Source organism: Helianthus annuus, chromosome 13, assembly GCF_002127325.2.
Source record: "Helianthus annuus cultivar XRQ/B chromosome 13, HanXRQr2.0-SUNRISE, whole genome shotgun sequence".
Taxonomy (NCBI): Eukaryota; Viridiplantae; Streptophyta; class Magnoliopsida; order Asterales; family Asteraceae; genus Helianthus; species Helianthus annuus.
In genome coordinates, this window is record NC_035445.2 from 85,440,257 (window position 1) to 85,512,345 (window position 72,089).

The 72,089-nt window shown below is 39.3% G+C and overlaps 4 protein-coding genes across 5 annotated transcripts; all 4 read right to left on the minus strand.

Moving 5' to 3' along the window:
* Positions 1–4,276: 4,276 nt before the first annotated feature.
* On the minus strand, positions 4,277–8,993 carry LOC110898446 (ATP synthase subunit d, mitochondrial). Its single transcript, XM_022145231.2, has 5 exons — positions 8,734–8,993; positions 7,232–7,313; positions 6,215–6,279; positions 5,139–5,225; positions 4,277–4,620 (listed from the first exon to the last, which is right to left on the minus strand). The coding sequence occupies exons 1-5, from the start codon at positions 8,902–8,904 to the stop codon at positions 4,519–4,521; spliced, it is 507 nt and encodes a 168-aa protein (XP_022000923.1). The 5' UTR covers positions 8,905–8,993; the 3' UTR covers positions 4,277–4,518.
* Positions 8,994–16,263: 7,270 nt separating this feature from the next.
* On the minus strand, positions 16,264–20,304 carry LOC110902909 (E3 ubiquitin-protein ligase dbl4). The gene is made up of 3 exons (XM_022149226.2): positions 19,819–20,304; positions 17,470–18,218; positions 16,264–16,597 (listed from the first exon to the last, which is right to left on the minus strand). Exons 1-3 carry the CDS (start codon positions 20,221–20,223, stop codon positions 16,492–16,494), a joined length of 1,260 nt encoding a protein of 419 aa, XP_022004918.1. The 5' UTR covers positions 20,224–20,304; the 3' UTR covers positions 16,264–16,491.
* A 2,085-nt stretch (positions 20,305–22,389) lies between these two features.
* LOC110898447 (E3 ubiquitin-protein ligase ARIH2) lies at positions 22,390–25,131 on the minus strand. The gene is made up of 3 exons (XM_022145232.2): positions 24,681–25,131; positions 23,083–23,858; positions 22,390–22,649 (listed from the first exon to the last, which is right to left on the minus strand). The coding sequence occupies exons 1-3, from the start codon at positions 25,077–25,079 to the stop codon at positions 22,526–22,528; spliced, it is 1,299 nt and encodes a 432-aa protein (XP_022000924.1). The 5' UTR covers positions 25,080–25,131; the 3' UTR covers positions 22,390–22,525.
* A 4,283-nt stretch (positions 25,132–29,414) lies between these two features.
* On the minus strand, positions 29,415–33,521 carry LOC110898448 (E3 ubiquitin-protein ligase RNF216). Of its 2 annotated transcripts, none has more exons than XM_022145233.2 (3): positions 32,924–33,517; positions 29,790–30,574; positions 29,415–29,670 (listed from the first exon to the last, which is right to left on the minus strand). In XM_022145233.2, exons 1-3 carry the CDS (start codon positions 33,329–33,331, stop codon positions 29,568–29,570), a joined length of 1,296 nt encoding a protein of 431 aa, XP_022000925.1. In that variant the 5' UTR covers positions 33,332–33,517; the 3' UTR covers positions 29,415–29,567. The 2 variants fall into 2 exon arrangements, with proteins under 2 accessions (XP_022000925.1, XP_022000927.1); XM_022145235.2 differs by having other exon boundaries at positions 29,607–29,699; positions 32,924–33,521.
* Positions 33,522–72,089: the final 38,568 nt, after the last annotated feature.

Here is a 72,089-nt window from a genome sequence, read left to right on the forward strand (position 1 = left end):
AACTAAAAGTTTTAAAGGGCACGTTTCAAAATTCAGTGCAAACATAAAGGACAAGAAGTGAAAGTTTCTCTTAGAAAAATCTAAAAATATATGAAAATTGATTAGTATTATAATATTAAAATAATAAAAAAATAAAAAAAGCTATATATATATATATAATTATAATATAAAAAGCACTATTCATAAGTTTATGTTATTAATACATCTGGATTTGGATTTGGATTGGATTGGATAATGGATAAGGGATAAAGGATAAGAAAATTAAAATACATGGTTCATTTGTGTAAATTTCTTAAAGAGTTAAATGCCTGGTTGGTCTCTGTAATTTGCAAATATTGCAGACTTGATTCCAATACTTTAATACTACAGAGTTGGTCTCAGTTGTATTTTTTTTGCACTTAGTTGATCCTTATTACTAACAAATGTTAAGTTTTCCAGTTAACTGAAAAAAATAGTCTCTCAAATAGCATTCTGGTTATTTTACCAATTTTAAAAAAATAACAATAGTCAGTCAGCCTTTATACCCAAAAGTATTACAAAATGAAAATCATAGAAACTTAACATGTTTCTCAAAAACCTTAATAAACAAATCAAATCAAATGTCCTTTTAATTCAACAGATTAAAGAGGCTAGGGATGGGAGCTTTCAGCCAAGATCGAACAACTCAAGGCACTCGAGCTCTTAGCCGAGTCTCGTAACCTGTCGGATCAAGAGCTTGAAGCTAGGGCGGGATGTAACGATTTTATTATTAAAGAAAACAAGCTAAAGAGTATGGGTGGGTGTTTGGGGTTCCTTATTTTGTACCAACTTTTAACTTATTGACTTCTTAGAAGTTAAAAGGAATTCCAAATGGCTAAAAGGAATCCCAAACACTATCTAAGGACTTTTTAGAAGTGATAAGTCATAAGTTAAAAGGAATCCCAAACACCTTCTGGAATTACAACAAAGGGCGAGGGTTAGATAGGCGACGGACGGGGATGAGAATACAAGATATTTTCATGGGATTATGAACGCAAATGTTAGCAATAACATTGATTAATGGGCTAAAAATAGATGGCCAGTGGATTACTAATCCTTCCTTAATAAAGGGTCATGTGGCCTCCTTCTTTGCAACTAGGTTTGCCGAACCGAGGCATCATAGACCCACGCTCATATGCTCGAATCTATGCACTTTATCGAGTGGGGAGGCTAAATTATTGGTTGCACCGTTCACATTGGAGGAGGTGAAATCAGCGGTTTGGATTGTGCGGGTGATCGGGCTCCATGGGGTAAATTTCTGGTTCCTTAAAAGGTGTTGGGAAGTTTTCAAGGTGGACTTCCTAAAACTTTTTGAGGACTTTTATGCGAGTGAGTCGTTCAACCATGGTTGTTCGTCGTCATTCTTGGCATTGATACCCAAATCTAATGATCCGGGTGGGTTGGAGGATTATAGACCGATAAGCTTGATCGGATGCATCAATAAGGTTATATCTAACGTCTTGGTGGGGCGGCTTAAATTGGTCATTCCTAAACTCGTGTCAGAAGAACAAACGGCCTTTTTGGCCGATAGGAGTATCTTGGATGGGCCTCTAAGACCGTCCGGTATGGGGGTCGTCCCCGGATCGGCGCCGTCCTGGTGGATCGTCCCACACCGCCGCCCCTGGGCACGTCGGCGGCACTTCCGTCGGATTTCAGACGGTGGAGACGGCGCAAACTGGTGGGCCCCCATCTGACTTCTCTCTCCTCCTTTATATATATTTATACTATATAATAAAAGAAACCAACTTTGGGACACATGTCATTCATTGGAGCCATCTATTTTTTAGTTTTCTCATCTTTATCTCCTACTTAATTATAGATAATTAATATTAATTAAAGGATAATTATAAAAATAAATTTAAACAATTCGTATAGAAGATAATATAATCTTTTAAAATATTTGTTAGATTTCAAAATTATTTATCTTGACATTAACAAAAGACGTACACCAAATATAAATTAATATAATGTAAAGAGTTAAATGTCATTTTAGTCCATGTGGTTTGGGCTATTTTGTCAGTTTAGTCCAAAAGTTTTATAATACACAGGGTTTATAAAGATATAATAAGATATAACTTTTTATTGATTGGTATATAAATTACATGTGATCAACCCATACAATACATGAGGTTCTTAAAAATCTAACTTTTTCATTATTAATATATAAAATAAAATTTACTCAACCCTCTTTATTAATATATAAAATAAAATTTACTCAGCCCATGGCATACAATACACAGAGTTCTTAAAGATATAACTTTTTATTATTTAATATATAAAATTACATTTATTCAACCCATGTAATAAATGAGATTTTTAAAGATATATTTTTTTTATTATTTGATATGTAAAATTATATTTATTCAACCTGTGTAATAAACGAGATTTCAAAAATATATTTTTTTAATTATTTGATATATAAAATTACATTTATTCAACCCATGTATTACACGGGGTTATAACCTAGTATATTAATATATTATTAATGGTTGGGTAGTCTTGGCTAGTCCCCACACCCTTGGGTAGTCCCCAAGAGGATGCTCCTCCTCCCGTGATGACGTGTCGCCTACGTGGTGGGTAGTCTCCAAGAGACTATCTAAACCATACCCACCGGTCTAATATTGAATGAGGTTTTGGCTTGGTTGAAGAGGAATAAAAAAGAAGGGTTGATTTTCCAATTCGATATCGAAAAGGCACACGACTTGCTAAATTAGGACTTCCTTGACTCCGTGTTGGGCCAAATGAATTTCCCCGTCAAGTGGAGAAGATGGGCCATGGCAATAGTGTCTTACACTAGAGCATAGGTGCTAGTTAACGGGTCGTCAACCTTAGAATTCTCTTGTCATAGGGGGTTAAGGCAAGGGGATCCGTTGTCCCTGTTCCTTTTTGTTATAGCAATGGAGGCTCTAACCGTAATTATGAAGGAAGCGTGTTCGGTGGGTCTCTTCAATGGGGTTCGGTGCAACCATGACGGACCGCTTCTTTCGCATTTTTTATACACCGACGATGTTGTGTTCATTGGGGAGTGGTCTAGAGATAATGCCCTTTGCCTCCGGAGAATAATGAGATGTTTCTTTCTCTCGTCGGGGCTTAGGGTAAATGCCGGTATGTTATCAAAGTGGTGGTAGAGGTTTAAGGTGGACCAAAACAGTCTCTGGAGGAAAGTTATCTGGAGCATCCATGCTAGTTCACGAGCTTGGAGCTTTATCCCGGTTAAAGTCTCCATTGTTGTGCCATGGAAACAAATAGTAAAAAGTGGCAAAGACATGAAGAAGGATGGCATCGACCCCCAGCGGATGTTCAAAGCAGTCCCGGGTTCGGGAGAACAGATTTGTTTTTGGACTGACTGGTGGATCCTGGACGAGCCGCTCTTTAAAAAATTTCCATCTTTGTTCGAGTTGGAGGGTAACAAGCAATCGGTAATAGCTGATCGTTGCGGTTTTGTGAATGGGATATTCTGGACCTTTTTCGAGTGGGCCAGACAACCTGATTCCCCGACTGAAAAAGCTGAATTACGTCTGCTGTCGGAGACTGTTTCCAGGCTTTATACACTTGTGGGCCACGAAGCTTGGGTTTGGAATCCGGGATCCTCGAGTTTATTCAGTGTAAGCGACATTAGAAAACAACTGCAGGGGGTTCATTTCGCTGAGACCGGGACTGGATTTAAGTGGAATAACTGGGCGCCACTAAAAGTGAGCTTTTTTGCATGGCGGGTAGCACTGAACCGGTTGCCAATGATGGATAATTTGGAAAGAGGTATTCACGTCCGGCCGGATCTGTGCAAACTCTGCAAAGAGTGTCCTGAAACTGCGGGAGCATTTGTTCGTATCATGCGGAGTGTCTCAAGAAGTATGGAACTTTGTCGGGTCGTGGTGCCGAATCAACGCCTTGTTTCTGTTTGGAGTGGAGGACATAATTAGCTTCCACAAGCATCTAAAGGGCTCTGCGAAATGGAGGAAACTAATACACTTGATCCTCCAAACTACTCTATGGTGTCTTTGGAGATACAGGAACATGGCAGCATTTAAAGGGGCTAAGCCTAGAGCTGGAAGCATCAAAGTGGAAATAAGAGTTTTGGGTTATCTTTGGTACAAAAATAGGTCCAAAGCCGGGGGGACAACGTGGGAAAGTTGGTATAATTTTGATGTAACGAGTATTGGTGTACTTTCGCCGTCGATTAACAAAATATTGGATTTGTTGGCCGCTCAAAAAAAATCAGCAGATTAAACAAGTCAACCCGAATGTTTATTAAACAGGCTAACGAAAAACTATTTCCTTACTGTGTCTCGGGTCATGCTGGGTCGAGAATTGGCACCATGTGCAGAAGCACATGTCATTATGATGGACCCATCCATCAGGCTAGAATTGGCACAAACTACTGCTTCTCCATGCAAAAAATGATTTTAACCAACAAGTCTTTGTTATTCATTGTTTTATTTCAAAAAAAAAAAAAAAAAAAAACTCAAATGGCTTCTCCAGAAGCAACCAAGAGAAATGAAATCAATAGCCCCAGTAGTCATTTCTGATTTCATCATCAAATTTCTGTTTTAATTCTGGGTGTTTCTCAAAGTATTCATCAGCTGTCATGGTGCTAAGTTTTTTCTGTAACAACAAACAGAGCTTAATTTCACCATAATAAATAAAAGAGTAAACTGTCAAAATGGTCCTAAAGGTATGGTCAATTTTGCCACTTTAGTCCAAAACTCAAACCTTTTAAACCTGGGTCCTTGTGGTTTCAATTTTGTTGCCATTTTCATCCAAAATCAAAATCAGGTCAGATTTTTCAGTTAACATCCAGCTTTTTGTCTTTTTCCTCCCTTTTAATGAAGGGCAAATTGGTCAGATTTTTTTTAATTGTTATAATAAAACGTTAAAAGACCATTTTGCCATTCATTAAATGGGAGGAAAAAGACAAAAAAAAAAGCTGGATGTTAACTGAAAAATCTGATCAGATTTTGATTTTGGATGAAAATGGCAACAAAAATGAAACCACAGAGACCCAGATTCAAAAGGTTTAAGTTTTGGACTAAAGTGGTAAAAGTGGCCAAACCTCAGGGACCGTTTTGGCAGTTTACTCTAAAAGATTTTTCAGTTATAAAACTGATTTAATCAATTGTCACCTTTAGCTCTTGGACATCAGCAATTTCTTTTTCCAATCTTTCAGATTCCTTGAGTGATTTTTGTTCAGCCTCTTTCAGCTCCACCAACTGTATTTGCATAAACACAATGGTTTCACTATCGAATGAACATGTGAATCCCCGTAATACAATAATTCACATTATATTATACTCGCAAACAATTAGACGATAAAAAGATCACTTTATTCAATTATATACTTGAATAAAAAAGCATTTCTCGGTTACAAAAACTCACACGTCTACAGTTATTTTAATCATGTGACTTTCTTAAATCAAACTAACCATTGTAAATCACTATCGACAACTGAACAAGTTGATATTATCATCCTGAATTGATCTATTATGATATCTAATTCGATTAAACAGGACAAGAGTGATGTAACTTGATCGATTGATAAACTGTTATATTATAAATACTATAAAAATGTTTAAAGATACAACGATTTTTCTGCCCAAATTTACCAAAAATAAAACTTCAATCTTGAAAAGCTTAGGTGTCGGTTTCTTATAAGCTGCAATCTTTTTTTTTTTGTTGGCCAACATAATATTTTCCCAACATTCATAGAAACATGGCATAGAAATTGATTTGATTGATCTAAGAGCCCCATAGATCCTATCATGGTTTTAAAAAACGGTTGAGACGAAACGCCCAAAAAACGATTTTGAGCCGCGCCTCAGGGGGTTTATATTGTATGTGCGCCTCAGGGGTTTTTGATATTTGTTTTTGATGTTTTTGACTTTTTGTGTCAAATTCAAGCAATTTATGTCTTTTTTATGTGTGTTTTTTATGATTTTGATGAATTTAGTTAGTATTATTATTTTTATAAGATATATAATTTTTTTATTTATTTTTTAAATCCGCCTCGGGCTTACGCCTCAGTTCGCCTCGAGGCTTACGCCTCTTGAGGCGAAGGGAAAACGCCTCAAAACTCGTTTCCGTTCTTTTAAACCTTGGATCCTATATCTATACGAAAAGAAAATCACATAACAAAGTGTAACTCATTTGGATCATAAACTAGAACAAAGAAAAGAGAACAATGCTGAGTAGGAGTTCTAACCAACTCGTCAAACTTGGGTTTATACTTAGGAGTGGTAGTGTCTACAAACTTGGGGATTTCGACACCTGTACAGAGAAATAGGAGCAATCAACTAAACTGTGATAACATATCGTAAAATATAAAAAAAAAAAAAAAACACTTGCCAAATCAAATTATACGCTACATATTATACATATCATAATCCAACTATTTTACCATAGCTGCCCTTTGACACCATAAACAAGGCTCTATTGCATACCGCTAGTGATAAGACTAAAATGTAGTGATATAGAAATACAAAAAAAGTAAAGATTTTATATATATCCAGTTTGATGTTCTTTAAGTGACAAAATTGCAGACTTGTTTAAACTTTAAACAGAAGTTTTCTGTTATTAAGCATAATAAATTCTGCAATTCTTATTATAAATATGCAGAGAATAACAAGATAAACACTTAAAAAAATTAGGCTTGAAAATCTATGTCGTTTGTTTCAAATGTATGTGATAACAGAACAGAGTCACAAGCACTTAGATGGAGACCATGCTAACTGCTTCTATAATATTTCTAAGAGTTAAATGCCATTTTAGTCCCTGTGGTTTGGGCCATTTTGCTAGTTTAGTCCAAAGGTTTCATTTTTCACCTGTGGGCCCAAAAAGGTTTCACCGTTGCCATTTTAGTCCACTGGGTGAACTTCATCAAATTTTTATGTTAACGAGAAGGTTAATTCGGTCATTTTATATGTAATTCTGTTAACTAGAAGGGCAATTCAACCATATAAAATGACCGAATTGGCCTTCTCGTTAACATAAAAAAATGGATGAAGTTAACCCAGTGGACTAAATGGCAACAGTGAAACCTTTTTGGACCCACAGGTGAAAAATGAAACATTTGGACTAAACTGGCAAAATGAACCAAACCACAGGGACAAAAATGACATTTAACTCTATTTCTAATGGACTGCAAGTGCAGCACAAGTTAGCATAGCATTCGTCTAAAAATACGCTACCAGAATATACATATTTGAAAAGCAGGACATACCATCATAATACTCTTTGTAAGAATCGACTATGCGAGATCCAAGTCCTTTTCTGTAGTACTCCCAGTCAATAGGTTCTGGTTCCTGAAATATATTAAAACAACGATCCCCCAACATTAATATCCAATTAAATTAAAACATAATAATGTTGACCACAGAAGCATACGAACTCACGCATGCCAACAATTCATTAGATGTTCCTGCATCGGATTTAAGTTCAATCATATAAGCATGCACATAAAGAGTCTTGGGGCATGACGGCATCCTCTAAAGTATATTTTATAGACTCCAAACTACAAGTTTATTTGTGGAAAAGAGTGATGAACATGAAAACTATTTTTTGGTATATCTATCCGATTCTATCATAACTATCTATAATAAACGAAGTTCTTCATCCTTAAACGATTATACGCACTACGCTAGGGTCCATAGAAGAGATCCACAACTCCTAAGACTAAAAACTCTGCAACCACACAATTTAGCAGTAGTAGTCTTGCTCAACTGATTGAAAAAAAAGTTCATTCATAACACTAAACATGCATACAGAATCCAAATTATAAAGAGATATCACCATATTAACAAAATTCACTGAAAAAAAGGGAACACTTCATTTCAACCGAGGTTTGTGTGACAATTCATAAAATCATCGCTTCCTGATAGCATAATACAACTAACTAAATCCACTAAGGGTGAAGGGGGTGGAAGTGGCAAACCAAGCGGGGAGGTGATTTGCCGCGCGATGAAGGTGCCGCCGTCCCAATATTGCCGCACGGCGAAGGAGGTGTGCGGGGAAGAGTTTCCGCATGCGGGGTTAATGAGGGAGAGGGGGGTAGTGGTGGGGCCCACTATCTTTCAACCAATCATGTTTTTGGTTTTTTTTTTTTAAATGGTTTGAGTGAAACCACCCCCTATGTTTTTTGGGCAAGAGTGATGTATGAGAGGGGAATTGACATGGCACATCATGATTGGGTGGGTGAAAATTTCCCCCCATCTCATGAGAGGTGCATCCCCTTCACCCTAAGGTCTTCGGGTATACTTTAACTCTCTCCACCTAAGTGTCACATCACCCATTTTCCCCCTATTTCACTATGCCTTGATCCAAGGAAATGGTTTAATCTCATTAACTTCACCTAACCCTATTTTTAGCGTTTTATTTGTTCAAAAAAGAATAGAATAATTAATTCGATATCTTAACATCCGGTTAACAGGTTAACACATATAACCACCCTTAACACAAGGAGAGAGCGGTTTGCAATGCCGGTTAGGTTAACATGACATGTCATCGCTAATGTTAGAGTACACCCCACCCCATGGCCTAACAAACATCTCATTTCTATAATACATGATGTATCACCAAATAACAAATAGAAATCAATATCAATAACATTTCACCTATGAACACAATTCAAATCTTCAACATTTCAAAAACCCTAACTATCCAACAAAATACAGATCTAAATGAATAAACACAATCGAAAAAATAAAAACAAATAGGCATGAATACCTGACTGAATTTGGTCTGAAGAGTGGAATTGACTTCCTCAAATGCACGACGGAGAGAGGAGAACTCCTTGCGAGCCTCCTCGGTGACGATCATCTTGGCCATACCCTCCCAATCGATCGTCCTTGATGCCTTGAAGGCTACATCGGCTACCTTCTTCCCTGCACCGCTCATCTTTACTCTCTCTCTCTCTCTCTCTCAGGAGCTTGTAGGAGATAGAAAGGCAAACCCTTTCGTTTTTAGTTTTCTTTATGAGCTTTTGTGTTTCGGTTTCGGTCAGTTGTACATACTACTTATAACACAATCTCAATAAAAATTACATCGAGTTAACCACTACTCATAACACAATCTCAACAAAAATTATATCGAGTTAACCAATTAAAACAAAACACTACCTGTTATAAATATATTATTGTATTATTATGGTATGCATTTGTAAATTGGTCTTTGCGAGATATCTATATGTCGTCTACATATACTATTATTTTGATTGCTTAATATTGAAGTTGATTTAATAGCTTTTTACGATCATATGTTATTAAAGATCAGATGGACTTGATAGTTCTATATGTTTTAAATAAACTTATATATATATATATATATATATATATATATATATATATATATATATATATATATATATATATATAGGGTAAGGTTCATGCGAGAACCACCTTTATTGCGAGAACCGCGAGAACCAATGTGAACACAAGCTAAAATAGCTAAAAAAACCTAAAAAAACCCTAAAAAAAACCTAACCCCCACCCCCCAAAAACCTAAACCCCCCACCCCCCCCCCAAAAAAACCTAACCCCCCCCCCCCCCCAAAAAAAACCTAACCCCCCCCCAAGCTAAATGCTAAAAACTAAAACCCTCAAAAAACCTAAAAAAACCTAACCCCACCCCCAAAAACCTAAACCCCCCACCCCCCCCCCAAAAAAAAAACCTAACCCCCCCCCCCCAAAAAAAACCTAACCCCCCCCCCCCCCCCCCAAAGCTAAATGCTAAAAACTAAAACCCTCAAAAAACCTAAAAAAAACCTAACCCCCCCCCCACCCCCCCCCCCCCAAAAACCTAAACCCCCTCCCCCACCACCCAAAAACCTAAACCCCCCCCCCCCAAACTAAAATGCTAAAAACTAAACCCCCAAAAAACCTAAAAAATCTAAAAAAATCAAAAAAAAATCAAAAAAAAATCTAAAATTTTTTTTTTTATTTTTTACTATTTTTTATGTTCAAATCGCTACTTTTTGTAGCCAAAAAAAAAAATTTTTTTTTTTAAAAAAAATTTAAAAAAAAAAAATTTTTTTTTTTGGATACTAAAAGTAGCGATTTTTATATAAAAAATAGTAAAAAATAAAAAAAAAATTTTTGGGTGTTTTTTAGATTTTTTTAGCTATTACTGTTTGTGTTCACACTGGTTCTCGCGGTTCTCGCAATAAAGGGTGGTTCCTAACGGATCTTTGTCCTATATATATATATATATATATAAAGTTCATTGTAAGTGATAATGACCTACCATGTGTTTTATTAGAGAGTAATGACCATTGTAATTATTTTTAAAAGCATTATAATATAATTTGTTTACTTGATGGTTTTTATAATATTTGAAATTGTATAACTTAATCTTGTTGTGTATCATCACTATTGCAATTGTATACGTCTTCAAGATGCTTTTGAATATTTGTATAGAGATTACAGTATAAAGCAATTAAAAGACCAAAGTTAGTTGTTTTGTTATCACTCTCATAATAGAGTCTACATGTGCTTAGATATGACACCCAAAGTGTCATATTCCATAAATCTCATTATCTATTCACGTAAGGTCATAAGAAACATTGTATGAATCAGATACACAATTCTTTCTCAATTGATATCATGTAAAGAGGAGATTATTTATGAGGAAAACTTGATAAATTCTTTTTAGTTGTCACACGTGAGATATGCTCATGAAGTAGCAATATCATAAAAGAGTATGAAAGGTTTGAAGCGATTTTATACTTGTGTGATTGAGCAAAGAATGAAAATCTAACGTTTTCAGATTCTATCACATTTCCTGAAATGAATGTGATTACATATTGAGAATTGTAAAGGTAGTTATCATGGACATAATTGAGAAAGTTGTAATAATGAGATCGACCATTTAGAATTGTAATGATGGTCACTTGAACTCAAAGGAAGTTCATACGAGCAAGATAAGATCGACCATTATCTTGTATCTTACGTTTTGTATTACATGCGAGCAAGTAATACATATACGATCATAAATCAGAAGTTTATATTAATTGGCATGACCGGTTCGACCACACCGAGTCGATGATGATGTGAAATTATTAAAGAACTAGAAGATTCTTCTTGATAATTATACGTTTGATGTTTGCTTTCAAAGGAAGTTATATATTTTGCAAATAACGTAGGGTGTGTTTCCCTAAATATTCTGGAAATGGTTAGAGGATATGAATATCCCAACATGATACCACTTAGTGTTTTAAATCGATGCATCGTCTAAATGGTTATCAAATTCACAACTTGAATTTTGCGTGACTTATAGCTAGCTAATGGGATAGCAAGCACAATATTCCAGATTACATATATTTATTTCCCGAGTCACTAATGATCATTGGAATAAGTATTGCACTTAATGTACATGTTTAGACACGAAGTGCTTTGTTGACACAATCACTAAACATTTGCAATTGGTTACAAAGCCAAATGATCGTAAGAGCAACATTCATATTTGTATTTAGCTACATGTGATTTTAAATGTACAACATTATTTCACATCAAGCCAACAAGTTATAATACTTCCTCCCTATGACAATTGGTTTTTGGTCAGGAACCAGATATTTCCCATCTAATGTTTTTGGTTGTGTGATATATATATTTTTAATGATCCACCACAACGCACATATGGGATCTTAAAGGAGATAGGGAAATACATGTTGGGTATGAACAACTATCTATGGTTAAATATAGTGAACCATTAAAGATGGGTTTATTTACAGCTCAAATTGATATCCATTTTAATGGATCAACATTCCCAACATGAGGGAGAGATTAAAGGCAGTTGGAGAAAGAATTGACACACATGAATTATCACTGATCCTCAAATTAAATGATGTGAACCAAAACTTTAAAGGATAATTCATGCACAAAGATTAACAATTAGTTACCAGACATACTCATTAACCTAAATACTGTGACAGGCTAAGTCACATATACCAACTGCTAATGCTCCAATCAAGATTAGTGTCCTAAAGTACAACCATGTATTGGTGATGAGTCTATAGCACGCTTGAAGCGTGGTAAACTAGTCGATTCCAAGAATAAAATTTCTCGAAAATTGGAGCAAGTAATGAAGATGGTCAAGTCGAGGTTATAGTAAGAGGGTCTCCTAAAGAGACATTAGACATGATGGTTCCAGAAGAATCACAGGTACCTGAAAATAAAGAGATCTCGATAAGTTGTATCATGTCTAAGAAATGTATGGAATCGAAATAAAAATCGACGTCGTTATACTTTGTATATAATATAGCGCTTGAAATGATTAAATGATGAGGATCAAGATTTGAGATCTGCCTATGAACGTAAACACAGAAATGTTTGGCCAAAATGGAAAGACACAAATAAGGCAGTTGAATTCTCTAATGATATGGAAAGTATTTGGATCAACAATCCATACAACTGAAGTTGTAAAATATGTTGGATATAAACGGGTCTTTTATGCGAATTATGTGAAAATCAAATTGAGTGATATAAAGGAAAATTGGTGACATAAGAATTTTCGCAAAGACCTATGTTTGATTATGAGGAGACGTATTCTCTAGTGGTGGATGTATTGACTTTCCAATATTTTATTAGTCTGGTTATATAAAGAGAGAATTGATATTCGTCTTATGAATGTTATGTATCACTTGATACTGAAAATTTACATGAAAGTCCTGAAGGATTAAATTATGTAAGTCATGTAAAGTAAGTTCTCGAGCACAATATGATCATTTATACATATTCGGATTTGAATAGGTTATGATTATTTTAAATGTTGAATATAATTGGAACTCCTGATGAGTTTCTAAAGCAATTGAGTGCTTAAAAGGTTAATTGAAACATCTTAAAGATGTAATACTTGTGCACCAAGAAACATACATAGAAAACTTGTACCCGGTGATTGTGATATCTCAATAAATAGTGTACATGGATGGTACAATATGGATTTTGGAGATAAAAGCAAGTGTTCATGACATTTTTGCACATGATATATATATATATATGTGTGTGTGTGTGTGTGTGTGTTAAATGGGCAAATTTATGTAGCAAAACTTTTAAAGAGTAAAAGCACTTACATATTTGGATAAGATGGAAAGAATTCCATCATGGATTGATAATGCTAGAAGCATTAATGATGTCAAAACCTCAAGAACGTATTATATGAAGTTGACAAAATACGTATGGACTAAATAGTCGAGACGAGTGTTGTACAACTCAAGATATTCAGATAAAGAGGGATATAAGTGTGATTAAATTAGCCATGTTCTATCAACATTCTATTTTTTCATTATAATCGCAGTTTACAATGATGATGTTTAGGCATCATCGAGAGAAACTGTCGAGCTTTTAGAGAGGGAATTTTTTAATGACATTGGCCCAATGTAATTATTACTTGAATTGTAGTTCGAGTATATATTATATTTTATCAATCCCTCAAGTACATCTAGAAGATGATGTTTGGAGATTTTAGTATGAACATAGTTGAACCTTAAGGTATGTTAAAGGTTGTTAAGTCATTTGTTATAAGAAATGCATATTATCATCTCCTACCAAAGTAGAGATTCTCATTCTAGAAGTAACATCGTTAAATGCATATGTGCATTAATATGTTTGCTAGCTATGTATGATTGGAACGAGTTCAAAGAAATATTTCAGGAATGTAACAAAACACAGTCATGGACATATGATATTTTGAAAGGAGAGACCTAAAGTCTCGTTAGAAGATTATACAAGATTGCTCAACATGAAGGATTGCACATTAAGAGATTAAGGGATCAAACGACAAATCATTCTACAAAAGTTTTGAGCAACTTTCGAGGATGATGAAGGATACATATATAATGAGGGGGAGATTTATTCAAGTTGCACTCTTTTTCCCTTGACTAAGTTTTATCCCAATGGGTTTTCTTAGTAAGGTTTTTAATAAGGCAACATACCTGATCCAGAAGTATCGGGGGGGATAATGCGCATTACACACTGCACTCTTTTTCCCTTAGCTGAGGTTTTGTCCCACTGGGTTTTCCTAGCAAGGTTTTTAACGAGGCAGCATCTCAAAGCGCATTAAGTTGATAACCAAGGGGGAGTGTTATAAATATATTATTGTATTATTATGGTTATCAACTCCTAAAATAGACTGACTTCTTCTCCAAGTTTTCTTCTCCTATATATACTACATTGTATCTCTTGTATTAGACATATCTCAATCAATGAAATATTAGATCTTTTCTCCCTGTTGTTTTCTTCTTCTTTCTTTGCTGTTAGGCTAGTTTCACAACACTACCATACTTTTGCTTAAAAAAACTAAAACGATGGAAAGACTATAATTTTAAACCGGAGGAAAAAGTGTAATTTTTAAGGACAAATGAGTGTGTGCTAGGTAGGAGACAGAATAAAAATTATACCGAGTCAACTAATTAAAACAAAATACTACCATAGTTTTGTAAAACATAAAAAAACTAAAACGATGGCATAACTATAATTCTACACTGGGGCAATATCGTAAATTGACAGAGAAAAAAAATACAAAAATGATGGCAAAGTTGTAAATTTGATTTGAGGGCAAAATCGTAATTTGACTGAGAGGAAGAAAAAAACCATACAACGGCAAAACTGTACATTTAAATAGAGTAAAATTGTAATTTGGCTGAAGCAATAGGGAAGTGTCAAACAGCTATCTGGCACTATTCCCCTGTATGAGATTTGTAGTGTATAGAAATATAGTTTTTTAATATAATGTCTTTTTAATTTTATATATGGTTTAACTAAAATTTTAAAGTTATTTATCGAGTTAGTTATATGTTTTTATTATTTTTTTTAGTTATGTGGTATTGAAAAATAGGGGTCGGTTAACATACAACATTCCTTAACGTACGATGTGTACGAGAGGAAATTACGCATGTTATAAAAATCAAAAACCCTAATCACATATGTTGATAAACCATAATCACACATGTATAAAATCAGAAATCACGCATAAGGTAAAATCTTAATCACACATGTTATAAAACTAATTACTTATGTTATAATTTCATCTCGTACGTATTATACGTTAAGGGATATTGTATTTTACACTTTCACTTGAAAAATATTTGCAAACAAATACACATAATATCTAAACAACTAAGCGAACCATTTGCATGTTAAAACCAAAATGAAACCAAACCTAGAGTGTTATGGTTGGAGATGGTGCGCGACAATGTAGGAGGAAGGGAAGATAATTGTTTTTTATAAGCTACTTTTCTAGCATTCTACCATTCAATTTCTAGTGCCAATGTTTTTATAACTTGACCGGTCATTAAATTGGTTGTCTTACTGTTACTGGTTTACTGGTCAGATCAATCGATCTGGTTTCAAAAACTAGAAGACATCATACAAAAAAAATATAAATAAATAATATAAATATATAATTAATTGTAAAAAATATGAAACTACTTTATGTTTTGTATGGGTTTGCACAAAAGCCTTCAATAACAAAAAAAGTAAATAATTAATAAGTGAGAATTTGGAAGAACAAAATAACAAAAAAGTAATAAAAAATTGAATTCCGACCACTTCAACCAACTAGTCTGCGGTTCAAATAGACTCAACCGGGCCGGTTATGCGTCAATTTCCAACTTGGATTAGTTCGGTTTTGAAAACATGATAGGATGTGTTTAATAATAGCTTCAAACTTTCTTAAATAATAATAGATTCATTTTTTTATAAAAAAAGTGTGTTTTACTAAATACATCTTTATAAATAAAAGATTATAAGTGGGGGGGGGGGGGTCATCACTCGTCACTCACAACACCCAATCAAATTCTGTTATGTCATCAACCATTTTTCCATCACTCACAACCTTTTTTAGTGGCAATGGTATCACTTACAACACCCAACAATAAACCCCTACACCCCCTCACATGTTCCATCACTCAAACCTTTATCACGCGTTATGTTTTTCACCGAACAAAATTATCCACGCGTTGAACTTTACGGTGGCGGTGGTCTTGTAGATTATCCACGCGTGGAATATGGTCTATCACGGAGAATTTTTTTCTCCACCCCCACTCCCCTAACTATGCTCAAAATGGTGTTTAATAAATTACCTTTTGACAACTTTAATCTGTTTGAAAATCTTTATAAAAAAAGCACTAGTATCCCAAGTGTTGAATCCCAACACCCCAATTGACTCATGCCAAACAACTTCAACCCCATGAGCAGCATGCTTACATGGGGGCCTAACCAAACTAAGTGACTCTCAACATTTTTCAAAAAAAAAAAAAAAAAAAAAAAAAAAAAAAAAAATCCTCATTGACAGTGATGAAGATTAAATGTGTGTTACTTCTCAAATCCTTCATTTTTAGAACCAACTCGATACAGGCCGACAAAACAGACTTTTCAAGTGAAGAGTTTAGTTTTTCGCAAAATCCAAAAGGTTATCGTATAAAGGCTGAAAATGCCACAACTACTTGCAACAGTTGATTCTTTCATCATCATCGTCAATTTTACTGCATTTTCTACTCGGCATATAAAATGTAGCCTAGATCCCAAAGCGGGCACGAGCACGTCGCTGTCTTGTTGATCCACGCACCTCCACATCTATAGCAAAACTCATATCCACACCTACAAGTTACATACATCATTCATTCTTTATCTCATCAAATCATCAATCTTATATATTCCATACCCATGTATATGATCCGACCCAAATTTTGAATATACAAAAAAAAAAAGAGTTAACTGTCATTTTCGTCCCTGTGGTTTGGTGGAAAATGCCAACTACAGTCCAAAAAAAAAAAAAAAAAATTGGCCAGTTCCGTCCTCAACATTTTTGAAACGTGCCACTTCAGTCCAAAAAGATAACGCTGTTGGTGCAGTTGTCTGTCGACTACATCTTAGTTCGAGTCTTAGGTTAGGGCTGATTGTACAGTGAACGGAAATCAAGAAACACATGAGTTAGATAGGTCCGCTTATATGTCATTGGTCATAGGTCCGCTTATGTGTCATCATGATAGGTCCGCTTATATGGACAAAGCATGTAGGTCCGCTTATACGGACATGTCCGTATAAGCGAACCCATCAGCCTATAAATAGGTGACTGATAAGCGAACCTAGGTAGAGCAGTTGTGTGGTGTAACGGCGAAGCCCTACCAGTTTGTCTCCAGAGCTTGTAAATTGTTAGCAGATTAATAAAAGAGACGTTAAATAGTGAAATCAAGCTGAACAAAGACAGAATCAATGAATTCCGCCTCTGATTCTGTCTGAGTACTCTTCTGATCGACTCGTCAGGTCGTCTAACGATCCTACAAACGCCTTGCGCCAGTTCCGTCCTCAACGTTTTTAACGGCGCGTTATCTTTTTGGACTGAAGTGGCACGTTTCAAAAATGTTGAGGACGGAACTGGCGCAATTTTTTTTTTTGACTGAAGTGGCATTTTCTACCAAACGACAGGGACGAAAATGGCAGTTAACTCAAAAAGAAAAACAAGACGATACCTGCAACTAATATGGTGGCACCCTGCAGCAAGCTCAATCATCTGCATGCACTTGATACACTGGCGCCAACGGTTCCTTGCAGCAAGAGACTTCAGTTCCACCTCATTAACAAATTGATTCGCGAAATTTTTAATGTAGTCAGAGCACTTAGTTTTATCGTGCCAAGGTACTTTGCAATTCATACAAAAACGGCCACGACATTTGGAACATTTTCTCTTCCAAGTTTCATGTGACGACGTAGAAGCAGCATTTTGGAGGTCGGTTTTCGACATTAAAAACGAGCACTTAGGAAACGGGCAGTAAACTCTCTCTGTCGGAGGAATAGAAGCTTCTTTTATCCGCGAGCTCATAATATCATGTAACCTTTTGTTTAAAAACTTCTTGCAGCTTTCGATTTCGAGTTTAAACTTGCATGACTTGTGTGGACATTCTGGCAGCTGCCCTTGAAGCAACTTTGATTCCACGTGTTTATTCATACACGAATAGCAATATTTATGAGAACGATTGTTATGAGAAAACATGCTGCCTTTGGATTTGTATTCTAAACAAATTGCACATTGCTCAAGAACTTTTTCGGCAAATTTGGTTGCCTGAGACGCCATTGCAGTTTTAGCTAGTTTATACGCAACCTTGACACTGCTTTGTTGCATAAGAAACGGGCCACGATAACCAACTTTCCTTTGAATAAAGATGAGTGCATCAACGAATGTCAGAGTCATGTTGTTTGTTGGTCTTTCTTTACCGGTGAGCTGCATTACCACAAATAGAAATCAACTAGATCAAGAAAAAGATATTATGCAATTGGTCGTCTTGTCTAAACCACAAGTAATCAACATGGTAATGATCAGTGGCGAAGCTTGAGATTTCCGACTGGTGGGCAGAAATCACCGAATCTAAAAAATTTTATAAAACCGGGGGGTCGAAAACGTATATACCCAAAAATTTCTATACGAAAACTACATACTCTCCACTACTGAGCGAAAAGTTCGGGGGGTCGGCCGCCCCTTAAAAGCTTCGCCGATGAACATGATAAATGATAATTTCTAATTAGGATGCCGATCAAGTTTTTATATTACTATAAATCCTTCACAATTCTCAAGTCTTTAAGCAATGCAACAGCCCACTGCACATAGGTTTGTGTTAGACAAAATTCAACAAAACAAACAAGAAAATGAACATACGAACATATTTGATGTCGTTCTTCCAACAGGTGAGATTCCAATGATTATTCCCTTCGGGTCACAATTGTCAAAACATCGGCCCGATTTTAGATTTCTACGTGGAAATATGATGACACACATGTTTTGTGTACAATTTGATTATCTGATTATTGTGATATCAAACAACATAATCAAATCCAGACACTATCTTTCTGCAGCACGTTTTGTTACAACTAATTATCTGATTCTGATTATTGAAAACGCATAATCTATTTTCAAAACTCAACCCCAAACACCCTCGTAATCAAGAAAATCAAAACCCCTTAAATGTTATTTTTTTTACCATAATAAACATTCATCAACAGTGAGCTGCATTAACAAAAATAAAATCAATTAAACGAAAATAAGCATATACCAGCAAAATAATGAAAGGTGACTGATGGGCCTATAAACATAAAAAAAACACCAAAATCCAGCCCAGGCCCATTGGGCCTATAACAAAATCATGGGTATGAGTGCATGTCATTGGTTATCTTGTTTAGAACATTAAACAAAGAGTTAACTTCAATTAAATTGCTCTATATAATTTTGTCATTTTAACGGTTTTGCCCTAATAGTTTAAAAATAACTATTTTCCTTCTTGATTTTTCTAACTTATCGTCATTTTGCTCCCCATCTCTAACTCCATCCAAAAATTCTATTAACTAGAAGGGTATTTTGGTAACTTTATATATAAAAGCAAGGGCATGTAAGTCTTTTCACCTAAATAAACCTATAACTTGTTTATTTACCGGTATATAAGTAATTCTTTTCTGATCCCCTATCTTTCCAACCACTCTTTCTACCGGCCACCACCATCCACTACCACCTGTACCGCGACTTTTAACTAAAAGTTTTAATTGAGTTAGAACCAGGGAGTAAACTACCGAAATACCTCTACTTTTAATTAGGGAGCAAACTGGCGATAAACTCGAAAGATCAGGGAGGAAAATGACTATTTTTAAACTATTGGAGCAAAACCGTTACAATGACCAAACCACAGGGAGTAAAACGAAAGTTAACTCTTAAACAAAATGTAGAACACAGATAATCAGCCAGCAACTTCATCAACACATGCATGCAGCAACCTAAACTAAACAGGGCTTTGTTGCATTGCAATCTATACAAAGACAAATGATCATTAACTTACATATCGATAAACCGATTCGCTATGACAGTAAATATAAACCCGTTGAAGCCCAAACATAACAGCAGCATAAACACTCTCAACCAAACCTCTAAGCTCTATAACATCATCATCATTTAAACCATTAACCGAAAACCCTTTTCGCAACTCGAACACACAACGATCACGTGCATCAAAAATGGCCACCCCAACACCAGCACACGACTTTTTAACACTAACCAAACCCTTACAATAGACCTTATAGTCACCCTTCTGCTCATCTGATGCTACTGGGTACAACCCGACCCGTTTCTTCAAGTTAACATCAGTTCTTTCCCATTCGTTTTCAAGAATGTGACGTCTGAAGAGCTGATCCTGCATCAGACGCTTGAGATTCTTCTGCATTCTTTTCCATTCGGATTCGAACATGTTTGGGAATTGGGATTGTGTGTTGATGATCAGGGTGGTGAAATACTGAAATGGGGGTTTGGAAGATGAATCGTTTCCTGAATTTGAATAAGTATGATAGATATGGGGGATAAAATTCAATATAGATAAAATTCGGTTTTTTAATCGAATTTGAATTTCTAATTTCGGATTAGTAGGAGTTAGGGGTGTAAAAAATGCGAGCTATTCGAGAAAAAGCTCGAAACGAGCCGAGTCTTGTTGAGGTTGAGCCGAGCTTGAGCCTAAAGGCTAAAATAAAGCTAGTTTATTTATAGAGTCCGAGCTTGAGCCTGACATGTGAAGCCTTATCGAGCCTTAGTGTAAACGAGCCGAGCTTGTTTAAACTTTTTTACGAGTAGACCCGAACCTAAAAAAAGTTTATTTAATAAACGAGTCCGAGTTTCACTTATTGAGCTCGCGAGCCAAGTCTATTATTTATATTATTTTTATTTAATATATTAACTAATAGATAATAAACGAACCGAGCTCGAGCTTTCACAAGTTAATGGAGCTCTGTTACGTGTAAAAATGGTGATCAAGCGTGTGAGCGAGAGATAAAAGAGAAAGAATCGAAAGAGGAAGAAAGTCTCAAAATCATTCGCTACTGATTCTCATTCCCACATCTGTTTATGTACTTACAATTAATACACATAAACCCCTTGCACTATCTAACAATTACCATATAGTCCCTACACTATTTATTACCGTAACAAGTTCAAGCTCGGATCGACTTGTTTGCACCCCCTGGTAGGAATATTCAAATTATATATGTTTATACAAAATATATATAAGTGGGCATCAAAACATGTGCGCATATTAACACACGCCAAACCAATCCAGATGGGTGTGAAGGAGAGGGTGAGCCCCTTCTCCGTTAAGATGTGGTGTGTGTGTGTGTGGGGGGGGGATCCGTTATAATTTTAAAATTTTTAGACCAAAAATCGGAAATTTTATACTTTATAATCGAAACATTAGGAGAGAGGCAGATGCACCCTCGGGTATCAACTAAGCTACGCCACTAACTACAATATCTTTTTGAGTCAATTACCTAAAGCCACATCACTCATGTTTTTTAATATTTTTTTGTCTAAATATAATTAGTTTTAGTTTTTATTTTTGTTGTAGCTAAAGAATTATGTACTTTTGGGGAAATTTAGTAAGTCTTGGGTGGTGTGGTATAAAGCCTCTTGGGGGCTTTATCACGCGACGTAGACGACATGTAATAGAGGGACGTTATTATTAACTTGCACGATGTGAAATAAAGTCGTTTAAAGCCCCCATTTACTATATATAAAAAAGAAAAAAAGTCAAAAATAAATCTGATTGGTTATTACTTCTCTCCTCTTTCACTCCCACTAACCCACTAGCGGAGACATGCCATAGCGCCCCCCTTTGACGATTGTGAAATGGGAGAGGGGTGCTATAGGGCGCCAAACATGCTAAGTTGGACAGGAGCGTTATATCAGACCTCTGGTGGTCTAAGAGTCTCCTTTTTAGCTAAATCATTATGATAGTGTAAGATTATAAGGAATGGAAGAAGGGAAAAAGTGAAGTCGTTAAATAAATTTCAAATAACGTTATATGAAATAAATATTTGAATTTAGTCAAATGGCGTCAAAGAAGTTGCAACAGATTCAATCTTTAATTATCCCTTAGTTTTTATTAATTATCTATTTGAGTATGTCATTCTCTAAAGAAATTACGTCACAATAAAATTTAAGATATATCCACATCTTTTATGAACGGGCAATTAAATCATCGGATAAGCATTTTGGGATACCATCAATTGAGCAAATGCAGAGTTGGATGAATAAACGAGCCACCAAGCCACCAATTCCAAGGAAAACCCGCCCGCCCAATAGCCTACTCCGGTAAAACCCGGTTCGGCTCAGTTTCAAACGGACAATTGGGCTTTTTACATATTTTTTTAAGTATGGATGAAAACTGAAAATTTGATTACGGTGAGACTTAGTTGGAAACAAAACATACAATAAAAAAAGTCACAAAAATAGTAATCTCAAAAACTATGAAATCACCAAAAGATTGAAAATTAGAGATTTTTTTGGTCCATTTTTTTATGAAAAAGTGGAAATCTCAACAACATATATTGTTGAGCAGTCAAGTATGTTGTAAAAAAACTTGGTCAAATGGCTAAAATGATCTTTACATAACCAAACTATTCATTAAACTTGAAAAGGTGTTCCAACGAGAATCATTCAGACACCTGCAAACGAACCACCAATATCAACATTCACAACTATTAATTCTAGTCCTTTCACAAATATCACCAACCATTTCTATGCGGTTGCGCATAGAGAATGTTGCGCTCATTCCAGAGCGGACACTTGCACGTCGGTTTCTTATTAACCCACTCCGCTCCACAAGTGTAACAAAACTCATATCCACATCTGCAATCACATTCAAACCATATCTTCAACTTTAAGCAAAGTACACCATTTCAAATGGGCACCGTCACTATTTCCAAAAAAAAGAGTAAAGTACACGGATGGTCCCTGTGGTTTATTAAAATTTTGGATTTCGTCCCTAGCTTTCCAAAGTACACGAATGGTCCCTGTGGTTTGCTTTTTGTAACACATTTAGTCCTTAGCCAACAAATCTAAAGGTTTCAGTATGTCCAAGTTAGGGACTAAATGTGTTACAAAAAGCAAACCACAGGGACCATTCGTGTGACTTTTAGCAAAGTTGGGGGACTAAATGCGTTACAAAGCGCAAACCATCGGGATCATCTGTGTACTTTTGGAAAGCTAGGGACCAAATCTAAAATTTTGATAAACCATAGGACCTGTACTTTACTAAAAAAAAAAAAAATCAAACAAATACCTGCAATAAATATGGTAGCACCCCATTGCAAGTTCAACCAAATTCTTGCACTTGATACACTCGCGCCAATGCTTTTTGGTTGCTAGAGACTTTAGTTTCGCCTCACCAGAAGACCGAAACTTGCTGGAATTCACGTAATCCGAGCACGTAACGTTGTCATGCCAAGGTACTTTGCAATTTATACAAAAACGGCGATTACATTCAACACACTTTCTCATTCCAGTATCTCCAGCAGCGGTAGATGATGACGTCGGTGTATGTTCTTTGACCTCGTCTTTTGACATCAAAGCAGAACAGTTTGAAAACGGGCAATAAACTTTGTCGGTTAGAGGAATAGAAGCTTCTTTTACCCGTGACCTCATAATATTATATAATTCCGGTTTTAGAAGCTTCTTGCACCTTTCAATTCCGAATTTGGATTCACATTTTTCATGTGGGCAATCGGGCAACATCCCTTGAAGTAACCTTGCTTCTGCGTGTTTTCTAATACAAGAAAAGCAATATCTATGCCGACATGTGTTGACTGTATATATGTTATCGTTGTCAGTGTATTCGAAACAAATTTTGCATTGCTCGGTTATTGTCACGCCAGAATCGCTGTTGTCCCATTTGGCGACCTCAAATGTGATTGCATCTCTTGCTAGTTTATAAACAAAGTTGATATCGTTTTGCTCCACATGAAACCGCTCATAAGAAGTAAACTTGCTTTGGATATGCTTCAATTGATCAATCAATGTCTCAATCTTGTTGTTTGTTCGTTTTCTTTTACCATTCAGCTGCATTGCCAAAGATAACATTAGGTTTTTTTTTTTTTTATAACTTTTATGAAAAATGTGATGATCTGTAAAGTTAATAAAAGGGTGCAAGTGTGCAACACAAAAACCGGACATGTCTATACTTTATATGAAGATATTTGAGGATTTGGGGATGATGATGATGGGAATGATAGAAGGTCAAATGTTAAGAGTCCGATTCGATCGGCTTTGACAAAAAAGTTCGGGCCAAACCATTAACTTTGGTTTAAGAAAACGACAAAACAGACCGTCTATGTTGGTGGGTCGTTAGTACTGGCTGGTTTGATGGTTAAATGGTTCGGTTTTGGAAGTTTAGCGTTTTGTACTGATTTTTTTTTTTCAACAACATTATATACATAAACTTAGTTGTATATCCAAAAACGAAAAGAATCCAAGTTTCAAACCGATGGTTGAACCTGTGAACCGTCAAAAACATTAAGGTTAAACCATGAACCATGAACCAAACCACATCAATTTTAAAACACATTGTTTGGTTTAGATGGTTCAATAAGTTTCTATCGGTTTATAAACACCCCAAGGCTACACGGTGTGGAAGCAGCCATTTTGGTACCAAAATTAGGTTGTTAAGAAATATGTGTGTTCATGAATTGTTCATTGAGAGAAGATCTCTCAATTCTCTTGTATATATGGATAGGATTTCGAATTTTTCGAATCCGAATCGAATTCTGAACACCCTAATTCAAGTGGGTCATCAAAAGTGGGTCGAATTCGAATGGCATGCAATAAAATCAACAGGTAACGAAAATATGATGATCACATAAGAAGATTCAGTTAGAAACTTACATACTGATAAACCGAATTGCAATCACTGAAAATCCGAACCCGTTTAAACCCATGATTAACAGCAACATTCAAGGCTTCGGTCAAAGCTTCAAGTTCCACACGATCACCTTCGGTCCCACGAACACCGGCGTCAAGTATAAACGATTTCCTCGACTTAAATAAACAACTACCGCTCGTATCACAAATCGCTACCCCAATTCCAGCAAATGACATTTTAACATTCGAAACAGTTTCATCACTCACCAAACCCTTGAAATAGACCTTAAAAACGTCGTCGTTTGATGAAGAAGGTTTAGAGGCTAAAGAGGCTTTTATTGCTTCTTGGATTTGAAGTTGAAAGGCGAAGTCGATATCGGAATCAGCGCCGACGGCGGCTTTGAGTTCATCGGAGATATCCATGTGGTACGGTTACTTTTAAATTTTTAACAGTGGTATATATTATTTCTATACTAATTTTAGGGCTGTATTTGACTCGTATATCTATCTTATTATCAAAGAAGTTGTATAAATAAATGAATTTTGTTAAAAAAAAATTCTTTGAATTTTTAAGATATATAAAGAAGCGCCTAGACCGGTGTTGGGTTGGTGGTCCAGTTCAGGTTGGGTTGGGTTTGACCAGCGGTGCGTGTCAGGACATTGGATTGGGTCGGAGTTGGCATTGGCTATGGTGGAGCAGCGGTTTGCGACGAGATCGTAATTGGGTCGGGTCAATGGTGGGTTAGGGGTGATATGTTCTGATTCATTTGCTAACCGAATAAATCAATAACGGAATTGAAATTCTAGTTCCTTCAAATTCCATCTGTTATTCTGTTTGGTTCACGAAATCTGTTGGAATGAGGATTTCAGTTCCATTTTTAATATTTTTGGTTGTGAAAGAAATTGAAATTGGAATGGAATTTAATAATCTCAAAAAATTCCTTAGTACGAAGGAATTAAAATCTGTTTATAAAGTTTAGTTACAGATTCAAAAACTTTAAAAAACCTCAAATGTTTGTTGATAAACTAATATTCATAAATAGTCCTACATCCCATAAAAAGTAATCATAACGTTAGAAACAAATAAAGATAATAAGAACATGTGTAGTGGTGAAGAAATATAATGCCCCATTATGGGGCATTATCTGACACGTGTCATCCCAGTCAGCATGGGGCATTATAGCATAAAGTGGTGTAGTAGGGCATTATTCCAATAAACCCCATATTATTTTTAATGAAAAAAAAAAGCACACGAAATACAAGGTTGTCAGAGCATGTGGGTAACTGATTGGTGGGTCACATTTCCACAAAAGCAATTCAGCGTTTTAATTATAAGGCCACAGGGGGCGGTGCGTTATAAACTTCCATAACGCGTTATTTTATCACGGAACACCGCCGCCTTCACTGTTATCACGCGTTATTTTTAAAACGCGTTACACATATAACACGTTGAAGTTTGAAATTGGAACGTTGGAAATGACCATTTGGGTTATTTTTTTGACCGTTTGGATGATATTTGAACCATTTTTTTTTATATAAATCCAACCTATTTCAATACAAAAAATCAACAAACTCTCCAACTATTCTCACACTCAATAAAAAAAATCAAAAAACTCTCCAACTCAATCTAAATAATTTTACAAGAAACATGGAAGGTTCAAGCAAGAGAGGTGGGGGTTCGAAAAAAAGAGGTTCGGGTACGAAGAAAAATCCCGTAAGACCCAAGGTTCGAGCGAATCTTGGCGAGCCGACGCGCTTTAGGTTGCAAGACGAGCTCGACCAAGTCCCACCCTTTCAAACCCAACAATTCCCACCCTTTCAAACCCAACAATATCCACCCTTTCAATCGCAAACGTACCAAAACCAACCGTTCGTTCCACCGTTTCAACCTCACCAATTTCAACCCCAAACGTATCAAACCCAACCCCACACACTCGACCCACTACTAGAAGACAACACCCTCATCCATCATTTTGCAAGCGCGTGGCGTGAACTACAACAAAGTCTTGACGAGGAAGAGGAAGAGGAAGAAGAAGAAGAGAAGAAGAAGAAGAGGAAGAGGAAGAAGAACAAAATGATGAGGTTCAAGAAATTGCTCCAATCGGCCAACAACATTGGACGGGCGAGGAGGAGGTGTCCTTGGTGAAGGCGTATTTGCACATCTCGGAGAATAAGAAACATGGCAACGAGCAAAGAAAGGATGCGTTTTGGAGACGGGTCATTAATCATTTTAGGCAACTTCCCGGTGCAAGGATACGAAACATGGACCAAATGACGTCGAAGTGGACGGATTTGAACGGGAAAATTAGCAAGTTCAACGCTTGTTTCATCCAAAAGGTATGTTTTTTATTAAAGTTTAATAAAAAAACAGTTTTTTTTTTTTAATACAGGATCAGTTTTATAAAAAAAAACAGTTTTTTTTTAAATACCGAAACAGTTTTATAAAAAAAACAGTTTTTTTTTTAAATACAGAAACAGTTTTATAAAAAAAACAGTTTTAAAAAAAACAGAAACAATTTTTAATTAACATAAAACAGAAACAGTTTTTTAAATTAAAAAAAAACAGAAACAGTTATAAAAAAAAAATAGTTTTTAAAAAAAAAACAGAAACAGTTTTTTTAATTAAATAATAATAAACAGTTTTAAAAAACAGTTTCTTAATATTATTTTATTAAAAACAGAAACAGAATTTTTTTTTTTAAAAAAACATAACATTTTATATTTTTTGTAGAACCGAAACCCACAAAGTGGAGCGAGCGAGGCGACAATCATGCGACAAGCCACCGAAGAGTATTGCCGACTGTACAAAAAGATGATTTTTCCACACGTGGGGGCATGAGAAGTTGCGAGACATCACCCGAAGTGGGTCCCCGTTGAGTTGGTTGACATGCGTGGTCCTACGGCTCCAAAAAAACAAGGCGGTTCGAAAAGATCAAAGACTTCCGATTCGGGGAACTACACGACTTCCGCGTCGGATAACTTGCCCGAAATGAACTTAAACGACGACCCCCTTGACGAACCCGATCAACCCGTTGACGACCTCGTTGAAGAAGATACACCCACAAGGCCACGACGCAGGAGAGGTGGTGAATCGTCAATCAAAGGTAAGGAAGTGGTGGCGGAGTCGATCTTCAGAATCGAAGAGGAGAAAATGACCCAATTCAAGAAGGCCGAACAAAGAAAAGAAACAATTATGTCCCTAAAAGTTGAACGCAAGCAGGCGTACAAGGAACACTTGAAAACGATTGAAAGACAAAATGATTTAAAAATCTTGTGTGAAAACCACGCCCATCTCGACGAACTGTTCAAGTCAATTGTCATTCAACAAAAGCGCGCGATTTGCGCAAAGTGGGGTTGGGAGATGCCACCCGTTTAGTTGTTTTTTTTATTTGGCTATGTAATTTATTTTTTAAGTTTAATGAAATTTATATTTTAGTGTTTTATTGTTAATTTCTAATTTTAAAATGAAAATTAAAAAATTTGGAAGTGATAGAATTCCATCACTAGTGATACCACCCCCCCTACATTTCTATCACTAGTGATAGAAATTTGGTTGATGACATGACATGATTTTATTGGACAATGGGAGTGATAGAATCCATCACTAGTGAACCACCCCTCCTCCCCTAACGCCAACAACAAACTTTTTAAAAAAAACGCCGGGTGTAGTGGGGGGAGGGGCGTTTTGGGGCGTTTTTTTTCAATTTTTTTTTAAAAATTCACGTCCCACTACGGATGGTCTACCAACCTAAACAAATGATAGAGAACAATAAAAGGAAAACAATCTTAATAAATTATTCAAACTAACGGTGGGAAAATTAAGATAATAACAACCTAAAAAATGATAGAGAACAACATAAAAGAAAATAATATTATTAAATTATTCAAACTAATAATTCAAATTTCAAATTCAAGAATCCACATAAACATTATCCCATGCAACAGTTTAATTTTGAGCCTTAGCTGAAATTGGCTCGCCTCAACTCGCTAGTTTAATTACCCCTATTTCTATTATGAATATTTCCCATACTTTTCATCATCACACACACGGAGTAGGCTCGCATATCGTATCAGACACGATCTGTTAAAACATGAACACGATAAGACATGAACACGGAATAGGTAAACACGATACAAAATTATCGTGTCAGTTTTTTTCCAAACATGAACATGATAATAAACATGTTACACGAACTCAACATGTTAAGACACAAAAAAACTTACAAGCGTATCATATAACCTGTTAAGACACGAACATGACTTGTTAACTGTTAAGACACCAACACGATCTGTTAAGACCTGAACATGGCCTGTTAATACACAAACACGACCTATTAAGACAGGACTCGCCCCGAAGAGGTGAAGCGTGGAGTCTAGGATTGGCATATCATGTCAAACACAACCTGTTAAGACACGAACACGATAAGACACGAGCACGGAATAGGTAAACATGGACACGACACGAAAATTAACAGGTCTTATTTTGTCGACCTGTTTAAGACATGCAAGTGTTTTTAAAAGAAGTCTCACTACCAACACCATTATAAACAACATGAAAGTCCTATCCAAACCCCAAAAAAAAAAAAAAAACCGATTCTCAACGGATGTTAATAAAATCACACCCCTGACAATGACTGGAGTGAGATTTCGCTACGGATAGAGATATTAACGGCCTGGCTTCTTACGTTCAGGTGAGAATTTTGATGGTAAATTCAACGTGTTGGTAGTGCGACCAAGTTAGAATAAAAAACACACGTGTAACGTATCAAACTGATGTTAGAAAACAATAAAAATAGCGAAAAGAGTAATCTCGTATTTTGTTAGAAGTCAAAAGGCTGTACTGTAAACACTTGGTCAAAACAGTCTTGCCATACAAACCAACCACCAATATCATGGGCCATTTCAACGCCGCTACGCATAGATAATGTTATGCTCATCCCAGAGCCGACACCCGCACGTCTGTTTCTTGTCAACCCACTCCGCTCCACACGTGTAGCAAAACTGATATCCGCATCTGCAGTCACATTCAAACCATATCTTCACCTTTAAGCAGAGTACACCATTTCAAATGTGCACAGTTACTATTTCCAAAAAAAAAAAAAAAAAAAAAAAAAAAAAAATTCTAACGCATACCTGCAATCAATATGGTAACACCCGCTCGCAAGTTCAACTAAATTCATGCAATTTTTACACTCGCGCCAACCTTCTTTTGTCGCCAGCGACTTTAGTTTCGCCTCATTAGAAGACTGAAACAGGAACGACTTCATGTAATCCGAGCAAGTAACGTTGTCATGCCAAGGCACTTTGCAGTTTATACAAAAACGACAGTTACATTCAACGCACTTTCTCATTCCACTTTCTCCGGCAGCAGTAGATGATGATGATGATGAAGCCGGTGTATGTTCTTTAACCTCGTCTTTCGACATTAAAGCAGAACAGTTCGAAAACGGGCAATAAACTTTGTCCGAAGGACGAATAGAAGCTTCTTTTACGCGTGACCTCAAAATTTTATACAATTCTGGTTCTAGAAGCTTCTTGCAGCTTTCAATTTCGATTTTGGATTCACATTTTTCATGTGGGCATTCGGGCAACTTTCCTTGTAGTAACTTTGCTTCTGCGTGTTTTCTCATACAAGAAAAGCAATATCGGTGCAGACATTTGTTGACTGAAAATATCTGATCACTGACGACGTATTCAAAACAAATTGTGCATTGCTCGGTTATTGTCATGCCAGAATCGCTGTTGTCCCAATTGGCGGCCTCAAATGTGATTGCGTCTCTTGCTAGTTCGTAAACAAACCTGATATCGTTTTTCTTCACATGAAACCGCTCATAGTATATGAACTTACTTTGAATATCGTTCAGTTGATCGATCAGTGTCGCAATCTTGCTGCTTGTTCGTTTCCTTTTACGAGTCAGCTGCATTGCCAAATATAACATAAATTAAGTGATAAACAGTAAACTTAATAGATGAGTGCAACACACAAGGTTGGGTCAGCAGGACTGGCGGGCTTGGTGATTTGATGGTTTGGTTTTTCGACTGTGTTGCTTGGGTCTGCATGACCGGCTGATTTGGTGGTTCGGTTTTGACAGTTTAGCGTTTTAAATATTTTTATAGTTTTTGTTTTGAATCTTTAGTTACTAGTTTGTATTAAAACATTCAAAAAAGATATGGTTATAACTTATAAATATAAACAGATATGATATATTCTAATAATGAAAAGAATACAAGTTTCAAACTGTAGGTAAAAGATCAAATACAAATAATCTTAACATACTAAACATACAAATTGAAGGAAAACCCAAAAAGACAAGGTGGCATTTTTGTAATTACCACCAACTATCAAAGTTACAACCAAAAATACCTAAAAGAACACAATTTTTTTTTTTAACATTTTTTATTAAAAAATCGCTACATTTCGTTAGCAAAAAAAAAAAAAAAAAAGTTTTTTGCTGCTACTAAAAGTAGCGAATTTTTAATAAAAAATGTTAAAAAAATAAAATAACATAATTTGTGTGTTTTTTTTATTTTTTTAGATTTTTTAGGTTTTTTGGGGGTTTAGTTTTTAGCATTTTAGCTTGGGTGGGTGGGGGGGGGGGGGGGGTTTGGGTTTTTTTAGGTTTTTGGGGGTGGGGGGTTAGGTTTTTTTTTAGGTTTTTTGGGGGGTTTAGTTTTTAGCATTTTAGCTTGGGTGGGGGGGGGGGGGGGGCGGGGTTAGGTTTTTTTAGGTTTTTTTTTTTTGGGGGGGGGGGGGGGGGTTAGGTTTTTTTTTTAGGTTTTTGGGGGGTGGGGGGTGGGGGGGGGGTAGGTTTTTTTTAGGTTTTGGGGGGTGGGGGTGGGGGGGGGGTGGGGGGAGTGGTTAGGTTTTTTTAGAGGTATTTGTAGAGTAACTTTGATAGTTATTGATAATTACAAAAATGCCACCTTGTCTTTTTGAGTTTTCCTTCAATTTGTATGTTTAGTATGTTAAGATTATTTGTACAAGAACTTTACCCCCAAACTGTAAACCGAACCGATAAACAGTGAAACAATCAAAATCATTAGTTAATAGTTTGCATGAAAAAATTGGGATATTGGATTTAAATAACCTCAACTTTCACCAAGTGTCCGATAGCACTCCCAACTTTTGATTTGTACTACACCACTCCCAACTTTCAACTTATTTTCCTCTGACACTCCCAAACTAACTGAACCCTAACCCACTTAGTTTTTTGTTGATGTGGCACTTTGTTTGGTGATGTGGCATATGATGTGGCCTTTTTGCTGACATGGCATCTGACATCTGGTGTGGCACTTATTTGGTGACGTGGCAGTTGACATGGTATCTGATGTGGCACTTGTTTAGTGACGTGGCATCTGACATCAGCTAACTGGGTTAAGGTTCAGTTAGTTTGAGAGTGTCAAAGGAAAATAAGTTGAAAGTTGGGACTGGTGTGGTACAAATCAAAAGTTTGTAGTGCTACCAGCCAATAGGTGAAAGTTGGCAGTGGCGGACCTACCCTCTGGTCAGGGTGGGCGGCCGCACCCCTTGAAAATAAAAATTTAGTGTATATTTTAGGCAAAAAACCCGACCGCACCCCTTGAAAATACGGTTGAACACCTCATCCGCACCCCCAGTAAATAATTTCTGGGTCCGCAACTGAAAGTTGGTGTCATTTAAATCCAATATCCCTAAAAACTTTAAAAGATATGGTTATAAATATAGGAAATATGGTAATAAATATAGGAAAAAGTTAAAATACATAGTATCCTACAAATAGACGTCATAGGAAAGGTATTAAACAGACTCCAATTGAACTCATTCTAGCGGCATTGAAACTGTCTCGTCGAACTTTACTATCTTAGATTTTAGGTTTACGCTTTTGGATTTTTAGCTTGTATATTTTAGAAATTTTGTTTGAATCATTGTGTCTTTTTTTGGCATTATTTTTTTTCGTCATTGTGTCTTTTTGCGATTTATTATCTCCTTTTTCCTTGGCATTGGCATTATATTAAATTTTGCAATCTATTGTGTTTTTATTACTTTTGTACTCTTTATAAATTTAGGAGACTGTGTAGTATTTTACCCTATAAATATAAATATAAATAGATATGATATATTCTGAAAATGATATATTATACAACTTTTATACCTTTAAACCGTAAAGTCGTAAACCGAACCGGTAACCAGTCAAAATCAAATAGTGAACCGTAAAAATTTAAACCGGCCGACTTTCATCAGTGATAACAAAATCACCATATGAACTGAGATTGAGATAGAAACTTACATAACGATAACCCGAATTGCAATCACTGAAAACCCGAACCCGTTTCAACCCATGATTAACAGCAACATTCAAGGCTTCGATTAAACCTTCAAGTTCCACTAGTTCATCTTCGGTTCCAGGACTATCAGCGTCAACCAAATATGATTTTCGCGCCTTAACTAAACAACAATCGCTTGCATCAAAAACCGCTACCCCAATTCCAGCAAACGACATTTTAACATTCGAAACAGTTTCATCACTCACCAAACCCTTGAAATAAACCTTAAAAACGTCGTCGTTTGATGACGATGATGAAGAAGGTTTTGGGGTTAAAGAGGCTGTTACCGCTTCTTGCATTTGAAGTTGAAAGGCGAAGTCTTCATCGGGATCAGCGCCGATGGCGGCTGCGAGTTCATCGGCGACCTCCATGGGACGGTTATTTGTTACGTTTTAACTGCGGTATATATTTCTATGCTATTTAGGGCTGAAAATGGTATCATGGATTGAAAACGGGTCGGGTATGATTATTTTTATACCGATACCTTGTTATAAAACTATGTTTTGTATCCGTATGTAACTGTAAAATCATGTCATACCCGATCCAAATTCCAATGGGTATTCATCAGAAAATTACATCAAGTATAACTATTAGTGTTATAAGGGTGAGCGGGGCACTCCCCTCTGAGGGGAGTCCCCTCTCTTACGCACACCCAATCAGGTTATGCCACGTCAACTTCCCTCTTAAACTCTACTCACACCCCAATTTGATGGCGGCACTCCCCTCTTAGATGACTTATTTTTTTATTAAAAAAAAAAATCACTGATTGGTTGAAAATGAGGCTGGCCCCACCAACAACCCTCTTCTTCTTCGGTGAACTCCCCCCGACCACCCTCCCCGAATTGGGTCACCGCAGGGATGGCGGCGGTGTTCCCGCTGGGGGAATTGGGTCACCGCGGCCACTCCCCGCTGGTGCCCCGCTCACCCTAAAAGATATGTGCTGGGATTTTCAAGTATATTTTTTCTTTCTTTTATAATTCCATGTTTTTAAATAAACTACAAACATATAGTTATTACCATATAATATTTGACACCGAAATACATAGCTATCTTGATAATATAAATTTCAGTTGATAATTTTGTATTTGTAGCATACAAATACGAAAAATAAAAATAAAAGTCTATTTTCCAAGTAATGAAGAATTCCCAAATAAGGGTTATCGGAAAATAATCGCCCAGGGCATAAGGGGCATGATGACTTGACGTCATCCTCACCTTCCTCCGGCTTATCACCGGCAGTCTGTTCAGGGTTCCAAACTCAATGATGGCAACTAAACACGAGGGTTGCGCTCGTTGCGGGACTTAACCCAACACCTTACGGCACGAGCTGACGACAGCCATGCACCACCTGTGTCCGCGTTCCCGAAGGCACCCCTCTCTTTCAAGAGGATTCGCGGCATGTCAAGCCCTGGTAAGGTTCTTCGCTTTGCATCGAATTAAACCACATGCTCCACCGCTTGTAAAACCGCTTTTTTTTTTTTGGAAATATGTCTCGGGTAAACATGTGTATATAGTTTCGGGTAATCTGGTTGGGTGTCACTTAATCTCATACTCGCGAAATATTTATTTTCAATCTCAGACCCGGTCTCATACCCGTCAGGCCCAGGTATTTTTGCCGTCCTTAGGTAGGAGTCAGGTTGGCTCTGGCTCGAGCTTGTCTACAAATCGAGTCAAGCCAGCTTGACTCGTCTATTATATCGAGTTGAAGTGTTGAGCTCGAGTAGACGAGTCAACCCAGCTTGACTCCTCTATTATGTCGAGTTGAAGTGTTGAGCTCAAGCTTAGCTTGTATACAACTAGATTCGTATCAGAGGTGAAGTTGAGAGTTAAAAAAAATATTGTTAGCGATAATATAACAATCAAAATTAATTGTTAGCGATAATATAGCAATCAAAATTAATATATTAATTAATACATCTATCATAATATATATAAATTTGGGTAAATTACACTTTTCATCCTTTATGTTTGTAGCGAGTTGCATTGGATACCCTTTAACTTCAATAATTACAGTCACAATCCTTTATTTGGAAAATCTATTACACATTTCGTCCTTTACCACTAACCAAGTTAAAAAATTAAGTTAAGTCTATTCACTTAAGGGTATTCAAGTCATTTCACGCTTTTATTTTAATGTCTCTAAATTAAAACAACCACCACCATCGCCGGTTACAACCACCACCAGCGCCCCGCCGGTTACAATAAGCACCCCTCCGCCAATCACCACCATCTGCCGCCAACCATCACCACCACTCCCTTCTCTTTTAGATCACTAGAACCACCCAAATCGAACCATCAAATCTAACCCATCAGACTTTGAAGGAATTAAAGGTGGAGAGCCCTAATTATTGTCATTGAACCCATCGGCTGAATGGTTTTTCATCCAAGTCTTCAACACATCTTATTTCTTTTTTTACTTCCCCACTTTATTCTTCATTAACCTTCAAACTTCAGTCATCTTCCACATTTGAAACCCTACACATTCTAGCCTTCAAGCAAACAAATCAATAAGACTAATAAACACACTTAACTGAAAATTTGGTGATGGCAGATTTGGTGACATACTTGTACTTCCTGCATCTCAGCTTATACATACCCTTCTCTCTATATCAGAGCTAAGAGAGAGAGCGCGCGCGCGCTAAAACCCCACTCTCTATACATCTGGAATCATTGCGAGAGATGATGACGGATGAAGCCTGAGTAGACGACAACCATGAAGAGCATCTCCTCCCAGCGACTCGCAACATTTCATCGATCTTAGAGCTCCGATTTGGGTTTCTACGAAAGAGGGAAATGGGTTTCATAAGGGGTAACCTAAGAACACTTGTCAACTTATACATACACCTCTCTCTCTATATCTCAGTTTGTACTTCCGATTTGGTTTCTTGCATCTCAAAGGATCTCACTCTATATCCGATTTGGTGGGGGTGGGGTTTGGTTGAAGAGAGATAGAGAGAGAGCTGAGATAAAGGTGGTGTTTGTATTTTAAGATCCAAAAGGTCTGCAGTCTGTGGACCACATCTGCAGACATCTGCAGGAGAAGAGGTGGACCAAAGGTCTGCAGTCTGCAAGAAGAAGAGGGTTTGTTTTTTTATTATACATAAACCACTTCTCACAAACACCCTCCTCTTCTCACACACACCCTCCACAGATCTCTCTCCTCTCGATCCCTCTCTATGCCTTCATCACCACCACCAACTCACCAAGCACCACCGCAAACCCACCACCACCGTCACCACTACACCACCGCCACCACCGTCTCTCTCTCCTCGGCCTCTCTCTCCTCGGCCTCATCTACTGCCAAGAACAACCACAACCACAACCACCGCCTCCACCGTCTCTCTCTCCTCTGCCTTCATCTACCACCACAACCACAACCACCCACCGCTCCCTCGATCTCTGATTTGGGGTTCGATTTAGGGTTTTTTATTAATCAAATCACGTTCTGAAACCCTAATTCTAACATCATCTTCATCTGACGTCATCAATTTCTGAACGGAAGCTTCAATTAGTTTATAATCCGGTGCGTGTGAAGGTGAATCAGTTCTGTTTGATGATATTTTTGGCTTTCCATTTCCATTTCCCACCATGTCTTTTTTTTTGTTTATGGATTCAACGAGGATTCATTGTAAAAAGGGAAAGGAGAGTTTGGGGGTGAGGGGGATTTGGGATTGGTTGATTTTGATGACGATGATGATATCTCAACTGCTGTTTATGAAACCTTATCGTCTTCACTTGATAGTTTTTTTTTTGGGTTTTTGGGCAGGGATGTGGTGGTGGAGGTGGTGGCAGGGATGTGGTGGTGGAGGTGGTGGTGATGTATCAGGTGGCGGTGGTGGCAGGGATGTGGTGGTGGAGGTGGTGGCAGGATGTGGGGGTGGAGGTGTGGAAGAAGAGCCAAGAAGAGGTTTGTGTCTGTGTGGTGAAGACATGGGAACATGTCTGTGTGGTGAAGAGGTCTCGCAGACCTTTTTTAATGAAAGGTCTGCGAGAAAACAAACAATCTGCAGCATCCAAACGTCTGCTTGCGTCTGCGCGGGGCAGACATAAGTGGCCAGAAGTACTTCTGGCCAAAAAACAAACAGAACCAAAAAGAGAGTTGTGAAAGAGGGTTTCATAAAGGGGAGAAAGAAGGTGTGAAAAATCGATAAATGCCCTCACATGGGATTCATGTGACTTTAGTTAATGTTTATTTTTAACCTGATTAGTGGTAAAAGACGAAATGTGTAATGAGTTTTCCAAATAAATGATTGTGACTGTAATTATTGAAGTTAAAGGGTATCCATTGCAACCCGCTACAAACATAAAGGACGAAAATTTACCCTATAAATTTTTATTTTAACTAGTATTTACGACAAGTGCGTTGGGACGTGGCATAAAACAATATTATAAGACCTACTAGTGGCTTGCAATTTATAACTAAGACGGTCCCTTCTATTAACGTCCATTTTTTTGAACGTTGACTTTCTTTTTGAGTGGCCTAATGTCACACCGCCTAATCGGCGGCCCAAGTCAAGTTTGTCCTGACTTACGTTTTCTTAACTGGGCCCGCGCTAGGTTAGCCAGACTTGGTTACGGCGTTCCCCCGGAAACCGTACTGCCTCCACATGAGAAGCCTCGCTGAAGTAACAGCCGGATGAAAACCGGGGTGCGGCTCAGGATCGAACCCCCCTCGGTGGGTTTGTCACCATCATTGCCCAATATCCACCCCGATATGACACAAGTGGGAATTGAACTTGAGTCTCCATTGGAAAACCCAAGTCTCCTACCACTAGGCCACAAATGGGGGGATTAACGTCCATTTACTATCTATGTTAAGTTGATATAAATTGACATAAATTAATAGTATAAAAATAAAAATACATAAAATATTAAAAAGGCAATTAAGATGGTTAAGACCCACATATCCCTCCTATAACAACCCTTGAAAACACCCCTAAAAGCTTCGTAAACGAGAAACCGTGCATGTATAACCCTAATTTTATTAAAAAACAAACAAAATCCTGATTTTCACTCGCTCGCGGGCCGCGACAGGATCCACTTGGATTTGTCGTGGGGCGCGAGAGGCCTTACTTGCCGGACACACCTTTTTGCCACGTGTCGTGGGGCAGAGGGCCGTAGGTTACGGCAGGCAGCTTTCCCTTACGGCGGGTGGCTTCTGTCTTACGGCGAAGGCTTTTTGCAAAGGTTGGGGCCGTAACCTACGGCCAAGTGCCGTAGGTTACGGCGCTGAGTGTTAGTTTTTCCTTGTTTCCTTCATTTAATTCACCATTTCTTCAATCCCAACACCGCCAACTTCTAGCATCCATCCAAGCTCCATAAAACCCGCATTTTAAGCTCTTTAACACCTGTAACATCAAACATCTTGTGATTACCAAATTCAAGCTATTAACCGGATAAAGTATGGTAGTTTAGTCTATTTAAAGGCCTTAAGGGTTGTCCTACGGACCACCCGTCACATCCCCACACTTACCCGTTGCTTGTCCCAAGCAACTCATTCAAAAACTATTTTCAACACATACGCGATCAACATAAACTAAACAAAAACATGTCATCCTTTTACTAACCCGTTCTTAACACCCAAAACAATACACCCCTCTCTAAATCTCTCATCTCGGCTACAAGTAAGTACTAGCAAAGATAAGCTAGACACACAATAGGCAAACGGGTGATTGCACAACTATAGGCTTGTACCTAAATCGGTCCTCCTCCTACAAGTGCCAAACATGAATGCAAATCAAAGGGGCTTTTAAGGTTGTAACGAGGCTAGGCAAATGGGTAGGAAATGGAATATATATGAAGTAGCGAAAACTAAACCCGGTCTTTTATTACCCAAAGAAACAAACGAACAACTATCAAACTTAACTACTATATACAAGACAACTAAACATCCTTTTTTTTAATTTTTTTTTCATTTTTTTTTCATTTTTCATTGCTTTTTCTCTTTTTTTTTTTCTTTTCTTCTTCTTCTTCTTCTTCTTCTTCTTCTTCTTCTTTTTTTTATAAAACAAACTAAATCACAAACTACTAAACAACCACTAATACTATAAAACCGGGTCAAATCGGGTAAATTTTTAGGTAACTAACTAGGGGTAACAAACGATAGGCTTGTAGGCACAAAATTGGGCAACTAAATGTCCAAACCCCCGCCCCTCTCACAACCATGCTCATATATATAATTTATGAGGTCCAACCCCCCAAATCCCACACTCACACACACTAAAGACGAGGCTACCTAAATGCCCTTAACCTTTTCACATTCACGTCCAACTAAGGACTCAAACCGCATTCAAGCACAAGTTCTAATGCACCCCCGCCCGTTGCCACTTGCATCAAAGATAAATTTTATTTATGTACAAATGTGGCTTCAACTCTCACCAAGAATAAAAGGGTATTAAGGGTTGCCGGTGCATCATATGTGTCACACCCCAACCGATGGCGGAATCATCGGGGCATGGCACTGAGCGAAACAGATTGTCCAGAGGTTTCCATAACAATTATCATCACTATTCAGTTTAAATAACACGTCCCATACCGTGTCCCAAATAACAAACAAATTATTACAGATAACAACTAGCCAAATATTCTGTTCCGACAACTCAGATTTAAATAAGACAAATAAATATTATTCAAATGCTCCTAAAGACCCAGCCTGACAAGATCTACAGACAACTATGCTCTAGTTGCTCTTTCCTGACAGACAACTATTTGTTGGGGGCCTCTAGAGCTTTATTCTAGCCTCGCTTTCCTAGCAAGCAAACATCTTAAACACCTGTCACATACGTTAAAATAAAGTCAATACATATAATGTAAAGGTGAGCATACAAGTTTGATAATAACATATAGAGTTCGAATAGTTTATGCATAACCAGCACGTACACAGAGGAAAACGAAGCATGTTAATTATCGACATGGATCTATCGATACTAATGACTGCGGGTTGACCGTCCAGGACGGTTCGCAATACATGATTACCACCGTAATCCATGCAAGTAATTGTCTTTAACAACCCCCGTGTGAACGGGTGCTGAGTCCAAACTATAGTACTACGTCGTCAAGGCAGGTAGACAGCATTCCACGTGTAAACACAATCAACAAGCATTCATTTAGTCACGTAATACATGCATATTGGTTAGCGTTCGAATAATTGAGTAGTGTGATCGATTTGTGATTTTGATAAGTAACGTATGTAACACCCAAAAGTGCTAAAGCAAAAAGGGATCGAGTATACTCACAGCGATTGATTGATGGATTGAAGGGAGCGCTTGAGAGTGGGGTTAGCCTGAGTAGTTCGATAGTATAACGATGAGTAACACGTAGAATGGAAATGAGTGTAAGTGAGTCGAACAGCCTGGTCGATCGAACAGTAGGTTCGATCAAACGGGTTGTTCGTTCGGCTAGACAATCCGTTCGAACAGTCCGTTCGATCGGCCGGTAGGCTCGATCGGCTGGACTGTTCGAGTGGATTGTTTCTTCCTTTGAGTGAGATGTGTTTGTGTGTGAGGATTTGAACTTTTGAAGTTTTCGTTGTAGTATTTGAGAACACCGAAGTGTTCTTACCTTTCGGGTCGACCGATCAGTTAGGAACTTCAGTAGTAGTCCTCAGCAGGATGTCACTCAATCGAACAGCATACTCGATCGAACAACATGCTCGATCAGGTGGCATTCCTATACGTCCAACGAATTGAAAATCGACTAAGTGTTGAAGCATAGTATCTCATGATCCGAGGAGTAATGTTGACAAACGGCTGTTCGATCGAACAGTACCTCGTTCAATACCATACTTCATGAAATTGTAGGGTGTGGGGCCATATGCTAGCCGATCGGCTGACCTGGTCGATCGGCTGGCATGTCCGATCGGTTGGGCTGTTCGTTCGAACAGCCTAGCCGTTCGGCCAGCATCCTGACTTGGTCGGCCTGTTCGTCTAACACTTGGCTGTTCTGATTATTTGACGTTATATCGAGGTAGTTTGACAACGAGCTTAACCAGGAAACCTTCGTCCTTACTTGTTCCTCCTGCTCGGACAAGAATCACCCAAGTCCGGCCGGTGAACGGTTCGGAACTGCGGTTTCACGTTTAACCCGAAGTCGGTGAACCTCGTAGATAGAACCCGGATCTTGAATCACACCACCATTGAAATGATTAGTGAGTTGACTCAAGCCCCGTTTCTACCGGTTTGAAGGCATTGAGTGTAAAAGAGTTGAAAGAAAGTTGGGATTCCTTCTTTCAATCCTTCACCTAATGTAAATGTTTAGATCCTTGATAGATCTTAGCTTGTTTATGTGGAAATCGGTTAGATCCGAGCTATTCATGGTGGATTAAAGCCAAAACATGATGTTCTTGAAGAACACCATGATGACATCATCCAAGAATGCTTAGATCTTGGTGATTTCACGGTTAGAAATCAAGATTTGGAAGATAGAAAGGTGTAGGAGCATGTTTTGATCAAGAAAGTACAAGATTTTAGGATGAAAACTTACCGGAATCGGAAGAAATCTGAGAAAAGAAGGGGGAGCACGAGTTGGTCGGTCAGAGCTTTCCAAAAGTAGAAAGAATGATAATGACAGCCCTATTTATAGGCTCCAAAAGAGGAAAGGGCTGGCCGATCGGCCAGGCATCCCGATCGGACAGCCTGCTCGATCGGACAGTCTGTCCGATCGGCTGGGCTGTTCGATCGGCTGACAGCCCGATCGATCAACAGCCTGATTCGAGTGTTCGGTGCGACGATTTTTGATATTTCGATTTCGATTGAAGGCGATGCGAGTACGATAGAGTTTCCTATTCAAATTACTTTCCGTCCCAACTACTATATCTAACATACAATCATCTATATATCACCCTGTCCTTACGTTACCATTCGTCGTAATTCGATTTCGATTGCATTTGATTTGAGATTCGAGTTTCGATTCGAGTTTCGATTGATTCGATTGAATACCACACAAAACATAAAGTAAGCACGCACAGGTAACACATAAGGCACACACACCAGTAATATATCCCCAAATTCGCATAGTTCGAGATTCGAGTCCGATTGATGATTTGATTAGCTTGATTATTGATTGATTAACTTTATCGCATTGTTACTTCCTACTAATCACAGTCGTAAGTCGGTTCGCGTCGATCAAACATTCGATTACCTCGATTCTTCCTTGATCACAACACTTACTCCACATAATACAAATAAAACATAAAATAGACCAATTATAGTCAAAGAAAGTCAAAGTTGACTTGGACTTTGACTTTGACATTCGAAAACACGGGGTGTTACAGCCTCCCCTTGTTTAGGGAATTTCATCCCGAAATTAGGCTCGAAGCTGCACAGCACCGTGAATTTACCAATTTGACACTCCAGATCTTTTATTTGAACAACTGCGGGTACTTGGCCTTCATGTCGCTTTCGAGTTCCCAAGTGAACTCCGCGCCTCGTTTGCCTTCCCATCGGACTTTCATGATGGGGATGCGCGAGCGCCTGAGTTGCTTGGTTTGGCGATCCATGATTTCGACAGGCTTTTCCACGAAGTGTAGCGTTTTGTTGACCTGAAGATCGTCGAGAGGTACAATCAGATCATGATCAGCTAGGCATTTTCGGAGGTTTGACACATGGAAAGTCGGGTGGACGTTACTGAGTTCCTCCGGTAGTTCGAGTTTGTAGGCGACTTTTCCGACCCTTTCCAGAATCTTAAAAGGTCCAACATATCGAGGCGCTAGTTTCCCTTTCTTGCCGAATCTGACTACACCCTTCCAAGGTGATACCTTTAGGAGTACGTAGTCGCCAACGTCAAATTCAAGGGGCTTGCGTCTTCTATCGGCGTAACTTTTCTGTCTATCCCTGGCCTTTGCCAAGTTGTCTCGAATCTGGAGGATTTTGTCAGTCGTTTCTTGTAGTAACTCGGGACCGGTTAATTGCGAATGACCGATCTCGTGCCATACAATAGGCGAACGACATCTTCTTCCATATAGAGCCTCGAATGGTGCCATTTGTATGCTGGTTTGATAACTGTTGTTGTACGAGAATTCGACTAACGGTAGGTATTTATTCCAACTACCACCGAAGTCTATGACACACGCACGGAGCATGTCTTCAAGAGTACGGATTGTTCTTTCAGTCTGTCCGTCAGTTTGAGGATGGAATGCAGTACTCAGGTTAAGCGACGTACCAAGAGCCACTTGAAACGTTCCCCATAATCGCGAAGTAAACCGAGCATCACGGTCTGAAATGATGTCACGAGGCGTACCATGATTACAAATGATCTCGTCGGTGTAGATTTGGGCTAGTCGTTCTACCTTGTAGTCTTCCCGTATTGGCAAAAAGTGGGCTGATTTAGTCAGTCGATCAACTATAACCCAAATGCTGTCGTGACCTGATGGCGTGGGCGGAAGTTTGGTTATGAAATCCATCGCTATACTCTCCCACTTCCATATGGGGATTGGAGGTTGTTCGAGTAGGCCAGAGGGTCGTTGATGTTCAGCCTTAACTCTCGCACAAGTCAGGCAACTTCCAACATAGAGGGCGATATCCCGTTTCATACCCGGCCACCAGTACTTGTAACGAAGATCCTGGTACATTTTATCGGCACCAGGGTGAATGGAGTATCGGGATTTGTGGGCTTCGTTCATTATAATCTTTTGCAAATCGGTCCGCTTAGGGATCCAAATTTGGTCCAGATAATAGAAAATCCCATCTGCCTTGCTTACAAGCTGAGCTCCGTCATGATAGATTCTCTCCTTCTTCAAGGTGCGTTCATTAAAACAAGCATGCTGGGCTTCGCGGATGAGAGCTTCGAGGTTGTGCTGGGCTTGGGTATTACGAATACTGAGCAAATAACTCCATCTGCTGAGCGCGTCGGCTACAACGTTCGCCTTTCCCGGGTGATAACGAATCTCACAGTCGTAATTGTTAAGAAGTTCTACCCATCGGCGTTGACGCATATTAAGTTCTTTCTGATTAAAAATGTGTTGTAAACTCCTGTGATCGGTGAAGATCGTACACTTGGTACCATACAGGTAGTGTCGCCAAATCTTCAATACAAAAATAACTGCGCCTAGCTCGAGATCATGGGTGGTATAGTTCTTCTCGTGGATTTTGAGCTGGCGAGATGCGTAAGCTTTAACCTTGTCTCGTTGCATGAGAACACAGCCAAGACCAAGGTTGGAAGCATCACAGTAGACAATGAAATCGTCGTTTCCGTCCGGCAATGTGAGAACGGGAGCATTGCAGAGCTTGCGCTTAAGGGTTCGAAAAGCAGACTCTTGATCAGTTCCCCAAACAAAAGACCTGTCTTTGTGGGTAAGAGCGGTATGCGGCACAGCGATCTTAGAGAATCCTTCGATAAATCGTCGATAATAACCCGCTAGTCCGAGAAAAGAACGAACTTCAGACGGGTTCTTTGGCGTAATCCAGCTTTTGACTGCTTCAATCTTCGCGGGATCGACATGAATGCCCTGACTGTTCACGATGTGACCCAGAAACTGAACCTCCTCCAACCAAAATTCGCACTTGGAGAACTTGGCGTAGAGTTGGTTCCCCTGGAGTAACTCGAGAACTAAACGTACATGTTGCGCGTGTTCGGCTTTCGACTTGGAATAAATCAAGACATCGTCGATGAACACGATGACGAAACGGTCAAGATAAGGCTTACACACGCGATTCATTAGATCCATAAACACCGCGGGCGCATTGGTTAGGCCAAAAGGCATAACAACGAACTCATAGTGGCCGTAACGAGTGCGAAAGGCTGTTTTGGGTATATCTTCCTCTTGTATGCGCAACAGATGATAGCCTGAACGTAGATCGATCTTCGAGAAACACTTGGCACCTTGCAGCTGATCAAATAAGTCATCGATTCGAGGCAAAGGGTAACGGTTCTTGATGGTCAGCTTATTCAACTCCCGATAGTCGATGCACATCCTGAACGACCCATCCTTCTTTTTAACGAAAAGGACTGGCGCGCCCCATGGAGAGGTGCTCGGGCGAATGAAGCCTTTTTCTAGTAACTCCTGGAGTTGGTTCGAGAGTTCCCTCATTTCGGATGGCGCGAGTCGATAAGGGGCTTTAGCAACAGGGTTGGCTCCAGGAATAAGGTCAATACGAAAGTCGATATCACGACTTGCTGGTATTCCGGGAAGATCATCAGGGAACACCTGAGGAAATTCACGAATCACTGGGACGTCTTTGACTTCAACCTTCTTTTTCTTTTCCTTCTCCGCTACTACGATGTTAGCCAAGAAGGCGCTGTATTCCTTGCGGAGATACTTGCTAGCTTGGACGCATGACATAAGCTTGAGGCCTTTCGAAGCTGTTTCACCGTACACACACAATAAATCACCATTCGTGAGCGAGAATCGAATCATCTTTTCAAAGCACACAACTTCAGCACGGTTTTCGCGAAGAAAGTCCATGCCTACTATGATGTCAAAACTTCCGAGTTGCATCGGAATAAGGTCGATTGGGAAGATGTGATTGTTGAGCTCTAGGGTACAATCACGAAGAACAGAGTTAACGGTGACGGTTCTTCCAGTAGCAACTTCGACTTCGAATGACGAGGGAAGATAAGAACGCTTACGAGTAAGGAGCTTCTCGAATTCAAACGACACAAAGCAGTTATCGGCTCCAGTATCAAACAAACATGATGCATAAATACCATTCACAAGGAACGTACCATTAACCACGTTGTTGTCAGCCTGGGCTTGACGGGCATTGATGTTAAAGGTTCTGGCAGGGGCTGCTTGCTGTTGCTGCTGAGGCTGCTGTTGTTGCTGCTGCTGCTGGGGTTCTTGTTTCACAACCCTGTTCGGGCACATGTTTGCGAAGTGGTTAGGATCACCACATGCAAAGCGGACTCGAGCATTGACCGCGGGTGCTTGAGCTGCAGGTTGACCTTGAGGGGCTGGAAGTAGAGCTTGATGAGAGGCGGCTTGAACTGGGGCTTGACGGGGTCCATAGCGACAATTCGCAGTGAAATGCCCGTAGAGGTTGCAGTGGGCACAGAAACGACAGGCGATTCCCACCGGGTGATGGTATGAGCATGTTGGGCAGAGCGGGTGGGGACCTGTGTAAGCGCGCTTAGCTGGCAGCGCATTGATCACTGGAGCTTGTCGGTGGTGAGACTGCTGGTAAGCCGGTACGGCTTGCAGAGGAGCAGCAGTCGTTGCCACAACACAGTTCTTGTTGCTGGAGTTGTTGTTGTGCTTCTTCTTTCTTCTTGATGACTTGGGGGGCTGAGCAGTGGTGGTGTCGACGGTTGATGTGGCGGTGGCTTGGTGCAGAGACTTGGTATGCTTATCCCAAAAACCAGACTTTACCCGCTTGTCATTGATCTCAGCGGCAAGCAGGTAGGTCTCTTCAATCGATGATAGCTCGACAGCATGAACGAAATCGGCAACGCAATCGGGTAGGGCTCGAATATACTTCTTGATGGCCATGTCTGACGTCTTGACCTGATCGGGGCAAATGATGCTGAGCTGCTTAAAGCGTTCAGTTAAAGCAGCGTTGTCTCCATCCTTCTGCTTTATGTTCCAAAACTCGTCATCCAACTTTTGGCGTTCATGGGGAGGGAAAAATTCGTCCATCATAATAGCCTTTAACTCCTCCCAAGTCAGCTCATAAGCTGCATCATTTTCGCACTTTTTTCGTTCGGCCGTCCACCAGTCTAGAGCTCGGGACTGGAAGACGCCTGTAGCATTGAGGGTGCGGAGATTTTCAGGACAACCGCTTTGGCGCAGAGTGACTTCAACCGAATCGAACCACTGAAACATGGCGGTAGGGCCATCTTCTCCGGTGAATTCCTTGGGTCCGCATGCTTTAAACTGTTTGAAGCTGAAACCAGTCTTGTTGGCATCCTTAGGAGCATCGATTCGCGACTCCTCAGATGACTTGCTGGCGTTCTCAAAGACATCGCTCACATCTTTTGCCACACTCTTGGCGATGATAGTAGCGAGACGCCTGTCTCTCTTCTCTTGGCGAGTAAGTAGGGTTCGGTGTCCAGATGACGACATGGTTTGCAACAGACATCGTCGTATGTCTCAGACACAACAAATCGAATCTCACCTCACACGTCTACTACTCACTAAAGCTTAGAAATACGTCGAATCATGCATCAGACAAACACGTAGGCACGTAACCACAAATTCACGTAATCACAGAAGCACATAGGCACGTAGAGCACAGAGACACATAAACACAGAAGCACATAAGCACATAGGCATTTAATCACAGATGCAGTCAGAATACAGAAACCTATTGTTCAAAGCTCGCGTGTCGTTCGTATATAGCATATCGAGTAGTATCGCATAATCGTTTATCGCAGCATAGGATAGCGTATATCGCTTTATGGTATCGTCTAGAATTTCAACGACTTGTTAGCGTTTTGAGATAGGATAGCAATACGAGTCGTGTGTGTTGATCGAAGTAATAGCAAAAATCGGGCGAACATCAAAATTAAACATATAGACAAGTAAATACACATAAAACACATAAAAATCGACGAATTATCAGAGTCGGCAGTTGCGGCTCAGAATCGAAACACATAAAATCGAGGAAATGGACTGTTTGCGGCTATTAGACATTGACTACCCAAAGCGATTCGACTATTCACAATAGACTTGTCGTCACTTTTCGACTTTCGGGATCGCGTTTCTGCCTCGATTCTTGGGCATTCAACACGTATTCCCTGGGTCATACTCGTGAGTTCAGGTCGTTGGAGTCCGTCGAGGCATTGGTGAGATGAGTAAAAGTTGGAATAGGTTGCCAAGGTTCTGGTTTCACCCCTGGCTTAGCAATTTCTTCCTTGTTTTAGTAAAGTTTGAGGAGATTGAGCAGGTAATTCTGTCGAGAGTTTGCGGTTTTCACACCTATTCTCGATGAATAATCTCCTCCCACTTGTGAATAAATTGCAGGCTGAACAAATAATTTAGTCGAGAGTTTGAGGCTTTCACACCTAATCTCGACCAAATTACTTGTTCGGTGTCAGATGATTAGGCGATAGTGGTGTAGTGCAAAGCAAGAATAATGAGGCATATAAGCTTGGTCTGTTGGTTCCTAACTATAGTCTAGGTCTCTAAGACAACGACCCGGACTAGGTCGTGTCTAGCCTAATTCCCTATAGTTATGGCTCTGATACCAATCTGTCACACCCCAACCGATGGCGGAATCATCGGGGCATGGCACTGAGCGAAACAGATTGTCCAGAGGTTTCCATAACAATTATCATCACTATTCAGTTTAAATAACACGTCCCATACCGTGTCCCAAATAACAAACAAATTATTACAGATAACAACTAGCCAAATATTCTGTTCCGACAACTCAGATTTAAATAAGACAAATAAATATTGTTCAAATGCTCCTAAAGACCCAGCCTGACAAGATCTACAGACAACTATGCTCTAGTTGCTCTTTCCTGACAGACAACTATTTGTTGGGGGCCTCTAGAGCTTTATTCTAGCCTCGCTTTCCTAGCAAGCAAACATCTTAAACACCTGTCACATACGTTAAAATAAAGTCAATACATATAATGTAAAGGTGAGCATACAAGTTTGATAATAACATATAGAGTTCGAATAGTTTACGCATAACCAGCACGTACACAGAGGAAAACGAAGCATGTTAATTATCGACATGGATCTATCGATACCAATGACTGCGGGTTGACCGTCCAGGACGGTTCGCAATACATGATTACCACCGTAATCCATGCAAGTAATTGTCCTTAACAACCCCCGTGTGAACGGATGCTAAGTCCAAACTATAGTACTACGTCGTCAAGGCAGGTAGACAGCATTCCACGTGTAAACACAATCAACAAGCATTCATTTAGTCACGTAATACATGCATATTGGTTAGCGTTCGAATAATTGAGTAGTGTGATCGATTTGTGATTTTGATAAGTAACGTATGTAACACCCAAAAGTGCTATAGCAAAAAGGGATCGAGTATACTCACAGCGATTGATTGATGGATTGAAGGGAGCGCTTGAGAGTGGGGTTAGCCTGAGTAGTTCGATAGTATAACGATGAGTAACACGTAGAATGGAAATGAGTGTAAGTGAGTCGAACAGTCTGGTCGATCGAACAGTAGGTTCGATCGAACGGGTTGTTCGTTCGGCAAGACAATCCGTTCGATCGGCCGGTAGGCTCGATCGGCTGGACCGTTCGAGTGGATTGTTTCTTCCTTTGAGTGAGATGTGTTTGTGTGTGAGGATTTGAACTTTTGAAGTTTTCGTTGTAGTATTTGAGAACACCGAAGTGTTCTTACCTTTCGGGTCGATCGATCGAACGGTCTGTTCGATCGGCCGGCTTAACCAATCGGTTAGGAACTTCAGTAGTAGTCCTCAGCAGGATGTCACTCAATCGAACAACATACTTGATCGAACAACATGCTCGATCAGGTGGCATTCCTATACGTCCAGCGAATTGAAAATCGACTAAGTGTTGAAGCATAGTATCTCATGATCCGAGGAGTAATGTTGACAAACGGCTGTTCGATCGAACAGTACCTCGCTCAATACCATACTTCATGAAATTGTAGGTTGTGGGGCCATATGCTAGCCGATCGGCTGACCTGGTCGATCGGCTGGCATGTCCGATCGGTTGGGCTGTTCGTTCGAACAGCCTAGCCGTTCGGCCAGCATCCTGACTTGGTCGGCCTGTTCGTCTAACACTTGGCTGTTCTGATTATTTGACGTTATATCGAGGTAGTTTGACAACGAGCTTAACCAGGAAACCTTCGTCCTTACTTGTTCCTCCTGCTCGGACAAGAATCACCCAAGTCCGGCCGGTGAACGGTTCGGAACTGCAGTTTCACGTTTAACCCGAAGTCGGTGAACCTCGTAGACAGAACCCGGATCTTGAATCACACCACCATTGAAATGATTAGTGAGTTGACTCAAGCCCCGTTTCTACCGGGTTGAAGGCATTGAGTGTAAAAGAGTTTAAAGAAAGTTGGGATTCCTTCTTTCAATCCTTCACCTCATGTATATGTTTAGATCCTTGATAGATCTTAGCTTGTTTATGTGGAAATCGGTTAGATCCGAGCTATTCATGGTGGATTAAAGCCAAAACATGATGTTCTTGAAGAACACCATGATGACATCATCCAAGAATGCTTAGATCTTGGTGATTTCACGGTTAGAAATCAAGATTTGGAAGATAGAAAGGTGTAGGAGCATGTTTTGATCAAGAAAGTACAAGATTTTAGGATGAAAACTTACCAGAATCGGAAGAAATCTGAGAAAAGAAGGGGGAGCACGAGCTGGTCGGTCAGAGCTTTCCAAAAGTAGAAAGAACGATAATGACAGCCCTATTTATAGGCTCCAAAAGAGGAAAGGGCTGGCCGATCGGCCAGGCATCCCGATCGGACAGCCTGCTCGATCGGACAGTCTGTCTGATCGGTTGGGCTGTTCGATCGGCTGACAGCCCGATCGATTAACAGCCTGATTCGAGTGTTCGTGTCACACCCCGATTTCCACGTGTCTCACCGGTGGGCCCGGTGGGGGATTACCGTGACGATGTTGGCAACAATATAGTCAAACCACACAATTATATAATGCACAGCGGAAGCATAAGATAAATATATAAACTCAACCTCTGGTTGTAATATCAAATGTATTACAGAAGTTGAATATATCCACAGTGGATCGTAAATAAACATAAAGTATTGTTCCATCAGATGCTGCAATCAAGCTTGCGAGACTTATCACGACGCTAGGGAGCTAATACCAGCCAAATTACGTTTAGGTACCTGCACTTAATCTTTTTGGGGAAAATACGTCAGTTTACACTGGTAAATACATTCAACTGACACATTTGAAAATGTTTATTAAAATTGATTTGAATGCACAAGGCACAAACTCTTTTATAACTTGGGAAAATTATAATAAAATCTTGTGAACGCTTTACATGTTCTTTTATGCGTTCAGTAGCCCGGGTCGTGCCGGGTTAAAGATTTATAGACACACCACGTTTGCGTAAAACCGTAGTATAGAAACCAACGGCTACGTCTTTTAATTTAATGTCGACACTTTATACCGGGTGTACGCCTACACCGGGATGCCGATGGTCGTGGCCATTTCGTAAAATGATGCCAAGGATATCCGGGACAACGGTCATTAAACCCCCCAAAGGCTTATAAGCAACAAAACTGTTTAAATGAGCCGATCATATTATTTAATTAACCACCTAAGCGATGGAAGAATATAATGCTCAATCAAGCGGTATTAATATACCGTAACCCAAGCCCATATAGGGGAAATAAGTTAAAGTATTTACCTTTGCAAGTATATTTCCTTAATTTGGATTAAATCACCGATAGCTTTTACTGGGGCTCCTAATCTGGAACGAAGGTTTTAATTAACCTCTTAGAATCCTAACGGGTCGTTATAATGGCCGTAGCCTAGACCGATTGGTTCCGATATATATATATGTATGGTTTAATCGCGTGAAAGGCGAAAACCGAGAATGGAGTGTGATTCTGTCCCAACAAGTTCAGAGACTTGTTTTATATGGGTTAATGGTTCACACTCTGGATTTTGGGGTTCAAATGATATTATTTGACCCGTATCGGCTAAATTATGAAAACTAGTTTCATAAGCCGAACTGTGCGCGCAATAGGAGAAACGGTTAACCATGAGAGTCGTACGCTTATTTCCTAAGTCAATATGCCTTAAATGGGTTGTGGTATCAGTAGGATACCTTCCGTGACGCCCGTAACGAGTTTAAGTTTATATTATGCCCCGTAGGGACTTTTCGGTCATTTTAAAGACTTTAAAAGGGCCTTTCGAGTTCTACAGGAAATCTGAGTTTCCCGAACAGCTTATAAAGCTTAAAATACTTTATTTATTATTTAAAACCAGTAGCAACTGGAATCGGGTCAAAAGACCTTGTAGGACTCATGTTTTGGCCGAAAAGGGCATATTCGGTATTTACCGAACCGTAGCCATAACCGCAGGTTATGAGCGAGGTAAAATTTATTAAAAATCTTTAAAATTCCCAAATATTATTTTAATACAGTGGGTAAAAGTTTTGGTGACGAAATCTTGGTTTAGATAGGTGTTATGCTAATCGCGCCGTTTATTACAAAAGTTTATTTAATTTGCGCTATTTAGCATAACTCTCATTATAGACCTCGGATTGACGTGAAACTTTACGGACATGCTTATAATTTAATAAGCAAGGTTCTGGTCCGTTCACGTGTCCGAATTACTCGTTTTAATTTCAAAAGGCCGTTACGGTCAACTTTTAGGCGAATGACGGAAATACGTAAAAGACTCGGATAACTCATGAACCGATCACAGAGGTTTATACCAACATGTGACCTGGTCCTAAGAGAGTCCTAAGGTATATCTATACCTCACTAAAACGGGTCAGAACTGAAGTCAAAGCAAAAGTCAAACTTTTGCGACATTCGGCTCCGAACCGGTTCAATATAGCAAATGATCGATTCAAACGAGCGCAAACAAGTTTATATACTTAATATCATGTTTTATAAGTGTCAAAACAGGTTTCATAACATATACATTACAGATTATGCATAAATCGCTAAAATAGCTTTCTGTTGACTTTTTAACCGCACGTTTGACTCGATATTTGACATAGTTAGAGTGGTGATCAGGGGGAACCTTTTTAGAGGTTTATTACCCACATAAATACCAACTCATAACCACTTTTGATTCGTCATAAGACTGAACCATTTGCAAGTTATTGTAATGACAACCGTTAGTTACGACGGTTGTGTTTATAGGCTATAACTATGGAAATGTGAAACCACAAAGGGTTAGATCACTTACAGAAGTTTAAGGCAAGACTTAAGAACACAGAGGAACACTTTAGAGCTCTTGGAATGATCAGATGAATGAGTTTTGAGGTGTGTTCTAAGTTGTGAACAAGTATGCCTATTTATAGTGCAAACCAAGCTCCAAGATCATCACACATTGGTCTACAAGTGACCATGGATGATGGGCAGGTGGCCTAGAGTGTTATGGGTCGAGCATAGAGTGCCCATGCCCCATTAATTGGTTGTTGGTCGTTCAAAGGGTCCAAAGGTCAAGTAGTTACAATGTTTCTGCATCTGGGCGTCTAATGCGGCCCGCATGGAAGTTCCATGCGTTTATAATGCGGGCCGCCTAAGATTCAAAGATCAGACGCGTAAAAGGGGAGGCTCGCGGCCCGCCTCAACTTAACCAATATGCAATGCGGGTCGCGTGAGGCCTGTTTTTCAGATTTTTAAAATCTTTTGAAATGATTACGAAATCCTGGTAATTAATAACGAAATCTTTCGTAATGATTTACCTGACCTTTCGGGTTTGAAGGGGTAACTTTGCGGTTTGGCCCTCGGTTATTTACCGATAGGGGCCTCGTGTTATTTACCCGCGTTGTTAAGTCCCCGGTTTATTTATTAATTATTCAGAAAGCCTTAACTTCTGTTATTGACGCTTTTAACCCTTCTCATACGAATTCGAGTATAACTCTTTCGTTTTAAAACGGAACTTCGCGGAATTTATACAGTATATTCTAGTGAGCGTATAATACTGTTACGAAGCTTTGGGAACGTTAAAGGGTCACTCAGAGGTATAATTAAACATGTTGACACAGTTAACCCCTGTAGTTCGTAATCTCTCACTTTCTTCCGCGTTTCGCTTCCGTACGATTTATGATTTATTCGTTTGAAGGTACAAGCATTTATTTAGGGTTACTATACAGTATATTCACCCTTGTTGACATTTATAATCCTCGAATTTATATACTTTCAAGGTTTGTCAAAATTAGTCCTTTATTTATTATAGATGCCACGTGTAAACAAATGACACGTGTTAACACATCGTTGGACACAAAAATTCGAGGTGTTACATCCTCACCCCCTTAAAATAAATCTCGACCCGAGATTTACTCAAATAAATAGGGGTACTTTTCTTTCATTGTAGCTTCGACTTCCCACGTATATTCAGGACCTCTACGAGCGTCCCATTTGACTTTTACAATCGGTACGTGCTTTCTGCGAAGCTTCTTCACCTGTCGATCTTCAATCGACAAAGGTTTTTCTATAAATTTTAAGCTCTCATCTATATGCACATCTGTGTGTGGGATCACCAATGATTCATCGGCGAAGCACTTTTTGAGATTGCAGATGTGGAACACCTTGTGAATTCCATTGAGCTCTTCAGGCAAGTTCAACTTATAGGCGACTGACCCGACCCGTTCAATGACCTCAAAAGGTCCTATGTATCTTGGACTCAGTTTGCCTTTCTTGCCGAGACGCATCACCCCCTTCCAGGGTGATACCTTAAGCAACACTTTTTCACCTACTTCGAAGTGAAGATCCTTACGTTTTGGATCAGCGTAGCTTTTCTGCCTATCACGGGCAGCCTTGAGACGTTCCCGGATCTGGACAATCTTGTCCGTTGTCTGGAAAACAATCTCTAGTCCTGATAATTGGACCTCTCCTACTTCCGCCTAACAAACAGGCGATCTACATTTCCTACCATATAATGCCTCGAAAGGCGCAGCCTTTATGCTGGTGTGGTAGCTATTATTGTAGGAGAATTCGATCAGGGGTAGGTTTTTATCCCAGTTACCACCTAAATCGATCGCGCATGCACGAAGCATGTCTTCTAGCGTTTGGATAGTACGCTCACTTTGACCGTCCGTCTGTGGATGGTAAGCCGTACTAAAGTTTAAACGTGTGCCCAAAGATTGCTGGAAACTCTTCCAGAAATGAGATGTGTATCTAGTATCCCTGTCGGAGATAATAGACACAGGTATGCCGTGTAAGGCTACAATCTTATCAACATAAAGTTGGGCTAACATATCGGAGCTATACGTCTCCTTGATGGGTAGAAAATGAGCTGATTTAGTCAGCCTATCGATTATGACCCATATTGTATCGTTTCCTTTCCTGGTTTTGGGTAACTTGGTTATGAAATCCATAGTTACGCATTCCCACTTCCACTCGGGAAGTTCAGGCTGTTGTAGCAAGCCAGACGGCTTTTGGTGCTCGGCTTTGACTTGGGCACAAGTCAAGCACTTTGCTACGTGGGCGGCTACAGACTTTTTCAAGCCTATCCACCAATAATTTGCCTTTAAGTCTTGGTACATTTTGTCTGCACCAGGATGGACTGAGTATTTGGAACTATGGGCTTCCTGGAGAACAACATCTCGTAGTCCTCCATAAATCGGAACCCATATACGTCCGTTCAATCTAAGGATTCCATCCTTGCTAAGAGTCAACTGCTCCTCAGTTACTCCCAGCTTTTCATTTTGGTAATTAGCTTCTAACACAGCCTCTCGCTGTGCAGCTAATATCCTTTCAATTAAATTGTTCTTGACCTCAATGCTTTTGGCATTGATTCGAATAGGTTTTACCCTTTCTTTTCTGCTCAAGGCATCGGCGACTACATTCGCCTTGCCGGGATGTTACCTGATCTCGCAGTCATAATCATTCAGGGTTTCCATCCAACGGCGTTGCCTCATGTTCAACTCCTTCTGGTTGAACAGGTGCTGGAGGCTTTTGTGATCAGAATAAATCACAAATTTAATGCCATAAAGGTAATGCCTCCACAACTTCAGTGCAAATACAACGGCACCCAACTCCAAATCATGGGTGGTGTAATTCTTTTCGTGCACCTTTAATTGCCTTGAAGCATAGGCAATCACCTTGCCCTTCTTCATAAGCACACACCTCATGCCGGTGTGTGATGCATCGCAGTAAACTACGAATTCATCTGTACCTTCCGGTAATGTCAACACAGGTGCGTTGCTTAGCTTGTGCTTCAGTATTTCGAAGGACTCTTGCTGCTTTGGGCCCCAAATGTACTTTTCTTTCTTCTTGGTCAAGGAAGTCAAGGGCGCAGCAATCCTTGAAAAATTTTCAATAAATCTCCGGTAGTATCCTGCTAACCCCAGGAAACTATGGATTTCGGTAGGCGTCTTTGGCTCTTGCCAGTTCATGACTGCCTCTACCTTAGCGGGATCCACTTGGATACCACGCTCACTCACAACGTGTCCTAAAAACTGAACCTCTCGTAGCCAGAATTCACATTTCGAGAATTTGGCGTAGAGTTTCTCACGCTGTAGTAATTCGAGAATGCAACGGAGGTGCTTCTCGTGGTCTGCTTGGTTCTTGGAATAGATAAGGATATCGTCGATGAAGACTATGACGAATTTGTCCAAGTACGGCTTGCAAACGCGATTCATGAGATCCATGAACGCAGCCGGTGCATTTGTGAGCCCAAAAGGCATCACTAGGAACTCGTAATGACCATAGCGAGTCCTAAATGCAGTCTTGTGTACATCTTCATCTCTGACCCTTAGTTGATGATAACCCGACCTCAAGTCGATCTTGGAGAAGTAGCTTGCTCCTTGCAGCTGGTCGAACAGATCATCGATCCTTGGTAAAGGATATCTATTCTTTATGGTAACTTTATTTAGCTCTCGGTAGTCGATGCACAACCGCATCGATCCGTCCTTCTTCTTTACAAATAGGACAGGAGCTCCCCAGGGAGATGAACTAGGTCTGATAAAACCTTTCGCCAGCAGTTCATCCAACTGGGTCCTCAGTTCTTTCATTTCCGTCGGAGCTAATCTGTAAGGTGCTCTTGCTATCAGAGCTGCTCCAGGAATGATGTCAATTCTGAACTCCACTTGTCTATCTGGCGGCAAACCAGGTAGTTCTTCAGGAAAAACCTCGGGGTATTCAGATATGACAGGAAGATCCTCGATCTTCGGCTTCGGTTCTTCAGTTATCACCTGAGCCATGTAAATCACGCAGCCTTTGTTCAAACACCTTGAAGCTTTGAGCATAGATACGTCCTCGGGTAACCCGTACTGCGTATCTCCTCGAATGGTAAGCGATTCACCACTCGGAGTCTTTAAAACTATTTGCCTCTTACCGCAAATGATTTGGGCCTGATTACGGGATAACCAGTCCATGCCTAGCACAATGTCAAAACCCGCTAATTTGAAGGGAAGTAGAGATAAAGGAAAAGAATGGTTCTTAATGGACATTTCACATCCCTCTAGAACAGTAGAGACGGTTTCTATCGTGCCGTCTGCTAATTCTACTTCGTATTTCACGTCAAGGGTTTTGATTGGCATATTTAGTAGTTGGCAAAATTTCTGGTCTACAAAGGATTTATCAGCGCCAGAATCGAATAGTACTCTTGCAAATATATTATTTACGAGAAAAGTACCTGTAAGCACATTGTCGTCCTTAACCGCTTCCTTTGCATCCATGCGAAAAACTCTCGCATTTGACTTCTTTGTCTCTTCCGCCTTCTTGGCATACTTGGGGCAGTTACTCTTGATATGCCCCTTTTCATTACAACCATAGCAGGTTGCATCCTTGATCTTTTTGCACTCCACAGTCTTATGATCCTTGGACTTGCATAGTCCACAGGAAGGAGTCTTTGGTTGCGACTGTGAGCTCGATGCGAATCTGCACTTCCCAAAGTGGGGTTTCTTGCAGATCTTGCAGTTGGGCCTTTCACCAGTTTGCCCATCCTTCTTTGCTTCTGACCCTCTTTTGCCTTCACCGTTTCCACGGTGCTTCTTCCCTGATCTTCGTGAGGTATCATCCTCACGTTTTCTCTTCTCAGCCTCTTTGTTCCTTAGTGTCCTCAGACGGACAGCATCTAAAGTTAGAGACAAGGAGAGGTCAGTAACTGACCTGAAGGTCGTCGGCCGAGAAGCCTTTACGCTAGCCTTTATTGCAGGCTCTAATCCCCCAATGAAACGGGCGATTCTTCTGGGTTCTGGTGTCACAAGGTATGGAACTAGACGAGACATGGTATTGAAACTCGTCAAATACGCCTGGCAGTCCAGGTTCGTCATCACCAGTGAGACAAAATCAGCCTCTATCTTCTCAACCTCGTGCTGAGGGCAGTAATTTTCTTTAATGAGAGCAATAAATTCCTCCCATGTCATCTTGTACAAAGCAGACTTACCAGATGCCTGCACCAACGCCCTCCACCATGCCAGGGCCTCGCCCTTGAATGACTGGGACACATACTTCACCACATCCCTCGCTGCACACCCGCTGATGTCCACTATAGTGTCCATCTCATCCAGCCAGGTGATGCAATCAACAGCACCTTTCTCCCCTGTAAATTCCCGGGGCTTACATGATACAAAGTATTTGTAGGTGCAACCCTTAGCACTGGATGCGTCAGTATATTCTCTATCGCGATGAACGCTGTGCTCAGTGGACGAGTGTTTGTCGTCATCCTTCTTGGGTTCAGAGGGTGGTTTGGAGTGTGTCTTTGGTTTAGAGGGTGGTTTTAACACGGTTCTGCCTTGGGACTCAGTATATTGACGATCAATAGCTGCCTGAACAGCATTGTCAATCAGAGCCTTCAGTTGTGCGCCTGTCAGATGCACTGGCGTATTGTCATAGTCATCTTCATTTGTGTGGCTGTTCTCTCCATTGGGATCTGCCATTGTAACTTGAATCTGTTACAAAAGATAACAAAATTTTATTCAGGAGATTATTATATAATTGTCTTTTATGACAATTTGTCAACCATGGTACAGAGACCACATTTGGTTAACTTATTATTTCATTCAATATTAGGATTTGAATATATCCTATTTTAGCTATATAAATAGTATTGGCGGCATAAAGCCTCATCATGATGATGTTTTATAATATTAGCCGAGATTCCAGAGAATCAAAGGCATAGAGAATTGAACCGTAGTTCTTTTATCTCTTTCTGACAGGGAGTCATAGACTACCACTGCCTTTTGTCTTTATAAGACAATTATTACGGCCCATAGGTACTACATCTCTAATGGATGTTTTAATAAGGTTGGTCCGTAGGCACTACATCACTAATGGATGTTTTTAATAATATTGGCCCGTAGGCACTACATCACTAATGGATGTTTTAATAATATTGGCCCGTAGGCACTACATCACTAATGGATGTTTTAATAATATTGGCCCGTAGGCACTGCATCACTAATGGATGTTTTAATAATACTGGCCCGTAGGCACTGCATCACTAATGGATGTTTTTATAATACTGGCCCGTAGGCACTGCATCACTAATGGATGTTTTTATAATACTGGCCCGTAGGCACTACATCACTAATGGATGTTTTAATAATATTGATCACCTTCATTGGTGATTTAACCCACGATTTATAAATCATTTAGTTGGGTTTTTGAAATCCTTAAAGGATTATTGTATAAGAATGACGTGCGTGATTTTTACGAATCACATCTGCCATGATTGTTAACATGCGTACAGAGGTTAACAGAGAATCAGAATCTTTTCAATTAGGTCGTACCATCTTGACTGGATCTTAAAAGACACCACGCTAGGTTTCACCCTTTAAGATTCTTTATCTAGGCAGATCAATATAAAAGGAATGATTTTGATTTATTTTATACATATTAAAACAAAACTCATAACATACATTCCAAAATCTCAAATACAGTTACATACTGCCCTAAACGGGTCTTTCAAATAGTACATACCTCCATAGAGGTTTTAAAATAAGTGACAAGTCCACGCAGGGACTAATACAAGATAGATGTCCATGCAAGGACTAAAGATAAGTCCACGTAGGGACTGAAATACGATAAGTTGTCCACACAGGGACTTATTTCAAAGTAGAAATTACATTCGTACAATTATTAAGGGCTAGTGGTCACGTTTCTTCTTTTTGCCCTTTAGTAGGTTCGCCAAGCCTTTGAGAAATCCTCGGTGGCTCTTTTTCTCTTCTTCGAACTCTCTCTCCACACGATCTAGTCGATGGAGTATTTCTTCCTGCTCAGGAGGAGAGAAACGTGGTTGTGGCGCTTGATGTGGAACTGGAGGTCTGGGAGGTATTGGATACCCATGAGCTGAGTAGTCCGGTGGTCCCATGTTTCCATGTGCTCCGTCAGGGTAGCGCGCATTATATCTTGCCGACACCACATATGGGTCGCGCTCATAGCCGTAGTTGTATTGTGCTTGTGATGGTTCGAACGGGTTGTAAGCCGTTGGACCCGTATAAGCAGGTATGGGTTGGTCATACCCAAATGGTGGCGAATTTTGTGCAGCTGGTGCGGAATTCGCTTCCTGTATAGGACTTGAAGGTCCTTCTTCTCGTAGTGGCGGATAGTGGCTACTACTAGAATGTCGAGGAGTGCTGAAGTGGATACCCCCTCCTCCTCGTGTAGACATACGAGCATTCGTCCTCCTACGCCTTGGCGGATCAGGTATTACTGGTTGCGCCGGTGGCGGAGGTGGTGGCGTAACTGCCTCAAAGCGTGAATCCTCAGAGGGATCCTGTGGATGTCGCGGTTGTTGTGATGTCTGTTGAGGTGGCGTGTAGTACCACTCATGTCGGTCAAACAACGCTTGGAAACTGTCTGGTCCTTGATAGGGCGTTCCATGGAAGGATGACCCATCAGAAACTTCTATCGGATGCGTGGGCGTACCACGCGCTGGTTCAGTAGGATCCTCATCTTCCTCCATGGGATCTTCAGAAAAGTGGTCTTGTGGTCCTAGTGGAACAAAACCTGATGGTTCCTGTATGTAATCAGCCGGATTAAACTGACCTATGTAGTATGGAGTAGGGTCGTCATAATTCCGGTGTGATACCGAACGTTGTAGAGGTATGAAGGAAGGTTGTGGGTTGTTGGGATCATTTTCTGAGTTTGGGCCAAAGGAGTGCCGGTATGATGGCGTCGAGCTGTGCGAAGTGGAATGCCTCGCGGGTTCGTAAAGATCTCTTCGTCGTTGTGGCTCTTCGCTCCGTGTCATCGAAGGATGTCTTGTACCAGATGGTCCAGCTTCGTTATCGTGATGTGTCACGACTTCTCCCCTGCCTCTTCTTCCCCTTCCTCTTCCTCGGAATATAACAGGTGGCATTTTCCTGCTCCAAAACTTATTAAAAATCGAAAGGAAAATAAAGACAAAAAGGAGTATTAATCCGAATTTGTCCTAAGTTCTTGTCTAGACTCAAGTATGTGCAATTGTGTCATTGAGATTAAACACATTAGGATAGTGTTTAATTCACTCAATGTTGGCTCTGATACCAACCTGTCACACCCCGATTTCCACGTGTCTCACCGGTGGGCCCGGTGGGGGATTACCGTGACGATGTTGGCAACAATATAGTCAAACCACACAATTATATAATGCACAGCGGAAGCATAAGATAAATATATAAACTCAACCTCTGGTTGTAATATCAAATGTATTACAGAAGTTGAATATATCCACAGTGGATCGTAAATAAACATAAAGTATTGTTCCATCAGATGCTGCAATCAAGCTTGCGAGACTTATCACGACGCTAGGGAGCTAATACCAGCCAAATTACGTTTAGGTACCTGCACTTAATCTTTTTGGGGAAAATACGTCAGTTTACACTGGTAAATACATTCAACTGACACATTTGAAAATGTTTATTAAAATTGATTTGAATGCACAAGGCACAAACTCTTTTATAACTTGGGAAAATTATAATAAAATCTTGTGAACGCTTTACATGTTCTTTTATGCGTTCAGTAGCCCGGGTCGTGCCGGGTTAAAGATTTATAGACACACCACGTTTGCGTAAAACCGTAGTATAGAAACCAACGGCTACGTCTTTTAATTTAATGTCGACACTTTATACCGGGTGTACGCCTACACCGGGATGCCGATGGTCGTGGCCATTTCGTAAAATGATGCCAAGGATATCCGGGACAACGGTCATTAAACCCCCCAAAGGCTTATAAGCAACAAAACTGTTTAAATGAGCCGATCATATTATTTAATTAACCACCTAAGCGATGGAAGAATATAATGCTCAATCAAGCGGTATTAATATACCGTAACCCAAGCCCATATAGGGGAAATAAGTTAAAGTATTTACCTTTGCAAGTATATTTCCTTAATTTGGATTAAATCACCGATAGCTTTTACTGGGGCTCCTAATCTGGAACGAAGGTTTTAATTAACCTCTTAGAATCCTAACGGGTCGTTATAATGGCCGTAGCCTAGACCGATTGGTTCCGATATATATATATGTATGGTTTAATCGCGTGAAAGGCGAAAACCGAGAATGGAGTGTGATTCTGTCCCAACAAGTTCAGAGACTTGTTTTATATGGGTTAATGGTTCACACTCTGGATTTTGGGGTTCAAATGATATTATTTGACCCGTATCGGCTAAATTATGAAAACTAGTTTCATAAGCCGAACTGTGCGCGCAATAGGAGAAACGGTTAACCATGAGAGTCGTACGCTTATTTCCTAAGTCAATATGCCTTAAATGGGTTGTGGTATCAGTAGGATACCTTCCGTGACGCCCGTAACGAGTTTAAGTTTATATTATGCCCCGTAGGGACTTTTCGGTCATTTTAAAGACTTTAAAAGGGCCTTTCGAGTTCTACAGGAAATCTGAGTTTCCCGAACAGCTTATAAAGCTTAAAATACTTTATTTATTATTTAAAACCAGTAGCAACTGGAATCGGGTCAAAAGACCTTGTAGGACTCATGTTTTGGCCGAAAAGGGCATATTCGGTATTTACCGAACCGTAGCCATAACCGCAGGTTATGAGCGAGGTAAAATTTATTAAAAATCTTTAAAATTCCCAAATATTATTTTAATACAGTGGGTAAAAGTTTTGGTGACGAAATCTTGGTTTAGATAGGTGTTATGCTAATCGCGCCGTTTATTACAAAAGTTTATTTAATTTGCGCTATTTAGCATAACTCTCATTCTAGACCTCGGATTGACGTGAAACTTTAAGGACATGCTTATAATTTAATAAGCAAGGTTCTGGTCCGTTCACGTGTCCGAATTACTCGTTTTAATTTCAAAAGGCCGTTACGGTCAACTTTTAGGCGAATGACGGAAATACGTAAAAGACTCGGATAACTCATGAACCGATCACAGAGGTTTATACCAACATGTGACCTGGTCCTAAGAGAGTCCTAAGGTATATCTATACCTCACTAAAACGGGTCAGAACTGAAGTCAAAGCAAAAGTCAAACTTTTGCGACATTCGGCTCCGAACCGGTTCAATATAGCAAATGATCGATTCAAACGAGCGCAAACAAGTTTATATACTTAATATCATGTTTTATAAGTGTCAAAACAGGTTTCATAACATATACATTACAGATTATGCATAAATCGCTAAAATAGCTTTCTGTTGACTTTTTAACCGCACGTTTGACTCGATATTTGACATAGTTAGAGTGGTGATCAGGGGGAACCTTTTTAGAGGTTTATTACCCACATAAATACCAACTCATAACCACTTTTGATTCGTCATAAGACTGAACCATTTGCAAGTTATTGTAATGACAACCGTTAGTTACGACGGTTGTGTTTATAGGCTATAACTATGGAAATGTGAAACCACAAAGGGTTAGATCACTTACAGAAGTTTAAGGCAAGACTTAAGAACACAGAGGAACACTTTAGAGCTCTTGGAATGATCAGATGAATGAGTTTTGAGGTGTGTTCTAAGTTGTGAACAAGTATGCCTATTTATAGTGCAAACCAAGCTCCAAGATCATCACACATTGGTCTACAAGTGACCATGGATGATGGGCAGGTGGCCTAGAGTGTTATGGGTCGAGCATAGAGTGCCCATGCCCCATTAATTGGTTGTTGGTCGTTCAAAGGGTCCAAAGGTCAAGTAGTTACAATGTTTCTGCATCTGGGCGTCTAATGCGGCCCGCATGGAAGTTCCATGCGTTTATAATGCGGGCCGCCTAAGATTCAAAGATCAGACGCGTAAAAGGGGAGGCTCGCGGCCCGCCTCAACTTAACCAATATGCAATGCGGGTCGCGTGAGGCCTGTTTTTCAGATTTTTAAAATCTTTTGAAATGATTACGAAATCCTGGTAATTAATAACGAAATCTTTCGTAATGATTTACCTGACCTTTCGGGTTTGAAGGGGTAACTTTGCGGTTTGGCCCTCGGTTATTTACCGATAGGGGCCTCGTGTTATTTACCCGCGTTGTTAAGTCCCCGGTTTATTTATTAATTATTCAGAAAGCCTTAACTTCTGTTATTGACGCTTTTAACCCTTCTCATACGAATTCGAGTATAACTCTTTCGTTTTAAAACGGAACTTCGCGGAATTTATACAGTATATTCTAGTGAGCGTATAATACTGTTACGAAGCTTTGGGAACGTTAAAGGGTCACTCAGAGGTATAATTAAACATGTTGACACAGTTAACCCCTGTAGTTCGTAATCTCTCACTTTCTTCCGCGTTTCGCTTCCGTACGATTTATGATTTATTCGTTTGAAGGTACAAGCATTTATTTAGGGTTACTATACAGTATATTTACCCTTGTTGACATTTATAATCCTCGAATTTATATACTTTCAAGGTTTGTCAAAATTAGTCCTTTATTTATTATAGATGCCACGTGTAAACAAATGACACGTGTTAACACATCGTTGGACACAAAAATTCGAGGTGTTACAGTTCGGTGCGACGATTTTTGATTTTTCGATTTCGACTGAAGGCGATGCGAGTACGATAGAGTTTCCTATTCAAATTACTTTCCGTCCCAACTACTATATCTAACATACAATCATCTATATATCACCCTGTCCTTACGTTACCATTCTTCGTAATTCGATTTCGATTGCATTTGATTTGAGATTCGAGTTTCGATTCGAGTTTCGATTGATTCGATTGAATACCACACAAAACATAAAGTAAGCACGCACAGGTAACACATAAGGCACACACACCAGTAATATATCCCCAAATTCGCATAGTTCGAGATTCGAGTCCGATTGATGATTTGATTAGCTTGATTATTGATTGATTAACTTTATCGCATTGTTACTTCCTACTAATCACAGTCGTAAGTCGGTTCGCGTCGATCAAACATTCGATTACCTCGATTCTTCCTTGATTACAACACTTACTCCACATAATACAAATAAAACATAAAATAGACCAATTATAGTCAAAGAAAATCAAAGTTGACTTGGACTTTGACTTTGACTTTGACATTCGAAAACACGGGGTGTTACAATATGGGGTTAGACTAAGGTGTTCAAATTTTTCATGTTTTGCTTGATTTAAAAAATTTTCAAAAATCTCAAAATTTCTCCCCATCCCCACACTTGGGATACATTGACCCCAATGTATGGTTTTGAGAGACTTTGATCGCATAAATTCTTAAACACCAACTAAAAGCTTATATACTCAACCCCAAATTTCTTTTTGTATTTTTTTTAAACAAAATCAAACAAACTAACTAACTACCCATATTTCAAAGCTAAAGAACACAACAAGACTAAGGAAAGAGTACATTGACCTGGTGAAGTTTGCCACAACAGATGTTGTAGATAATCCGACTTCCTATCACCACTTTTACCCAAATATCCGTACATCTTCCCACACTTGAATGTCGCCATGGCCCTGAAACATAGAAAGATAAAAACAGCAAGATCAATATAAAACCCCTGGTTGCCTCCCGAGCAGCGCTAAGTTTTCAGGTCTTCAGCCAGACCGTGCCTCCCCCATTTAAGGTGGCTCTAAGAATCGGTTTCTGCCACTTCCATCACTACATCATGTCATTTCGTGAAATGCATCCGTCCCGCTTCGATTCGGTGGGTAATCAAATACAATCCTACTTGATCCCGTATGCGTGTCTTCACGATTCGGTGTGTGATTTATTTTCATTCTTTGACACACATTTTTTATACAATCACTAGACTCACCACCCTTCCCCTCAATGGACTCATAACTAATCACTCTAGTTTGAACATCAAAGGACAACTTACGGTTCTTTTCGGTCATGGTAATAATCCCGTCTCTACAATTGATTTGAGCATTTGCTGTGTATAGAAACGGTCGACCTAAAATTACCCTTTGTTGTGCTGCCATTTTGGTAGAAGCATAATCTAGAACTAGAAAATCCACCAGGTATTCGAATTCTCCCAATCGAATCATAACATTCTTAACTATTCCCCGTTGACGCCTCCAACTCTCATCCGCCAAGCTCACCATGGTGTCTACATCTTCAAACGAACCGAAATCGTACATGTCATATAGCTCACCCGGTAACACACTCATGCTCGCCCCATAATCCAACAATGCACGAGGAATTTTTAGTTTCCCCACTCGGATAGGCACGATTGGCACTCCATACTCTTTATCATTCTCGATTTCGGCATCTTTTTCCAAACCTGCATTCACTTGATACGAAGAAGTCAGCAATGTTTCATTAAATTTAGTACTAGGAACGGTGCTTACCACATTGATATTAACACTTTTAATGTTTTTGGGATTTATCACCGTGTCACTTGGTAACTGGCCTTTTGCTTTCTTCAATATCGCCACTTCACTTGCAAGTTGACCCATTTGGGTGGTCAAAGTTTGAATCGCTTTATCACGGGCCTCGTCCTTTTGCATCCGAACCTCATCACGTTGATTCATTCGTTGCATTTCAACTTGCATCGCCTTCAACATCTCCATTACTTCGTTTCCACCCGAAGAGCTTTGACCCGTTTGATATTGCCTTTGAAATCCTTGGTTTCCTTGGAAATTCGGGTTAGCTTGATTTGAAGGGTTCCCATACCGAAAGTTTGGGTGGTTCCTCAACCCGGGGTGGTAAGTGTTAGAATTCATATTGTTGTAATTTCTACCACCTCCTCCTTGACCTTGCACAACATGAACCTCTTCGTATTGCCCATCACCTCCTTGGCAATTTTCAACCGCATGACCTATTCCATTGCAAATAGCACAAACATCATAAATTTGATTAGAAGTTTGTACATTACCATCATCAACCGCATGCACTTGTGTTCGGGTAATGGCCGGTCGTGCTCTCCTTGATGCTTGAGCTTTTCTCTTTGATGTAATGGCCATTTGCTCCAAGAACTCCCAATCGTCATACTCATAGTTTGTGCCAAAAGTCCCATTTGTGATGGACATTAAATCACGCGCATCTTCGGCACACAACCCCTCATGGAAAGCATTCATCAACTCCCAAAGTTCAATTCCATGATGCGTGCAATTTTTGATCATCATATTAAAGCGCTCAAAGGCTTCATGAAACATTTCGCCTTGTTGTTGTTGGAAACTCCTCAACCCCTTCCTAGCATCATTAGTCTTTTGGGCGGTATAAAATTCATCTAAGAAAATTTGTTGCATTTCCGCCCAAGTGTAAATAGATGCTGAAGGCAAAGTGTAAAACCACTTCTTTGCCTTATCCTCCAAAGAAAATTGAAATAAAACCAACTTGACATCATCGGCCGAAAAACCTTGACTCCCAAGAGTATTGCAAATTGAGTCGTAGGCTTCCAAATGGAAATAGGGTTCCTCCGTGGCTAGACCCTTATATTTCGGCAAACTTTGCAAGGAATTCGTTCTCACTTCAAAAGTTCTTCCTTGATTGTTGTGAGGAATAACCGCCGGTGAAGGATTATGAGTAATCACCGGCCTAAAATGCGCTTCAATACCCCTCGCATGTTCTCTAAGATGCCTTCTTGGTACACCAAACCGCCCCCCCGGACGAACAGGACCCATTGGTCTTGGTATATGCCCTTGTGGTGCAAGTGGTTGTTGAAATTGTTGTTGTGGCACCGGTGGTTGTTGAATTGGCCTTTGAAGTTGAGGTTGTACATTCTATGGACGAACTTGTTGCAATGGTATAGGACGTTGCATTTGTGGCCCTTGTGGCCTTGGCCTAATGTGTTGTGGTATGAGTTGTTGTTGTTGTTGCACTCCACCAACACTTGGCACTCCCTGAAATTGACCTTGCGCATACCCAAAGTCTCCTTGATCTCCATCACCCCCATAAGCATACCCATCTTCATCAAAACCCTCAAATTCCTCATATCCCTCATCATAACCATCTCCTTAAATTCCCGAAGATTGTCCAAATAGAAGAGTCGAGTATTGAAAACCCGACTGATTTGAAGGTCGAAACGATGAAGCATGGACAATGGTCGAGTTTGGTGTTATGGTATAGTTTGAATATGATTGACCCGCACCCGGAAAGAAATGGGACAATGGTGTAATAGTAGTAGTAGGGTTAAAACTAATGGTTGGTTCCTCTTGAGTGGTAATGGGTTGTGTGGTGTTGGTTGGTGTAACATTTTGAATCAAGGTAGGTTCGGTGGTATTTGTTGGAATGGTGGTATTTGGTGAAGGTTGAGTGGATGTTGGTATAAATGGTAGAGTAGGTTCACCCGTAGTGGGTGGTGGTGGTGGATCCATGTATCGAAGTGGTGTAACCGGTGTGATTGGTGTTGTTGGTGAACCGCTAATTGTGTTTTCCCTTAACAAAATTCTGTTTGCTCGCAAAGTTCGTTCAATTTCCGGATCAAATGCCAATGGTGAAAGCTTGTGAGAGCTTCTAGTACGCATGCACCTGTAAATACCTGCACACTAACACACCCAGCGTAAACTAGAAAAATAACAAACTTAAAAAGAACGAAAATAACACACGTTGCGCACTACTCCCCGGCAACGGTGCCAAAATTTGACGTGATGTTGTGGTCACAATCAAATTTAATCCAAATACTACTAATAGCTAGTGGTAAGTGGGTATCGAACACAGGGAGTTTGTGGAAAATGTGTTATTTAAAAGTGTGTCTAACTTTGACTAAATTAATCTAATTGCAAATAAAATAAAGTTCAAGAGTTGAATTGATTGGATTTGGTTTTAAAACTAAACTTAACTAATTAAATTACAAAGATGAAAGTTTGTGGTTGTAAGCAAATTAGAGACAAATGACCATCCTAGATTTCTGGTTTGTTTCGACATTCATATTATCATTTCACTAGAAAGAACTACATAGACATAGCTCATGTGTGATTATTTGCAGTGATGAAAGGGAACTAAGTACTCAGATTCCTAGAACGTGAGGTTGTTACCCGATGATCAATCAACCCTTACCCAAGCCTAACTATACCCATGATATCTCGATTGCCAACGACACTAAGAACGTATGGTTTCTAATTAGTTCGACATAAGGATTAACAAGTTACTCACAAACAATCACACACCATAACAACAAATCATAACGATAAAGATTGTTATTCTAGAAATTAGAGAAATCAAACATGAAATGTCTCAACCAAACCTTCAATCCAGGACAATCATAAAGTACTTATCCACTCATGGCTTGAACAAACATTATCACAAGAGTATTATTGTTCATCAAGATCAAAGCAACAAAAGCTAATGATAAAGATAGTGTCCTTCCCTCCCAAGTCTCCAAGAATGCTCCAATTTTCGTTCACAAGCCAATAGTAACCGAAATGAGATGATTAGTGTCACACCCTGGCTTTGCGGAAGCGTGGTTAATTTGGTGTGACTTCTTAATACCATAGCTTAATCATAACAAAGCTATATGAATTAAAAACATGCAAGATCATCCATTAAGTTTTAAAAACCAAATACAATACCATTGTCTTTAACGGGAAAATACCCCAACCCCGGATGGCCTCGTACTAGTGCAGCGGGAAAACGTGCCATACCGTGCCAGATCTTTTAATTCCCTGAAATATATGTAAGTTAAAAAAATCAACAATAATGTTGAGCGAGTTCATGCGAAAGTGAGTAAATAAACCTTTGTATTTATCAAAATCCTGGTATGTAGCAAATAAGGAAAAAGAGATCACCAATGGTTTGCAAGGCCATTGATATGTGTGAAGTGCAAATAGGAAGACTCAAACCTAGCGGATTTTGCGTTGGGCACAAAGTCACCCCAAGGTCCGTTCTGCTGGGCCTGGGGTTGGGCTCGCTACACCCAGATAGATCTACCGCTTACGTCCCTCGGTCCTACAATGAGGATTAATGGCCTCCAGTTCCCGCCTACCCACTCACATGATCTAAGTAGTAACCCTCCTTACGCTAACCATACCATGTAAAAAGTACTCGTAATCATAGTAACATGTATTTCACCCCCGCAGTTTAGAAAACTGAAAACAGTTAAGAGAAAAGGGGGGACATGAACTCACAGTGGTGCGTCTCTAACAAGAAAATCTCCTGGTCAATCTGCTGTGCGACGACCTACACATACTAACTCTTATTAGACGGACGGCCGTGCCTTAGCTTAAGGTTTAATGTCTTTGGGAAATAGTTAGACAACTATTTCGTATGTACACTTCGTAATTACACTTTGCAAATATTTGGTAAATATATTCCTTCCCAAGGATGGGGGGTTTTAATACATGTGCGCTCGTATAACTTCGAAATATATTATTAAGTCTCACTTAAAATATATTTTAATCCTTTCTCAAAAATATAAATATTTTTCCTAAAATAATACCTTTGTCAAAATACGTGTTCACTAGTATTTTTCCGAAAATGCGTAAGTTACGTTTAAGATCGGGTGGTATTAATAATACCGTTGTAACTTAATATTTATTGTGAAGGCGTTCGTATTATTTTGGAATCGTTAATATTTGGTAATATTATTTTTACCCTAAAAATAATATTTACGTAGTTCACAAAATAATCACAAAAATTTACACAAGTGTTGTTATGAAAAATATATACTAAATATATATTTATCAAGTTTTATTTTGTGAAAATCCCACCTCCGACACTTAGAAATTTTGTAATAAAAATCGGGTGAAATTTACATTTTTGAAAACAAGTTAAAAATATATTTATAACACTTGTGATAAAAATATTTCCAAGTGTTAGATTTTTGGAAAAATTTCGCCAGAGTTTCCTCTGTAACTGGAGGTGGCCACGCTTTTAAGCGTATCATTTTCTTTTAAAATTTCAATTCAACAATGTTCCCAACATTAACAAACAATATTTCAACATTAAACTAGTCAAAGTAGATATAAATCGCAAAAATTACATGAACTTGTGGTTTGCGTAAAATATGTAGTAATTTCCCCATATTTTTAGTAGACCTTTTTATAAATAAACTCGGTTTCTTGTGAATCTTGTTTTTAAATAAAATACATTTCCACAACTTCTTGTCAAAATTTACAAAAACAATTCTTTGTTAAAACTTATTGTCACACAAGTGTCTACACACTTGTGTGTTTACAAAAATCACCTTTGTTTAGGAAAGACCCGGCTTTAAAAATATGATTTCTTTTGGCACTTGGTCCTTTGAAAATACCACTTGTAGATCTGTAGATCTACTAGTTTAGAACTCCATTTCATAAGAAAAATTGTTTTTACACAAGTTCATGTTTATGTTGGAACGGGTTCGTCATCTAGAAACTTTACAACTAAACATAAGGCTAGTTCATGTTTTGTGAACATGCTCTAGCGTGGTTCGATGACGATCCATTCCCATACTTGCAATCAACAACAATAAATAATCATATTAAAACTAGATTTATAAGTTTTACACTATTATTTACTTATTAACCACTTTGTTTATTTATTTATTTTTTTTTGTAGACTTTAAACTTGATCTCTAGTGTTCATAATTTTCAACTGACAAAATTCTTATTAACCACTTTAGAATAGATCAAAAAGGCGTTTAGAGTCACTTACTACTAGTTCGAGGCTAGGGAAGAAACTAGTCGAAAATCGAGTGGTTAAAAACAATGTAGTGAGGTCCTTCACAATCCGTGAGCATCGGACTTCCTTGTATGAGATCCTTCACACTTGAATGTATATAGAATTGCAAGATTGAAAATTGAAAGTGGGTTGATGGTGCTTTGACTCTCGGCCGAAGACAAGGCAAGGGAGAGAAAGAAATGTAATTTTTTTTTTGAAGTGTGGAATGTAAGTGATGGTTATCCAATAAGACTTCTTATAACCCATTATTTACCAAGACCCAATGGATCTTATGTCAACAAGATTTTAAGCACATGGATTAAATTAATCAAAAGTTATGATGTGTGTGTTCCCTAGGGGAAACAAACGGTTAGAGGGGGGTGGGTAAGTAGTTCAATTTCAACTAATTTGTTAAATGCTTAGTTAGTTTATTTAGGAACTTAAATTAAGTTATTAGTATGTAATAAAATATAACGGGTGTTAGGGTATTCGGGTACTCTAACTGGCTCAGAAAAGAAAAATAATGTCAATGACAATATTTTTATGTCCCGGGTTAAGTCTGGTGGTACGGTTGGATATTACTCCGATAAGGCGCCAAATAATTATTTAAAGTGTCGTTGATATTATTTTTAGTGACACAATTTATTCCCGACACTTTGGAAAGTGTCTAGTAATATTTTTCCAACTTTTTG

Excerpts from the sequence above, each read along its gene's own strand:
- LOC110898446 (XM_022145231.2), bottom strand. The coding sequence starts at position 8,904 with ATGAGCGGTGCAGGGAAGAAGGTAGCCGATGTAGCCTTCAAGGCATCA. Across the intron at positions 7,314-8,733 it reads TTCAGACCAAATTCAGTCAG|GAACCAGAACCTATTGACTG; the intron begins GTATTCATGCCT and ends AATATATTTCAG. Across the intron at positions 4,621-5,138 it reads CTGATGTCCAAGAGCTAAAG|AAAAAACTTAGCACCATGAC; the intron begins GTGACAATTGAT and ends TTGTTGTTACAG.
- LOC110902909 (XM_022149226.2), bottom strand. The coding sequence starts at position 20,223 with ATGTTCGAATCCGAATGGAAAAGAATGCAGAAGAATCTCAAGCGTCTG. Across the intron at positions 18,219-19,818 it reads GCGAATCGGTTTATCGATAT|CTCACCGGTAAAGAAAGACC; the intron begins GTAAGTTAATGA and ends GTGGTAATGCAG. Across the intron at positions 16,598-17,469 it reads TGCCACCATATTAGTTGCAG|GTGTGGATATGAGTTTTGCT; the intron begins GTATCGTCTTGT and ends TGTAACTTGTAG.
- LOC110898447 (XM_022145232.2), bottom strand. The coding sequence starts at position 25,079 with ATGGATATCTCCGATGAACTCAAAGCCGCCGTCGGCGCTGATTCCGAT. Across the intron at positions 23,859-24,680 it reads GCAATTCGGTTTATCAGTAT|CTGAATGGTAAAAGAAAACG; the intron begins GTAAGTTTCTAA and ends TTGGCAATGCAG. Across the intron at positions 22,650-23,082 it reads TGCTACCATATTTATTGCAG|ATGTGGATATGAGTTTTGTT; the intron begins GTATTTGTTTGA and ends ATGTGATTGCAG.
- LOC110898448 (XM_022145233.2), bottom strand. The coding sequence starts at position 33,331 with ATGGAGGTCGCCGATGAACTCGCAGCCGCCATCGGCGCTGATCCCGAT. Across the intron at positions 30,575-32,923 it reads GCAATTCGGGTTATCGTTAT|CTGACTCGTAAAAGGAAACG; the intron begins GTAAGTTTCTAT and ends TTGGCAATGCAG. Across the intron at positions 29,671-29,789 it reads TGTTACCATATTGATTGCAG|ATGCGGATATCAGTTTTGCT; the intron begins GTATGCGTTAGA and ends ATGTGACTGCAG.